We start from the raw sequence: 72,089 nt of genomic DNA on the forward strand, positions 1-72,089 counted from the left end.
CAGAAGAAAACTATTTGAACTGTCAATCCAAGTACATGGTAATTTTTGGCATCCAACCAATCATTCCATAGCTAAGCCTCTCCCTAGCCCACTCCCTATAACTTATCTCCCTGTGGACAAATTTTTCCCACTGCCAAGTGAATGTGTTTCTTGAGAATAATCTGTATTGATAGCAGCAATGCATTCAATTAAGGATGCTTGGAGATATTTGTATCCTAATATAGCTGGTTATACCTACTATTCGGCCGCGCACAAATTATGCTCACGTATTGATATGGTCTGGGTTTCGGATACTATTCTTGAAACTAACACTATGATGATTATGTCCAAGAGTCACCTCTGACCATAACCCTATTCTTTTGTCATTTGATGTAACAACTGCAAGACAAATACCTTGTTCTTTTTCATTTCTCAGATATTTATTTTTGGATTCTGCTTTTTTAAATCTATTAAAAGATCATATAAAAGAATTTATTGATTTAAACTTCCATTAAGCATTACCAATGACAGTGTGGGATGCATGTAAAGCAATCATTCGAGGATTTACACAGTTTATATGGCGGCAAAACAAAGAACGTAGGTGTCAAAATGAGAAAATGGTAGCTGATATACTTCTCACTGAAAATCTATTGTCTGAAGCTTTGTTAAAAGGGGACAGCGTGGAAGAATTAAACTAAACTAATTGAGTTAAAATCAGCGATAAAAACTTTTTTAGGGAAAAAAGTATTATCAAACTTAAAAAATATCATATAGATAAGTATGAAGGGGCTGACAGGATAGGTAAAATCTTAGCGTATAAAGTGGCTGAAGATCGATCTCAAATGGCTGTAAGAGAAATCAAAGGGGCTAATAATCAAATATTCCAAGAACCCAAATTAATATTACAGCAATTTGCTGACTACTATCAAGAGCTATATACACCGGAATATGATGTTAGCGATGATATTATTAAAAGATATTTAACGTTAAATAAAGTCATTAATATTGAAAAAGAACAATCGGATCAATTAACATGTGATATTACACCGGCTGAAATTAGAATGGCTATGAATTCTTTGGCATCTGGTAAGCCTACTGGAGAAGATTCAATTCCTTTAGAATTATATAAAACCTGTACGGAAGAATTGATTCCGCTATTAGTTAAGGTTATTCAAGCCATAGGTAAGGAGGATAAAGCGCCAAAATCCTGGAACTCTACCCAAATTATTTTTTTTTTAAAGAAGGGTAAACCAGCCTATGAAAGAGGGTCGTACAGACCTATATCACTTATAAACAACGATGCAAAAATATTCGCAAAGATATTGGCAATTAGGCTAGTACCATTAATGTCACAATTGGTATTACCCCAGGAACATGGGTTCATCCCCAAGAGAGATACTACGGCGCATATTAATATGGCCATTATGGCTTTTGATGTTGCACGGATCGAGCCAACCCCACTCTGTATGATTTTATTAGATGCAGAGAAAGCATTTGACCGAGTGGGGTGGGGCTTTCTCTGGGCCACATTATTCGCCTTTGGTATAAAAGGTCAATTTTTGAAATGGATCCAATCATTATATGATGAGCCTATTAGTAAAGTTTGCTATATGGGCAAATGCTCTCCTTCCTTTTCGATTAAACGCAGGACAAGACAAGGGTGCCCCCTGTCACCATTATTATTTGCCCTTATTATGGAACCCTTTTTGGTTGCGTTACAGAGCCAAGATCAGATTCACCCATTTGTAAATGGCGCATACTCTCTTAAAATCACCGTCTATGCGGACGATGTTGCGGTGTATTCCACTAATGTTTCTGAAGCATTGAAAGGCATTATAATAGAGGCAAGGGAATTCGGCTTGGTTTCGGGATACAGGCTTAACACTGGCAAGACCCAAATTATAATGAATTACAAACCACTAAGATTAGTGACAGGTGTATGTGATATAGCTACTTATTTGAGGGTTAAAATTTCCTCGAATGTTAACTCAATAATTCCTCTAAACTACGATTCGCTACTAAAAGAAACTGCTGCATTATTTAAGAAATGGCACAAGCTACCTTTAAGTATTATTGGCCGAATACATTTGGTTAAAATGAAGATACTACCAAAATATTTATATCTTTTTCGATCCATCCCTTTACGGATTAATAATTCCTACTTTAACAGATTAGATGTTATTATCAGTAGTTTTGTTTGGGATTATAAAAAAGCCTGTTGGGCTGCCAAATTGCTCAAACTTCCATTCAATCAAGGAGGATTGCCTTTACCTTACTTCAAATCTTATTATTGGTCCTCTTTTTTTACTCGGTTTCGAAGCCTGACTATTCCCGAGAAATGTTTGTATTTTAATAAATTTATGTTGGGCGAGGATGTAAATATGTTCCTTTACAGACTAAATGACCCCAATTATTTCAAACGCTTGAAATTTAAGACACTACGAGATACTGTTAGCATATGGGGCTCTATTCTTGGTAAATGTAAAACTTCCCTCTTTCATTCGAGCACTCCCTTATGGTTTAATCCGGGTCTACCAGGAATTTTTCATGATACAACTGGTTTAGTGCTGTCAGATTCCGGTAATAAAAAATTGGGAGACTTATATGACTATCAGAGATTTTTTACATTTGAAAGACTAAAGATATGTTATAATCTTACAGAAAGGACCCGGTTTAAATATTATCAAATCAGAGATTATCTACTGCGGAAATAAGGATTTATTAATATTTTGGACTCCGATTTATGGAATTGTATTTATAAAGAAACTGATAAAGCATGGATTAGCCTTGGATATAAAAAAAATTCTGGTCTTAGAAATGATGATTCTATAAAATTATCTGAGAAATCTAGTAGGCAGTTGGGTACTGATGTGACCCCTAATTTGATCACTTCTTCAATAAATAGCCTAAACCACTCTGTTCATTCCTAGTCTTAAACTGCAGTTATTTAAAACCATCTGCCAACTCTACTATACGCCAGACAGGACTTTAAAATGGGCTAATAATAATAGCACCAGTGAACGTACGAAGTGTCCAAAATGTAATTTAAGATCAGCTGATATCACTCATATGTTTTTTATGTGTCCACAACTGAGTGACTTCTGGAATGGTATAACTAAAGTTGTGTCTACAAAACTAGCTTATCCAATAGTATTGACATCTGTCAACGTGCTTGTAGGCACTTCTGGGGCAAATAGCTCTTTGTGTGATTTGTTGAATATTCTAATGTCATGCGCCAGACTAATAATAGCTAGGGTCTGGATCCAACATAACCCACCGACGGTTCAGGATGGTGCAGCCTTGTTAAGGAAATATATAATATGGAACGGGCTCTAGCAATAAGAAGGGGTCTTCAAGTAGAAAGGATTTGGGGAATGTTTATGCCTTAATACTCGTTTATTTTTATTTTTGATCTTAAATGTCCTTAATGTCTAATGATCTATGATTATAGGCCTTATTCCCTATCTGTCTGTTCCGACCCATAACAAGGGCCATACTCTTGATCAGGTATTTTACACCCTTCCTCTTGTTATGGCTAGTCCCGCCCCTGTCCTCTGGTCTGACCATTTTCTGATTTGCTTTCAGATTCAGGGAACTAGCAAATCACCTGTCGCAAAACTGAATCATCTTAGGCACCCTAGGCGGGCCTATCATCGGGTTACCCCTGAGAGTTTGGCTCAGGCCTGTCTGGAGCATCCCTGTTCCCTATCAGGTGACTTAGAGAGTGATCTTGACGTGTTACAGAAGTGGTTAGTTGAGCGGTTAGACGAACTTGCCCCGCCTATTGCGCCCCGGACATCTACAAGGCGGACTTCAGCGCCTTGGTTTACGGAGTCTCTTGCTTTGTCCCGGCGTAATTGCAAGGCTGCTGAGAGGTTTTGGCACCAGCAGTATGATCCGGAGGCCAAGGCCGCCTATAGGGCCATTATAAAGGTCTATCATGCGGCCATCTTCGCCGAAAAAAAGAACTATTTCTCAGCAAGAATTGAGACGGCGTCGAGTTCCTGTAGGGAAATGTTTACCATTGTTAAGGAGTTTGTTACCCCTAAGGCTAGTGCATCGCAGCATGAGTTTTCTGAACCATGGGTGGTTTCATTAGCAAACTTTTTTACAACTAAAATAAAGCGGATTCAAGATTCCTTCTCCTCCTTGAGCCCTTGCGCTGATACCATCCCAAGGGATCAGCTGATTTTGACAGCTGAAACTGGTCCTTCTCTATTGGAGTTTCCAGCGATCTCTGATTACATCTCTCAGGACCTCCTCTCTAAACTTAAGTCAGGTTCCCCCTCGGACCCCTGCCCTGCTACCTTTTTGGCTAGGGCTGCGGAGGTTTTGAACCCACTGATTAATCCGATTCTTAATTTGTCACCGACGAGTGGTGTTGTCCCTATGGTCTGGAAACAAGCCATGGTTGTTCCACTCCTTAAAAAGCCTGGTCTTGACCCTGAGAATCATGCCAATTACAGGCCTATTTACCTTCTGCCTGCTCTTGCAAAGATAGTGGAAAAGCATGTTCACTCTGTGCTCTCAACTTTTCTTGAAACTCATGGCTTGTTGCACTCCACCCAGTCGGGCTTTCGATCCAATCTAAGCACAGAGACAGCACTTCTGGAGGTTAATGAAGCCATTAAGGAAGTGCTGGATTCAGGTGGAAGAGCCATGCTGGTAATGTTAGATCTGTCGGCGGCTTTCGACACCGTCCCTCATGAGGCTCTCCTCAGCAGACTTCATGAGATCGGTCTGAGAGCGACGGTGTTGAGCTGGTTTAGATCCTATTTAGCTGGTCGCCGGCAGATGGTCTGGGCCCCCCCTCACTCTGCCGAAGTGCCACCTTTGGAGGTCGGAGTCCCACAGGGGTCGGTGCTTAGCCCGACTCTGTTTAATATCTTCATAACCCCTCTGGCGGTGCTGGCAGAGTCCTTTGGGGCTCAGATCATGTCATACACCGATGACACCCAGCTCCTTTTCACTTGTGGAAAGGGGGCGGAGATCAACGGAGAGAGCATCTGCGGGTGCCTCGGGGCTGTTTTTGACTGGTTTCAGCGGAACAGCCTCAAGTGCAACCCTGATAAATCAGAGGTGCTTTTCTTCGGGTGTCAGGCTGACCCCAGTTGGCAGGATTAGTGGCCTGTGAACATGTTCCCACCCTCGTCCTCCTCTCTGGTGGCTAAGAATCTTGGGGTCAAAATTGATAACAGCCTATCTCTTAAGTCCCAGATTCTAGGCCTGACTGGCACCTGTTGTGGTCTTCTTAAAATGTTGCGCAAGTTTCTTCCCTTGCTTCCTTTGGTGCATAGGAAGACTACGGTCCAGGCTCTTATCTGCTCCAGGCTGGATTACTCAAATGTTTTATACTTGGGTCTTCCGGACTATCTACTACAAAAGCTTCAGGTGGTCCAAAACTCGGCGGCACCGGCGATTTTCGGCCTGCCTCGTCGTGCGAAAGCCTCGGGCCTGCTACTTTCCCTACATTGGCTCCCTGTTAGGTAGCGGATTGTTTTTAAAGCACTCACGCTGGTGCACAAGGCACTCCACGCGGTCGGAGCTGAATATATACAGAAACGCCTTGCTTTCTACAAACCCAAAAGATCCCTTAGATCTGAATCTCTTGGTTTGCCTATTGTCCCTGCTGTTAGGAAAGGAAGGGTATGGGGACGCTCTTTCAAACATCTGGCTCCTCAGCTATGGAACACCCTCCCCCTGTTGCTCCACTGTACTTCGAACCTGTTGGCCTTTAGGAAAGGTCTGAAAACGTGGCTCTATGGACAATGATCGATCTTTTTTCCTTTGCCCTCTCTCCTGCTTCTTTTTGTAGTTTTGCTGTGGGTTAGAAAGCGCCGGGACACTCCTTGGAGTAGCCGAGCGCTATATAAGACACCCATAACATTAACATTAACATTACGTTGCTGATACTACCTTAATGCATTAATTTCTTTTGGTGTTTGTATGAAATGTTTTTTTTTTCTATTTTTTCTTTGCTGTTATGTCCTTGTCCCTATTGATGCAAATAAAAAATTTTTTAAAAAAAAGAACAATCTGTATTGAAAGTCTGGGTGTTATATGGGACTAAGGGTCTGAGTTAGAGTTTAGCAAATGAGAGACTCTTTGACAAAAGAAAGATCCAGTTTGCTGCACTATAGTTCATAATATTCTTCTATGGACTGTCTTCTGTAATACGGCAGATGGGATATCTGTTATCCGCCAAGTGTGTCCCATCTGCTAGACTCTATCAGACTAAGTCTATAAGCTGAGTTTAAACTTAGAGGAGTAAAATCGAGGAGAGGGATGGTGAAGAGCAAGGCCATTGGAACTGTAGGTTCACATAATAACATGCTGCAGCTGGCCTGCCTCGAAAACATGCTGGGGAAAGTAACCTTACCCACCAGCATGGCTCTGTTATGTTGTTCAAGTATTAATTGTGCTGCATACATACTTGTATGTGCCCTGCTCATTACTGGCAGGTAATCAAAAATTTGAATACACAAAGTATGTGGACTGTTTCACTATGAAATTAAATCCTTTCTAAAAATCTAATTTTTGTTTCGAACATTGGATTATGTTGGTGCTCTGGCTTAATTATTCCTTTCAACCAGTGCTCTGATTGATTACGTGGCTATGATATGATGCATGGGTGGGAAGATCTTGGCCCAGGTTGTGTTGGCTGACTAGCACCAATATCATTATTCATCACATCCAGACAGTGCTTAATTCATGAAACAATAAGTGTTGGGACCCTTTTTCGGAGGCCACTCCAGCTTGTACCACCCATTGGCTATCCCAGCACTACCAGCGAGAGTATCACAACAACTACAAAGCATTACACTCTATTCATACTATTCCAGGCCCCCCAAAGATATAAAAATGGCTCGCGAGGCAGGTATTAGTCATTTTTAATTTATATTGATTTAACCCCTTCCACGCTGATGACGAGCTGGGCTCGTCATGGCGTAGCCTCCTCGCACGCTGATGACGAGCCCAGCTCGTCACGTAACATGCGATTTAAAAAATCTCAGTGTGCGAGCGGAATTCCGCTAGCGCGCATGAGGTTAACAAGCAACTGTTGTTGTGCTAATCTCTAAATTAGACAAACAGCACCATCCTGTGGCAGACTATCATAAGTGCCTGGTGCTGACAATTAAGTGCCGGTGCTGAGCACCAGAAACCACTGGAACATAATAAGTGATGCATCCAAATACAATTCCAATGGCCCTAGGGAAACAGCAATGTTCTGATACTGTACTGTGCTACTATAGGCAGTATAAACAAGTGTTTGAGCTGAGCATCACAATTTGTGTTTTTGTATTTTTGTTCTTCTTACTTTCTTGTTATGGCAACTTCTGCTGATGGCAACAGGCAGCAACCAGTGCCAGCCCGAACATTGGAAAGTTGGAAGCTCCTTTGAAAACAATGGAGTGCTCCGGGCTTATAATTGCTGGTATAAGCCCAGCGCTCCAATATTCCAATGTTTCTTTGTTCACAGCTATGGGTATGAACAAAGGCTTCAGGGAGCCTGAGGGGATTTCAATCCCCTTGTGCTCCCTGAGGGCGCTGTTTTATTTGTTAGAACATTCTGCCCTCTAGTGGCAGAATGTTCTAATAGCCTTATAGCCATTCGTAGCAGGGCTTCGGCTCGGGTCTTTAATGCAGCAGCAGGCCTTTAATAGCCAGTATAGCCCACTGCAGCGGTCTATAAGGCTGTAGTATAGTAGTAGTTAGTTTAATAACCGCTCTTGTCCTACCATATGTAACTATTTGCCCTGTAAGGGGTCTGTTAACATACACAAAAATGCAATTTATCACTCCTTCCAAAGAACAACTTTACTACTAAGTTAATTAGTTCTTCTAGTGTTTTCTTACCTACATTGATTAGATGATGGTACCTCCCAAAAATCTTCCCAAACCTTATTGTAGGATTTTCCAAAAAGGGTCCTCTTATTATTGGTGTTGGTATTTGTGTTATTTAGTTGTGCTACCAGGGAAGGCCCCCCCAAAAAAGGAGGATCCCCTTATGACAAATGAACACGAAGGCGAACGCACGGAGGAACAGGGAGGCCGTCTGAAACATTACAGATATCGCTATTTCTGACGACAAGACTATCAAGTCCTTGTGCACAATTGAAAGAGCACATCGTCACATCTAACCAATCCCTGGGGAACAAGAAATCCCGATTTTAGAAATCTCTTCTACCAATAACGGTGGTTCCTCCGTGCAAAGAGAAGGCTCTGTGGCTTAAACTATAAGCTTTTAAATGTGTGACAACCATCAGAACAAAGTCCACGACAAGACAATGCCTTGAAGCAATTGATAAGCTTTATTTTTAGTCAAAACACAGATACGTCAAATATTTTTAATGTCCTGATAAATGTGTAAAGACTGAATAGCACCGAAACGCCGCGTCGACTCCTTTGGAAACTTTGACTGTATTTGATTTATTGTGACACCTTTTTTGGAGGTGTTTTTTATTTGGTTTTTAATTCTGTCTTAGATTGTAACCCAATTGGGAGGTTTTAATAAATTTCGCGATTAATTTTATTTCCTTGTATGTGCCCATTACTCAATTATAGTGCATTTCTGTTGCTTGCTGACACTAGATTGTTGTTCAGATCACCTCTATAACCGTGCAGAGACCCCCTAGGTAGAGCTTTTCCCAGCAATCACAGTCTGCTACGCCAAACAGGGACTTTCCTTCTACAACTACCAGGGAAGACATCACAAAGAATGTCCCAATCCCACCTATTCCAACAAGGTGACTTTCAACTGTCAACTGTCAATCATCAGAAAGATTATTAATTCATCGGGCAATCATTGGAGCAAGATGGCACCTGTGTGACACGCCACGCTAGTCATCACTCACCCTCCACCTCGCTATTTCGATGCTCGCAGTACCGACTGAGTTTACGGGGAGGAGTCAGTGCAATGGCGAGGAGGCCGGAAGAAGAAGACCGGTGAGAGGGTGCTTGGAGGCGTGATTGAGGAGACACCAGGTGGAATGCACTAAGCACCTTGTATTAGCAGCAATTTCGGAGCTGGCACAATGCATTTCTTAACTTTAAATTGAACTTGTTTTGGCACAGAAAGCACTCCCCCCCCCCCGTAATCATGACGGGCCGAGGAGCAGAGTTGCGTCTGCTACTGTGGCAACCGGGGCCACCGCTTCGGCAATCGCACAAATACCCGCCCGCCGCAAACACAGCTTGGAGGCTAAGGGCGGTAAGAAGAAAGACGAGGCCACTTCTAAGGGCAGGCCCAAGCTTACCAAAAAACCAACACAACAGTCAACCCGTGGGGTATTGCATCTTGATCCTGGTGGATCCAAGCCCCTAATTACCAATGTATTCAGGGCTCCCTGCGCAAATGTACCTGAAGGAGAGACACAAGCGAAATCAGGGCCCTGGAGCACCCAAGATACTACATCAGCAAAAAGCTCGGCAGAAGAAACCGGAGACAAAAGGACTAAAATACATGTTGAGCAAGGAGTGCTTTAAATTTTCTCATCACAGACTAGGTCAATGCCACCAGAGGTTTCCAGGGAGGAAGAAAAAACAGTACCCATAATATAGACCATGTAAGAAATCACCCCCTACCCAAAATCGTAGGGGCACAGGGCAGTGATAAAGATATTGATTCAAGAAATACAGCCTCCGCTGTTGTGGTGGCTATTGCGTGGAGCAGCTTGGAGGGCAGAAGTGTAAAAGTAGACCTCAGCAAGGCCTACCGGTGCTAGGGGTTCGCAATTCTGCGCACTAGCCCTCAGACCAATAAGTAGAGATTGACACAGAAGCTGAAATATATCAAGAAAACACTTTCATAAACCTCATGAGGTGGAACTACATTCACACAGCACCCTTCGGCAGTGTATGAAGTAGCACATACATAGATGGTCATACAAAGAATGTACAGTCAACAAAGGTGGGGAAATGAGTTGCTGACGTCAGTTAAAACTGCCTGACAGTAACAGACTAGAGCAGGTGCATGGGCAGCTACAGACTCTTCTGAGCATGTGCAGAGTAGCAGGGGCTAAGTATAGCCAATTCTTGAGCAAAGCACAAGGGCAAGCAACAGCGAAAAAGGAAGGAGCACATGGCGAACACATGGTCAGTCAATATGGCTGCCGGAACCAATATGGCTTCAGCTCAATGCTAACAGTGATCTCTGACAAATTTTCACAGACGACTCTTTTAGCATTAGCTGAAGACCTCTATAATCTATAAGAGTCTAAGTATACAGCATGTATGTTGATTCTCATCATTTCATCAATTTCTTTATCTAGTACACGTTGGGCATTCATTTGTTTAACAACACGTCTGGTAGGTGTACAAGCAGCGATACAGAAAGAGCAAAGCATCGGTCCGCATTGTATACATAAACAGCAGGAATCTCAAACAATATACATAATATCATCAACTTCCAGCTCCAGGTGATAAACAGTGTCCATAGCCAACTGGTCAAAGTCCACGTTCCGGTATCAGGGTGAATCAGAGCAGCTATTTTGTATAGCTTGGATATTGCATCAAAAACTGAAGGGGCATGATCTGTAATGTACACGCAGCAGCTACTCCCGATGATTTTCGCGTTCGTCCTCAAACTGAGAAAACGCCGTGCATTGGTGTCATTCGTGTATGTGAGAAACGGATGGAAGAATTACGTGTCCCAGAAGGCCATGGGGCGCAGGATGTAAGGCGATTGACGTCTTGTATTTAAGCGCCTCTTCTGCTCAGGGAAGTGCTTGACAATCCAGATATCGTCTCAAGCACTAGTCGGAAGGTGTGTTCTCGGAGGATCCAGGAAGTAGTCTACGCCGATCAAGAGCCTGCGTGGTCAGTGAGTTTCATTTTCGAGGGTCTACGCTGATCAAGAGCCTGCGTGGTCAGTGTGTTCCTTCTTTGTCCTATTCCTCGGACATTTCCAGTGTTTTCCCTGCTGTGTGGTTCTACGCCCTTCCTCCTGAAAACTACCGGAGTATCAAAAGTACTTTAGGAGCGCGGGCCCGCCTCCTTTCTACTTTACTTCTATTTTTGTTTTGTTTTTCTTTAGTCCGTACTTTGGGAAAACTTACCTTTGTTTTCCATGTAAAATACTGTTTCCTGTGGTCTGCTTAGCAGTGCTTATAACTCATAACTTCAGCCCTTAGTCTCCAATGCAGTAATTGGTAGACCTGGAGAGTCTCGGCCTTCTTGATTGGGAGTTCTGGTGAGTTGGGGGTGCGGAGTCGGGGGAGAGGGTGGACTTCGCAGTGAGTGGTTCTGATGGTAGTGTTCTTGTCTTGTCTTCCTGTCCTGCAGTATTCCAAGTCCCACCACAACCCTGCTGTACATCTGACCAGACCTTGTTGGAAGTACAGAACATTCCGCTCCCTTCTTTCTTTGTTCTCTCCCTTTTTTCCCTGGGCACAGGTTCAAGCAGTGAATTCTTTCATTGCCGGGAATTGTGTCAGGGGGAGGAAGGGGGAATATCATCTGCCATCGTCTCTGCTGGACATCTGTTTCAGGTTAGTGGCGTTTGTTTGTTCTTGCGCCGCTTGCAATCCCGACAATGATGCGGCATGCACCACCTCGATCAGCCAGGACTACATCCAGGATCATACAGTTTTGGATTGCCACAACCCTCGCAATCTGTAGTTCCTCTGTGATGTTTTCAAGTGCCATAGCTGTCTGATTGGTCACAGCCTCTACGACACGTGTCAACTGTCTGATTTTCCTACTGTTCAAGGCAGCACCAACAAAGAAGAACAGCCCCAAATTAAAATCAGCATATTGCTGCAGTGCAGTGTCAGTCTGATGCACCTCATCATTACTTATTGTTCTTTTGTATCGGTTATTGGAAATGTCATTAAACAGTCGATAGCCCTTGTGATATAATGCAGGTGCCAGAAACACAGGAGGGAACAAAAAGGACACATAACATGTTCCTGACCAGCCAACAGGTAAATTATAGTACCCCTTTGTTAGACCTGACATCATTGGCTTGAGTCTCTCCTCCATTTTTTCTGTTTGCCTCTACTGTTTTACGATGTTTTGCTGGTATATGCTTTGGGCGCCGTGTCACTGCTGATCAGTGCCATAGCGCAAGTGCTCCAGATGTTAAATTGATGTGTCTATTGTATCCATGTTTGGCTTATTTGGTTTACTGTCAGTCCCTAGTCTAGTGCACCAGGAGTGCCGGGGCTTGTAAATGCAAATGCCGCTCGTGGGCTTGCAGCACGTGTTGTGCCACCCACAGGAGCGGCCTCGTAAAAGAATGTCTACGGGTCGGTCATTGCGAGACCCACGTGCAGTCTTGTACTGTCACGCAGGCTGCGCAGGTATACCTACTTGCCAGCCCCAACCTTCCCTTACCTTCATGTTAGTCACCCCTATGGTAGGCCGTGGGCAGGGTGCGTTGTAAGTGTAAGGTAGGACAAGCCTGACCAAGTTGGCATGTCCTGATAGTGAAGTGCCGCCATCTTCGTGCTTCACTATTGCGAGGTAGCCTGCTCTCCATTGCTTAGAATGGGCCGCCGGGATTATTAATGCTATGATCCTAGCTGGCTCGGAGAGTACGGTGCAATATCGAGTTTGGTATCCCTGAACTCGGGGTTTAATTACGCATCCGTTGGTGTGGATGGTTTTTGGACTCTGGGTTCGAAAATAGTACTTTTAGAAAGTATCTATTTTCTTGTCTAACCATATCTGGTCTCTGCTGGTCTTGCGTGTGTGTGACAGGAGCTGGGTGGCTCCAAGAGGTCTGGATGAGTCAGTGTGGGATGAGTGGGACATTAAGTTGAGAGTAGGGGGAGAGTAGTTGTTGATAGCCTGCCTTGCCTGATACAATGCTGGCTCCACCTCCTGCCAAGCGACTGATGGCTCTGTGCCTGCCCTGGACGATCCTGGCCCCACCTCCTGCCAGGAGGACGATAGCTCTGCTCCTGCCGGTGTCAATGCTGGCTCCACCTCCTGCGGGGCGTCTGAGGGCCCGGCTCAATGAATAGGCCAGGTGCTACTGCCTAGCTCCACCCACCACAGACCCAGGATGTTGGGAAATCCCCGGCATAGACAAAGGGATCAAAGACGAAAAGGGGTATAAGAGAAGGACCCCTGAACTAGGAAATCAGATCACTTCTGACAAGGAACCCTGTAACCAAGGACAAGAAGCCTGCTGATCTAAAGGACTGCCTACCCCTTCTGCCAGTGTGCTGTTGTTGGGGGAATCCTGCAGTGCTTCTTTATTTTTGCCCAGGAACCAGGAGAGAGGAACTGTGTGTGTACTCTCACGCTTGCTAAGAAAATCTCCAAGGACTGGAAGAGTGCCAGTCTCCTGCTGAAGTCACAGGGCTAAAGGACTTCATTTGCTAAAAGTGCTATCTTGCTGGAAGTGTGAATCCAGCACCTCTGAAAGGAACAGCAATCACGACGACCGGACGCTGGGCCCGACCGACGCCAGCAGCAACGCCAGTGAGTGGGAGTACGGCTCTAGCTCCAGAGGACCTCGTGTCTGCACCGCTGCTGATCGCATCAACCGTGTGCCCGTCGACGCCGTGAGCGCTGCTCACTCTGTGCAACTGCATCATCGACAACGCCTGCTGAGGCCTGATCGACACCGAAGACGCGACGCCGGAGTGCTCGACGCCGCTGATCATCGTGTGCTTCATTTTCCTAAAGGTACTGTGTTGTTGGGGGTCCGTGTGACTCCAGGCCCGACGCAGCGCTCCTCGCGGTCGACGCCGAACCTGTGGATTATCTTTGCCTCGACGTTGTGTAGCTCCCGTGTGAGTTACCCTGTTGCTAAGAACTGTGTTTCCCAGAAGAAGATTTGCTTGATACTAAAGACTTTTGTGCTAAAGAAGAAACTACCTTTGAACTATCCTTTTTCCTTCCTAAACGTATTTATTCCGATTGTGTACAGTTTTGCCGTTATTTGGTCTTGTGCTAAGCCTTATATAAAAATACTTATTTTTATAATACTACGGTGTCGTGTCCATTTGTAGTGTATTCACTGTGTTACTGTATGTGGTCATAATTGCTTAACGCACAGCCTCTGAGATAAGCCTGTACTGCTCTGCCAAGCTACCGAGGGGGTGAGCCCCTGCTATCGTTGTTGTGGAGGAGTTCGAGAGGAGTAAGCTAAAGAAATACAAGAAAGATGAGCTGAAACACTTTTGCGACCAGTTTCAAGTTCCTACCACCGGCCTCTCGAGAAAAGATGATTTTTATAAAGCATTGCAGGCCTGGTGGGAATCCAGAAATCCCTCTGATGTGGTGGTGGTACCCACAGAGGAAGGGGATGAGGAGGTGCCAGTGAATGGACCTATGCCCTCTCCCGGAAGCAGTGTTTCCTCCAAAGGTCTTTCCCCTGAAGAAAGAGAAGAAAGGGTGAAAGAGCGAGCTTACAACATGGAGATGGCAAGGCTAAAGATAAATGGGCAGTTGGAGTTAGAAAATGCAAGAGGTAGAAGGGAAGCTGATTTAGAGATCAAAAAGTTGGAGTTTGAACGAGAGAAGTTAGCTTTGGAGCGTGAAGCCAGGTTGAGGGAACTGGATATCCAAGCTAAAAAGTTAGAGTTGAATCCCTCTGGTGGCAGCATTCCATCCGAGCCTGCAGAAAGTAAGTTTTACTTCCCGAAAGATGTGATCAAAGATTACAATAAGAATGAAGATATTGGTCAATGATTTAAAGCATATGAGTTAGCATTGTTGGCCCACCAGGTCCCTGAGAAGAATTGGGGAGCGGGGTTGTGGGGTCGCTTTGTGAAGGAGGGAAGAGATACCCTGTTAGACATGCCTGTAGCGGATAGGATGTCGTATGCTCATATGAAAGATGCTTTAATGTTGCGATATGGCTTAACCCCCGAGCAGTACAGACAAGCTTTTAGAGCATGTAAGAAGTTGCCTGGTACGACGTGGGTTGAATATGTGTCTTATTTTTGCAGAGCCATGGATGGTTGGGTAAAGGGCAGCAACGTGGAAAGTTATGAAGCTCTTTATGATTTGTTTGCTTGGGAGCACTTGTCTAATAACTGTTTTCCAGAGCTGCGCCAGCACCTGATTGATAGCAAGATATCTAACCCTAGAAAACTTGCTGAGGAGGCGGACCGCTGGGTCAGTACCAGGGTCCACAAGGGTCCAGTGGGAGACTCAGCCAAAGGTGGGCAGGGTCCCCAGCAGAAGAGTGGGGGGGACAAGGGTAAACAGAAGGAGTCTCAGAAAGGGCCCCAAAGTAATCCCCAAGGGAACCAAGGGAAGGGTTCCCAGCCTCCCCCTGAGAAGAAGTCAGGGGCCCCGACGGGTAAACCTGTTCATAGGGGCCCCCTAACCTGCTACGGTTGTGGGCAGGTGGGACACAGGTTTTATGACCCCCAGTGTCCCAAAAAGGATTCGAATGCACCGCCGCGTGCACCCCCTCGTCAGTTGGCAAGTGTAGCCTTGGGAGGGGAAGAGATGGTTGTCCATGGTGGGAGGGGTCTCGCAGAAATGTCCCTGGTCTCGCTAGGAGACATGCAAATGGTCCCTCCACCCCCTCTGCCTAGTAACACTAGTAAATATAGGCAGTGGGTGACCATTAATGGCCATAGAGTGGAAGCCCTCAGAGACACCGGAGCGAGTGTGACAGCTGTCAAGTGTCACTTGGTGTCCCGAGAGCAGGTGGTTCCCCACGCATTCTACCCCGTGATAGCTGCCGACAACTCCCAGAAAGAGTGTGAGGTGGCTCAGGTTTCCTTTGAATGGGGGGGAGTTTCAGGTACTCTTCAGGTTGCTGTGAGGCCCGCCATGCCTGTCGATTGTCTCCTGGGCAATGATTTAGAAGACTCACCTTGGGCTAAGGTGGAGAGAGCAGCGCACTTGAAGATGTTGGGTGTGCCAGAGTGGGTGTGTGCAACCACTCGTTCGATGACAGCGAGTAAGGGTGTTGATGGGGTCCCGGAGCCTGAAAGTACGGCCCAGGACCCAGCTGCGAAGAGAAGAGGCAGGAGGCGCGGGAAACCGGCCCCCGTAGTTCCCGTGGTCCAGGAGGAGGTAGACCCTGAGGGGGATGCCCTGGAGCCCACAGGGGAACAAATTGCCGAACTGGGAGATCTGCCCGAGCTGACCCATTGGCAGCAGGACGGTGGTCCCTCCAGGGAGGAATTCTGTGCGGAACAGAAGGAGTGCCCTTCTCTTGTGAGCATGAGGCAGCAGGCCTCAGCCCAATCCTCAGGTGATCAGTCAGGGTCACATTTTGTGTACTGGGAGAACGACCTCCTGTATAGCGAGCCTAAGGCTGCTGAACCTGGGTCAGCCCGTGTGCTGGTGGTCCCCCAGCGCTTCAGAGCCTTCCTACTGGGTTTGGCTCATGACGTACCGTTAGCTGGACATCTGGGGCAGGACAAGACCTATGACAGGCTTGTCACCCATTTTTATTGGCCTCAGATGCGTAGGGATGTAGACATCCATTGCAAGACTTGTCGCACTTGCCAGGCGAGTGGGAAAAGCGGAAGGAAGCAGAAGGCTCCCCTCCAACCTTTTCCAGTGGTCAGCACCCCCTTTGACCGGGTGGGTATTGACATTGTTGGGCCCCTGGACCCCAAGACAGCCCTGGGCAACAGGTTCATCCTGGTCTTGGTGGACCATGCCACAAGGTACCCGGAAGCCATCCCTCTCAGAACAGTGACGGCCCCCGTGGTGGGACGGGCACTAATGGGTGTTTTCTCCCGAATGGGGTTCCCCAGAGAGGTGGTGTCCGACCGAGGCACCAACTTCATTTCGAACTATATGAAGTCTCTGTGGAAGGAGTGTGGGGTAACCTACAGGTTCACCACTCCTTACCACCCTCAAGGAAATGGGCTGGTTGAGAGATTCAACCGGACCCTGAAAGGCATGATTATGGGTCTTGAAGAACCAATGAGGCGGAAATGGGACGTCCTCTTGCCATGCCTGTTGTTTGCTTACCGTGAGGTGCCGCAGAAGTCTCTAGGGTTCAGCCCCTTTGAGCTCTTATACGGTCACCCGGTAAGAGGACCTCTGAGTCTGGTCAAGGAAGGCTGGGAGCAATCTCCCAGGAAACCTCCCCAGGATGTATACAGCTACATGCTGGCCTTTCGGAACCAGACTCGGCGCTTCAGAGAACTTGCTCAGGCAAATCTGGAGGCCAGCCAGGAGGAGATGAAGCGTTGAACCGGAATGCCACTCTGGTAGAGCTTCAGCCTGGTCAGGAAGTGTGGGTCATGTCCCCTGTGGAACCTTGTGCGCTCAAGGACAGGTGGACTGGACCGTTTAAGGTTGTGGAGAAGAAGAGCGATGTCACCTACTTGGTGGACTTGAAATCTCCCAGGAACCCCTTGCGGGTCCTGCATGTCAACCGTTTGAAGCCCCACTTAGAAAGGTCCGAAGTGGGCATGCTCCTAGCTACAGATGATGGAACGGAGGAGGAGAGTGAGCCTCTTCCTGACCTCCTGTGTGCTAAAGAGCAAGACGGGTCGGTGGATGGTGTGGTCCTCTCTGACACACTGACCCTTGAACAGAAACAGGATTGTCGCCAACTGTTGGGACAATTCCCGGATCTGTTTTCCTTGGTTCCGGGTGTCACGCATTGGTGTGTCCATGACGTTGACACCGGAGACAGCCCTCCTGTGAAGCACAAGGCTTACAGGGTGACTGACAAGGTCCGAGCGTACATTAAGGAGGAGGTCTCCAAAATGTTCGCGTTAGGGGTGATTGAGTCCTCTAGCAGTCCTTGGGCCAGCCCAGTGGTCTTGGTCCCGAAGGCTGCGGCGCCTGGTGCTTCACCAGAACTCCGGTTCTGCGTGGATTACCGAGGACTCAATTCGGTCACGAAGACTGACGCGCACCCCATCCCCAGAGCTGATGAGCTCATCGATCGGTTGGGGGCTGCCCGGTACCTTAGTACGTTTGATTTAACGTCTGGGTACTGGCAGATCGCCTTGACTGATGGGGCAAAAGAGAGGTCAGCATTCTCCACACCAGATGGGCTATACCAGTTCCGGGTGATGCCCTTTGGGATGAAGAATGCCCCTGCCACCTTCCAGAGGTTGGTCAACCAGGTCTTGGCTGGACTGGAGGACTTCAGTGCCGCCTACCTGGACGACATCGCAGTGTTCAGCGCCAGCTGGGAGGAACACTTGCGCCACCTCCAGGAAGTGTTGTTGGCCCTGCGCGGAGCAGGCCTCACAATCAAAGCCAGTAAGTGCCAGATTGGGCAGGGTTCTGTGGTGTACTTGGGGCACCAAGTAGGGAGCGGCAAGGTTGCCCCCCTGCAACCCAAGATTGATACCATCCTGGCTTGGGCACCGCCCAAAACCCAAACGCAGGTGAGAGCCTTCTTAGGACTCACGGGTTATTACGGGAGGTTTGTCAAGGATTACGGCAACATCGTGCACCCCTTGACTTCGCTGACTTCCAGGAAGCAGCCACGAAACGTGATCTGGACTGATGCCTGTCAAACGGCCTTTGACACCCTGAAAGCTGCAATGTGCACAGCACCTATACTCCAGGCACCCGACTTTTCGAGAGAATTCATTGTTCAGACGGACGCTTCAGAGCATGGCGTGGGGGCTGTTCTAGCTCAGGTGAATGAAGAGGGCCGAGACTTGCCTGTAGCCTTCATCAGTAGGAGGTTACTTCCCAGGGAAACAAGGTGGAGTGCGATAGAGAGAGAAGCATTTGCTGTGGTCTGGGCGCTGAAGAAGCTAAGACCCTACCTGTTTGGGACTCACTTCCGGGTTCAGACAGACCACAGGCCCCTCAGATGGTTGATGCACATGAGGGGTGAAAATCCGAAACTGTTGAGGTGGTCCATTTCTCTACAGGGGATGGACTTTACGGTGGAACACCGCCCTGGTACAGAGCACGCCAATGCTGATGGTCTGTCCAGATTTTTCCGCCTTAGTGATGAGGACTCCCTAGGTTAAGGGTAGTTCTCCCCACATTTCAGCTGGAGGGGACACGTGTTAGACCTGACATCATTGGCTTGAGTCTCTCCTCCATTTTTTCTGTTTACCTCTACTGTTTTACGATGTTTTGCTGGTATATGCTTTGGGCGCCGTGTCACTGCTGATCAGTGCCATAGCGCAAGTGCTCCAGATGTTAAATTGATGTGTCTATTGTATCCATGTTTGGCTTATTTGGTTTACTGTCAGTCCCTAGTCTAGTGCACCAAGAGTGCCGGGGCTTGTAAATGCAAATGCCGCTCGTGGGCTTGCAGCACGTGTTGTGCCACCCACAGGAGCGGCCTCGTAAAAGAATGTCTACGGGTCGGTCATTGCGAGACCCACGTGCAGTCTTGTACTGTCACGCAGGCTGCGCAGGTATACCTACTTGCCAGCCCCAACCTTCCCTTACCTTCATGTTAGTCACCCCTATGGTAGGCCGTGGGCAGGGTGCGTTGTAAGTGTAAGGTAGGACAAGCCTGACCAAGTTGGCATGTCCTGATAGTGAAGTGCCGCCATCTTCGTGCTTCACTATTGCGAGGTAGCCTGCTCTCCATTGCTTAGAATGGGCCGCCGGGATTATTAATGCTATGATCCTAGCTGGCTCGGAGAGTACGGTGCAATATCGAGTTTGGTATCCCTGAACTCGGGGTTTAATTACGCATCCGTTGGTGTGGATGGTTTTTGGACTCTGGGTTCGAAAATAGTACTTTTAGAAAGTATCTATTTTCTTGTCTAACCATATCTGGTCTCTGCTGGTCTTGCGTGTGTGTGACAGGAGCTGGGTGGCTCCAAGAGGTCTGGATGAGTCAGTGTGGGATGAGTGGGACATTAAGTTGAGAGTAGGGGGAGAGTAGTTGTTGATAGCCTGCCTTGCCTGATACAATGCTGGCTCCACCTCCTGCCAAGCGACTGATGGCTCTGTGCCTGCCCTGGACGATCCTGGCCCCACCTCCTGCCAGGAGGACGATAGCTCTGCTCCTGCCGGTGTCAATGCTGGCTCCACCTCCTGCGGGGCGTCTGAGGACCCGGCCCGGCTCAATGAATAGGCCAGGTGCTACTGCCTAGCTCCACCCACCACAGGCCCAGGATGTTGGGAAATCCCCGGCATAGACAAAGGGATCAAAGACGAAAAGGGGTATAAGAGAAGGACCCCTGAACTAGGAAATCAGATCACTTCTGACAAGGAACCCTGTAACCAAGGACAAGAAGCCTGCTGATCTAAAGGACTGCCTACCCCTTCTGCCAGTGTGCTGTTGTTGGGGGAATCCTGCAGTGCTTCTTTATTTTTGCCCAGGAACCAGGAGAGAGGAACTGTGTGTGTACTCTCACGCTTGCTAAGAAAATCTCCAAGGACTGGAAGAGTGCCAGTCTCCTGCTGAAGTCACAGGGCTAAAGGACTTCATTTGCTAAAAGTGCTATCTTGCTGGAAGTGTGAATCCAGCACCTCTGAAAGGAACAGCAATCACGACGACCGGACGCTGGGCCCGACCGACGCCAGCAGCAACGCCAGTGAGTGGGAGTACGGCTCTAGCTCCAGAGGACCTCGTGTCTGCACCGCTGCTGATCGCATCAACCGTGTGCCCTTCGACGCCGTGAGCGCTGCTCACTCTGTGCAACTGCATCATCGACAACGCCTGCTGAGGCCTGATCGACACCGAAGACGCGACGCCGGAGTGCTCGACGCCGCTGATCATCGTGTGCTTCATTTTCCTAAAGGTACTGTGTTGTTGGGGGTCCGTGTGACTCCAGGCCCGACGCAGCGCTCCTCGCGGTCGACGCCGAACCTGTGGATTATCTTTGCCTCGACGTTGTGTAGCTCCCGTGTGAGTTACCCTGTTGCTAAGAACTGTGTTTCCCAGAAGAAGATTTGCTTGATACTAAAGACTTTTGTGCTAAAGAAGAAACTACCTTTGAACTATCCTTTTTCCTTCCTAAACGTATTTATTCCGATTGTGTACAGTTTTGCCGTTATTTGGTCTTGTGCTAAGCCTTATATAAAAATACTTATTTTTATAATACTACGGTGTCGTGTCCATTTGTAGTGTATTCACTGTGTTACTGTATGTGGTCATAATTGCTTAACGCACAGCCTCTGAGATAAGCCTGTACTGCTCTGCCAAGCTACCGAGGGGGTGAGCAGGGGTTATCGAAGGGTGTGATCCCCTTGCCCTGACTAGAAAAGGAGTGTCCCTATTTGTCAGAAGTGCATACCTCTGCCAACTAAAGACAGCCGGTTCTAACACCCTTGTTCTCACTTATAAAATAGGTGTTATGTGACGATGTGAACCTGCTGTTGTTGCCAGCAAGTTTCAAAACCAGAGCACATTTGCTTCTTTCCACTGGAATTTTCCCAAAACTACCCAAAACTACTCACACATAAATCTGTTCGGGCTCTATAGCAGGAGGTCCATTACCCTTAGATGTTCGAGTATTTGGGTAAACATAATGGGGCAGATTTATGTTAATTGGCGCATCCCCAGGGATGCGCCAGTTAACATGCGCCACAGTGCGCCACAGCTCCGCCAGCCATGGTGCGCCGCATTTATAATGCGGCGCACCATGGTGCAAAAACGGCACAGATGCATGACGCATCTGTGCCGGAAATGTGGCGCATTGCTGGAGTTGCGTCGCAAGCGCGACGCAGCTCCAGCAAGGCTTGGGGGTGCCCCATTTTAACAATGCTGCGTCAAGACCTACGCCTGATTCAAGCAGGCGCAGGCTTTTGACGCAGCATTGGCTTAAAAGTGACTGAGTGAAATCTCATAGATTTCACTCAGCCACTTTTGCGAGGCGAACCTGCCCCGGAACGCCCACCCTGCGCCGGAACGCCCACAAGCGGCGCAGGGCTTTACAACGTGACGCATCTGCTTAGATGCGTCATGTTGTAAATCGTTCGTAGGGATGCGCCACGTTTACGCCGCCTTGCGTGACGCAACAGCGGCGTAAACGTGGCGCAAGGGCCTCATAAATCTGCCCCAATGTGTAGAAGCATTTCCTCATTGGTACTCCTCCATCTCCCATATAGTCCCTTTAGCTTGTTGATTGCCTTCCTCATCAGGATAACACGCTTTATTAAGATAGTAGTTTAGCCTCCCTACACCAGAATCAGTAATATTAGCCACTTCAGAAGTCAATAAAAGTGCAAACCAGGTTTGAAAAGAACCATTGTATGAGAATGGCAAAGGAATGAAAGGTGTCCCTCCCTTTTTCTGACGAGCAGGCATCATTCCACACGCCCAACAGTTGGTAATGTTCTTAGCATTATGCGTGTGGTGTAACATCAGGATGAACGTATTATTCATATAGGATTGTTGATGTTTCTGCTCATGATATGGGAGAGAAATGTATTAATGCTCAATGGGTGCTGGAGTAGTGGCAGTCAGAATTCCTCCAGCAGGAGCCACTTCCTCTACAACTCAAGTAATTACTGCCATAATGATCACACTGACAGTAAACCCAACAATGCACAAAATCTTCTTGTCACAGATTCTCGCAGCAGTCGAGGTCTCTTTCACAGGCATAGTCTCATGATGCTGAAACAACCAAGCAGATGGAGCTCTAAAGTCCAAGGCAGCCGTTGGTTTCTTCACTGAGTGCTGAGACGGGTGTCACTAAGCAAAAGGATCCCCCCTCACCACATTAGTCTAGCACAAACCCAGGACAGTTGCTCAACCAGTCTCTTTCAGCGATGCAGTTTTTCTCCGTCACAGTTGGTATCTGGATGTACAGGGATCGTGTGGTCCAAGAAGACACGCTCAGGTTCTTCAGGTGATGTAGATTGGCCTCTCTCTGTGTCTAGGATGTCACAATGGTCGACCAGGGCAGTAGATTCCACCAAGATAGGCGGCACCTTTTTGCAGTGGGTGGAATGCACCCAGTTCCTCCTGTTCGTCACTCGGACTGCAGTTCTCATCGCCAGGAGGACCTGTTCTGGGCCGTGCCACCTAAGATCCAAACTGCTCGATCTCTGGAAGGACCGGATCATCACATGATCGCCGGGCCGTAGTTTGTGGCCTTCACCGTTCAACCTGTCAGGAAGAGCAACTCAAAACTGTTGATGAATAGAAATCAAGCTTTCAGTCAACTGTGATAGGTAGTCACTCATCAAGACACAAGATACATGTATGGGGCGCAGCTTAGGTATTCCCCAAATATTCATAGGCCTTCCAAATACCACCTTGTATGGTGTAAGGCCAGATCGTGAATCTGGCACCGATCTAATGGACAACAATGCCAAGGGTAGTGCGTCTGGCCACTTCAAAGATATAGAAGCCTGGATTTTAGCTAGCTTCAGCTTGAGGGTAGCATTGTATCGCTCCCCTTGCCCTGCTGATTGTAGGTGAAAGACAGCATGAAACTTCTGCTTAATCCCTAATCCTTTCAGGACAGGCTCAACAACTTGCCCAATGAAATGAAGTCCGTTGTCACTCCACAAAAGTTTGCAAACCCTAAATCTGGGGAAGAATTCTTTTAGAAGCACCTTTGCTGTAGTAAGAGCTGTATTGTCCTTCGTAGGGTACGCCTCTATTCACTTACTGAAGGCACATACCACCAATAGGACATTTTTCAAATTGTTACATCGTTCAAGCTGGATGTAATCCATTTGCAGAACTTCAAAAGGTGCAGTTGGAATAGCAAACCCTCCTGTAGGAGTTTGTGTTCCTTTTTCAGGATTGTACTGAAGACATATCAAGCAGGACTGCACTATCTTTTTAGCCATGCAGGCAATCTCTGGATGCGCCCAAACTTGCGTAAGCTGCTTCGTTATCGAGGAGGCTCCAACATGGGCCGGCCCATGTGCCAAATGAATCATAGAATATAAGTAGGCTGTGGGCAATCGCCACTTAGTGATATCTTTATTTCTCCAACAGCCATCATCAGCCAATGTTCCCTCCTTAGACCATTTCTCAAGTTCTTCTGTAGAGGCAGATCTCTGCATGTCCAGCACTTCCTGCCTGGCATCATGCTAACGTTCAGCCTGTGACTTCACCACGTACATAGATGTGGTGCTTCACTGCATTGCAGTTTCCCGAGCTATGTGATCTGCGAAGGCATTGCCTTGTCCTATTCTTATGTGCACTACACTTAACAATCGCTATCTTCTACAGATATGTCAAGGCAGTCAGAAGATTGTGCACCAACTCTCCATGCACTATTTGCGTCCCATGGGATGTAAGAAGCCTCTTTCCTTCCAGAGTGACCCAAAGTCGTGAGCAACTCCGAAAGCGTAGGGGCTATCAGTCTAGTCAGTACTAAGTTCACATGCTCTCGTCAGGGATATTAGCTCAGCTGCCTGAGCTGACTTCTGTGGGAAACGAGCTGTCTCAACTACTGTCTGAAGTGTTGTGATTGCATATGCAGCTGATGTTGTGCCATCTGGTAATTTCAAACAGGACCCATCAATCCACAGTTCTCCATCAACGTTTGAGAGGTGCATATCTTGCGACACAACCCTTTGTCTCTTCCTCAGTAAGGAATATACAATCATGAGGTTCTTTTGACTAAGACTGAGTCGCTAGATATGGCAACAGAGTAGCCGGAATCAAAGTTGAACATCTTTTCAGCGTGATGTGAGGAGCCAAAAGTGTCAAATCATATCCTGTCAAACGAGGACTAGTTAAATCCTGCATTTTAGTTTGGTTCAAAAGGGTATCAACTGCATGGGCTGCTAACACAAGCAATCCATGTGACAAGACTATCCCTTCACTCTGACGAATGGACACAGTTGCCACTGCAACAGCATGGAAACACCCGGACAATGCACAAGCGACTGGATCAAGGACAGCTGAAAAATATGCACAAGGACGCTGCTTATCACCGTGTGTCTGTACTAAAACTAAAAGCGCACAACCATCCCTCTCGTGTACATAGAGTGTAAAAGCCTTAGTGGTGTCTGGGGTGCCTAATACTGGTGCAGAACAGAGAGCTTGACACAACTGTTGGAAAGCATTCTGGCACTCAGTCGTCCATGGGAGGGAAAGGAGTGTCTTTAGTCAGAAGGGCCAACAAAGGTTTAACATGTATGACAAGTTAGGGATCCATTGCCTACAAAAAGAAGTAAGACCAATGAATGCACAAACATCTTTCTGAGTATGGGGCACAAGTGTGCCTAAAATAACTTGAATGCAGTCTGGTGTAAGGGAACGTCCCTCCTTAGACAGGAGGTGACCTAAATAGGTAACCTTCTGTCTACAATACTGGAATTTCCTCAGTAAAACTTTGTGGTGGTGTGATGCAAGAATGAAAGCAATGACAGGGTTCCTTCTTCACACTGCTCAGGAGTATCAGCTGCCAACAGATGTCATCGAAATATTGTATGAGAGCCACCCCTGTTGACACAGGGAAAGAATCGAGCTGTCTTTTCAAGACTTGGCTGTAAATACAAAGACTCTTTGAATACCCCTGTGGAACTCTACAAAATCTGAAAGATCTATTATCTAAAGTGAAGCCGAACAAATATTGGCTATCAGGATGGATAGGGATCGAAAAGAAAGCGTTCTTCAGATCTATCACTGAAAATATAGTAGCAGTCGGAGGAACCATGGTAAGGAATGTTGTGATGTCGGAGACTACGGGGTATTGGAGCACTACGATCTTATTAACCTCTTGCAAATCAATGATAAACCTGTAGATTTTAATATCTGTGTGTTTCTTTAAGATAGGAAGGAGAGGGCTGTTGCAAATATTGTAAGGGACCTCTTCCACAACCCCCACTGCAATCAAATCCTGAACAATACGTATTAATGCCTCCTCGCCTTCTCAAGACATTTTGTATGGAGGTAACTGAGGCAAAGAAGCACCTTCCCTCACGTGGATATGAACTGGTGGGATAACCATTTGTCCTACATCTGTGTCTGACATTGCCCACAAAGTACTAGGAAGTGAAGCTAGTGCACTATCTTCTCTAACAAGACAACATTTTGCACCAAGGGATTGTTGTCATTCAAGATAAAATGCACACTTTCTGGGGACCAGCGTATTGTAGCCCTGAAATACTTGAGCATGTCGAGACCCACAATATTGTCCGGCATGTTAGGGGAAAGCAAAAATGGACATGGAGCGGAAAATATATCAACATGAAATGCAGGTGGTTGTGACAGTGGTCTAAGGGAAGGTGTCCCATCAAAACCTATCGATGTAATGGTTAAGCCAGACAGGGGAGCCCTTGGAACCAATTGTTTAGACAGGATGCTATGAGTAGCTCCTGTTCAACCTAAAACGGATCAGTAGAACCCAAAACACGTGCATTAACATAAGGACGCCTTGAGACCCTCACATGTGAGTAGCGTGCTTTATCAACCCCTGATTGACCCTTCTGATCTACTGGGACTTCAACTGATTCCATACCCCATCCTAGGCATTCCTATGCATAAGCAGAATCCTTCAAATCAGCGATTGGATAATCAGACATCTGATATTGGTTATGTCGACCAAAAGTATTAGAAGAATTCTGAGTATGCTCAACAGCCTCAACCCTGGTACGATCGTTCATAGCTACCCTATATCCTAAATTCCCAGGGAGGCCTCTAATTTGTCCTCGACCATACTGGTATCACTAAGCACGCAATTGCAGACATTCAGCAGCCCAATGTCGAATCTCCTTACAATAAGCGCACTGATTAGGGGACAAAGTAGTTCGGGTGAAAGAGGTTGTGCCGGGGCGATACATCGCACAACCACCCCTGCTGTAACCTCTAAAAGATGAACCATAAACCTGAGCTAGCATAACCTTTGTTTTTAGATCTTTAACCTTTTTATGTTATGTTATGTTATGTTAATATTATTTATACAGCGCACAGCTGCCCCAGCAAAAGGGCGTCCTGGCGCTTGAACAGGTACTAAAACAGAACACGCAGGAAAAAGGAAAGAGACGGCCAACCAAGTACAGAAAACAGGAAAGTTTTGATAGCACGCCTAAAGGCGGACAGATTGTCCAGAGCTCGAATGTGCACCGGGAGAGAATACCATAACCCAGCGGCAAGCACTCGGTAGGAGCGGCCACCCATCCTGCTGAGTTTAAAATGGGGGCAGACCGCGAGATGAAGAGCCTCCGATCTCAAGGACCTCGAAGGAACGTAAGGGGTGAGCAAGTGAGCAAGTGCAGGCGGCGAGGAGAGCTTCATGATTTTACAGGCCAAACAAAGCGCCTTAAACTTAATTCTTTGCCTGGCAGAAATAGTGCTGGAAACAGAGCAATGCCTGGGAAGACCAACAATAGCCCGTGTCGCAGCATTCTGTACCCTTTGTAGCCTAGATGCCTCAGCCTGGTTTACCCCCAACATCAGCGCGCTACCGTAGTCCAGCCGAGATAGAACCGAGGCTTGGACCACGAGCTGCCGGGTGGGGGGGTCAAAAAACTTGAGGATTGGCCTTAAGCCTCGCAGGATTCCGTAGCAGGTGGATGCAACCTTCTTCGTATGGCCCGTAAAGGTAAGTGCCGGATCCAGCCAGACCCCTAAGTTCTTTACTTCGGAAGCTGGGACGGGAGTGACGCCCAATTCTGGAGGCCACCACTGATCTCCCCAAAGCTCTGCATGTTTCCCCAAAACCATAACTTCGGTTTTTTTGGCATACAATTGTAGGCAATTGGTTTTTAACCAATTTGCCACTGCCACAAGTCCTGCTCGGAATCTGGGGGCATCCACTTCAGGGTCTCCACTCAGTGGCACCGCCAGCTGCGTGTCGTCTGCATATGAGGTCATCGTCAAACCCCACTGTTTGACGATCGCAGCTAGCGGTTTCACGTAGAGGTTGAACAAGGTAGGGCTCAACGAGGAGCCCTGTGGTACCCCCAGGTCCAAAGGATGGAAGGTGGACTGGCAGGGTGGTATAGCCACCTTAAAGAATGGATCAGAGAGGAAAGAGCGGAACCACTGAAGAGCAGTCCCTGCTACTCCAGCTTCCTCTAGGCGCTGAATCAAAATACGGTGGGACACAGTATCGAATGCGGCGCTCAGATCTAATAAAAAGAGCGCCGAAGTCCGTCCGGAGTCGAGCACAAGACGCAAATGCTCGGTCATATAGAGCAGAGCGGTCTCGGTGCTGTGTCCCGGCCGGAAGCCATTCTGACTCGGGTCTAGTATATGGTTATGAGCAAGATGGTCAGTCAGGATGGAATTTACATGAGCCTCGGTGACTTTGGCAGTCCAGGGAAGAAGAGATATGGGGCGGTAGTTCTCTGGCAGGAGCGGGTCTGCGTTTGCCTTCTTTAAAACTGGGGTGACTACCGCCTGCTTCCATGAGGAGGGGACCCTTTCGGTAGACAACGATAGGTTGATCAAGGTAAGTATCGGGACCCGACACAGGGGGGAAAGCATCTTAATTTGAGCTGGCTTCAGCGGATCCAGAGGGGAGCCTGATTTAATCCTGAGGCGCAGCTTGTCAAAAGCCTCCATAGACAAGTCAGGCAAGGAGGTCAGAGTCTCATAGCCCGAAAGGTTCGGGCCAGCTAGCTCTGGATCAGGCAGAGACAGGTCAAATCCTCGGTAGATAGCCTGCACTTTCTCCAAAAAGAAGGAAGCTAGACTCTCGCAGTGAGAGTCGGTGCAGATTTCTGCCAAAGTGGCTCTTTTATTCATAAGGTCTTTAAGGACTTTGAAAATTAATTTAGAGGGGTTGGTACTGGTTTGGAATTCCTGGGCATAGAATGCGGCACAAGTTCTGCACATTACCCTATGATAGGTCTTCAGTTTGGCAAAATAAGAGGATTTCAGGCTGAGGTCATAAGACTTCCTCCATTCCCTCTCAGCTTTCCGGCAGATTTTTTTAAGCTCGGCAAGAGAGTCGTTATACCATGGGCTTGGTACCTTAGAATGACATTTCGACCAGCGCATAGGTATAAGGGAGTCAAGGGCATCCGAAATCCATTTGCAAAACAGTTCGTAGCCTCGTTCCACATCCAGAAAAGGGCTCAGGGGTTTCTGCTCCAGTAACCTGTAAAACTCCTCAAGTTTGAGCTTGTGCCAGTGTCTTTTAAGAATCAGCCTATCCACAGATTTGAATGGCATATTATCGATGGGACAGAAGACTTCCACCAGCAGATGGTCGGTCCAGCCAATCGGGATAGGGTTGGACACCTTCACCCTCTTCAGAGTGGTAAAGAAGGGATCAAGAATGTGTCCCCCAGTATGAGTGGGAAGTGTTACAAGTTGGACAAGTTGCAGTGCTTCAAGATCTGCAAGCAAAGTGTCTATGGCTGTGGATGATACGCGGTCAAAATGAATGTTAAGGTCGCCAGTGATGTTGAAGTTCGCACAGCTAGGTGCTAGAGAACTTACCATATCGGCAAGGGAGGTCTTGAAGGCTGTGTCATTGCCTGGAGGGCGGTAGATAAGAATACCGCTCAGCGTGAAATGATGACTGAAGGCCACTTTAAAAAGGGCGCTCTCACAGGCTGGCAACCCACGGGCTTTCCATTCCGCGGGGAAGCACGATTTTACCGCCATGGCGGTGCCACCTCCTCTCGTGGCACGATTCAGTGTGAAGACCGTATATTCCGGTGGAAAGGTAAGATTAAGGATAGCGGTATCCGAGTCCTGAAGCCAGGTTTCGGTGAGGAAAAGTAGGTCGGGGGAGTCCTTTTCAATGAGGTCATATATAAACTGGTGATGTTTGACCAATGACCTCACGTTCAGGTTCCAGATCCGAAGTGCACAGGCCGCGATGTTATTGCGCGTGATCGGATCACTCCCTTCCAAAGATCGAATCCTAACCGGTCTGTCTAGGGACCACCTCCAGCAGCCGTTAAAAAAATGGGCCTGATAAGGGGTCCACAGGATCACATGAACCAACATCGACCCTATTCCCAATGGACAGCAGTTCAGCCCGAGTATAGCTGAATGTTGGTAGAGCAGGCATGATGGTAATCGAAACTTGTGACCAGAGCCCTGCCGCGACTTGCGCTTCCTCGTCGCTGGCGGGCGCAGACGGGCAGGACTCTGGCATGACTCAGGCTACGCGAGGGCACCCCGACTGCGCGTCCCCGCTGCGCGGGGGAGGACGACTTTAAATAGGCGCTCCGAGGACCAGTGCGAGCGCAAAGACGCTCAAAGATGGCGCCCGCCGGGAAGAACAGAGCCCAAAGCAAGATGGCGCCCAAACAGGACCACCCCCGGGACCCGGACCCACCAAAGCGGCGGTGCTTTTAAATCTTTTATATGCGGTGAGAGGGAGGGGAAAATACCCAGCCTAGTCCCGCTAAATACCCAGCCTAGTCCCGCTTATCCTCGTGGCCCTTGGCTTCCAGATCCTGTTGTTCATAATACTGAGCCATAGTCAAGAGAGAGACTGGTGAAGACGTAGTCCATGAACTCTCACTGGCCTTTAGGCGACTAGCTATTCCTGGCAACATGTTTGCGACACATTTATCGACAAACAGATGCCTGCCCGTGTCATCTGTCAATGACTGGCCACTAGAGTCGTGGAATGTCTCCTCAAAATATGTAAAAAAGTCAGAAAACAATTTGTCTGCCTTTGCTTACAGGATGCTAACATAGTCCAATCTATCTTTTTAGGACGAACAACTGTTTTCAATTTAACTATTATAGCCTTTGGAAGGTCTAGAATTTCTTGACGCGGCTTCTGTGCTGGTTCTCGTTCCGCATCTATCCTCTCTAGTCCCTTCCAAACATCCCCAAAAGCTGCATGATCATCGACTTTAAAGATAGACCTACAGATATCATGGGGTAGAAAAAGCCCAAAAAACATATCAATATCAGATAAAGTCATAGTACAAGAACTAATGGCCCCTTTAACTTCTTCATAAAAAGCGGTCGGATTCTTCCGAGGATCAGACAAAGCAGCTTTAAGAGCCATGACATCCGCTCTACTCCAAGGTGTATAGACCCAATTATAAATAAAATAACCCTTCGCATCAGTGGAATCTTTATTATCGTCCGCTCCCGCACCCTTAGGAGGGTTATATAAAGGCGCGGCTTCACGCATTGGTCTCTCATGAACCGCAATAGCCTTATGTGTTCCTGGATTGTCATCCTGCGACACGGAGGTCCAATTTGTTTGTTCAGCTGCAGCAGCTGCCTTTTTCTTCTCTCGCAAATGTAATGCATTGGCTCGTAATTTAACTACGTGTCTAATTAAGAACGATCCAACAAAATTGAATCATCCTGAGGTTTATTAAGGAGAGGGTAGAAGTGGCGCTGGACAGGGTATTGGCCATTCACCTGTAAACGACGCTCCCTATCCTCTCTCTCTTTTATCTCCTTCATTTCTTTATTTTTCATCTCCAACTACGCTTTTGCATAGATATATTTGCATTGTTCTTTTTCTACCAAAGCTTGCTCTATTCTCACTCATTCATGCGCTTCTTTCTCCCACATTCTTACACAGTCAAACATATCTTGTCTACTCTTGCGCTCAAACATACATTGTTCCACATACTGAATTTTTCTAAGATCAAATGACCCATTTATAGGCCAACGCAACTCAGGATCCTTGCTGGTACATTTTTACCATAATGTGCTGTACATTATAGAAGAAATACCGTTTTTATTATACATGTCCCTATTTGGTGTCCCCTCAGGGGGAGCCGGCTGAGCTCGTTCGAAATTCACATTGGTACCTCCAAGAAAGCAGAACATTCTATGAAGTGCGCTTGAAACAGGCATGCCAAGAATATTGTAGTATATACAATATTATATACAAAGTAGCACTTAGCTTAGAGTGTGCCGTTCAAGTATTCACAATTTAGAGAAAAATCTCCTCTTTACCTGCCTATGTATATTGCAATTTACATATAATCACACAAACCACAATAATTAATTATTGGCCAATACAAGTCAAGCACATGTCGACGACCTTATCAAGCAACAATCTCCAGCCTCTCCCTGCCAAGTTCAGAATTGACCAAAAAGGCTCTGCACGGCGAACACCAGAAAGGATCTCAGTCGAGGACTGCCACCACCTGGAGGGTCGGATCAGGAAGAGAGGAAAAACGCTGTTGGTGCCAAGACGCGGGCCTTCTCGGGCAGTAATCGTCCGTAGTGAGATTCCAATGCTCCGTTTCGACCACTCCTCTGGGCATCCGAGTCTCCGATGAGCCCCACGGATTGGGCGCCAATTTGCAAAAGTAGACCTCAGCAAGGCCTACCGGTGCTAGGGGTTCGCCCTTCTGCGCACTAGTCCTCAGGCCAATAAGTAGAGATTGGCACGGAAGCTAAAATATCAAGAAAACACTTTAATAAACCTCATGAGAACTACATTCACACAACATCCTTCGGCAGTGTATGAAGTAGCACAAGGAGTAGAAGAACTGTGGATCTTTTATACCCACATAGGAGCTCAAAAGGAGGCGGTACAAGTACACATAGGAAGAGCTACATTCATAGATGGTCATACAAAGAATGCACAGTCAACAAAGAAGGAGGGGCAATGAGTTTCTGACTTCAGTTAAAACAGCCTGACAGTAACAGACTAGAGCAGGTGCATCAGCAGCTACAGACTCTTCTGAGCATGTGCAGAGTAGCAGGGGCCAAGTATAGCCAGTTCTTGAGCAAAACACAACAGCAAGCAACAGCGAAGAAGGAAGGAGCACATGGCGAACACATGGTCAGCCAAGATGGCTGCTTGAAACAATATGGCTTCAGCTCATTCTAACAGTGATCTCTGTCAAATTTCCACAGGAGGAATTAACTGGCCATGTCCCCCGATGCAGTGGCTAAGAAATTCTTTTCTTTAACTGATGAGTCTGAGATATCCAATTCTTCATCCTTAAGCAATGAAGTAGCCTTACATTCAAGCAGCATCAGTTTTTTTTATGAATCTGTGGCTTTGACACAGCGGAAAAATCCTCTCTAAAAAAAAAAAGGAGGGAAGAGAATAGCTGTCAAGAGGAATCGGGTGGAAGAGACATGGCGAGATTGAGATGGGACAACTCTGCCACCCAGCTTATCTACCTCGAAGGGAAGTAACCTGATAAGTGATGAAGGAGAATCTTTGGTGGTGGCCATGTCGGGAATAGGTAATGCTACGGAACCTACCCTCACAACAATTTTCCAATCCATTAAATAAATGCAAGAAGAAGTTCGGAGTGATAGTCATCGGGCATGGCTAGATTAAAAAAGCTAAAGGGTACTGCTTGCTCGGATAAAACAGAGCAGATTAAAACAGTGGGAGTACAGATGAGAACCTTGAGATTGAGGTCACTGCTTTGAAAACTAATCTATCTCATAACATTTAGCTGAGTGAGTCTGTCATGTAATGATGTGACATCACATGTCTGTCTCTAGTTACACCCCCTTTGACCACAACCACATAATAGAGGAGTTTGACATTTGAGTCAGGACACTACTCAGAATTTCCCAAATTAACACACCTCTCTCCAGACCACAGGACTGAGTAGGCCTCTTAGAGTCATCTCCATGTAGGTTTTACTTTGATGTAGATAACTCCCTTCTTCGGGTTGTGTGTTGATGTAGTCCTGCCCTGAGTCGTGAGTCTGAGTAGCGAATAAGTCAGACTCCTGATGAAGTTGAGAGAGATAGATCTGCAGTGCACTACTCTTGATGAACAGGAAGTGCAAACTAATTTGAGCATTTGTGAAGATGTGTATTTGTTAACTAAATTGACTGGGGATGCTTACAGATGGACTACTGGTCCCAAACCAGCTTTGCCTGCAAGAAGAGGGGAAAAGCAAGCTCTCGTGAAGCTTCCAGAATTATAATGTTCAGTTCTTTACCCTGTAGTGTGCAATGTCTACAGAGGGACTACTGATCTCAGAAACCAGCCTTTCCTGCAGGATGAGGGGTAAAGCAAGAGCCCTCATGATGCCACCATGTAGTGCATTTCTTCACTCCACGGCGCGGGACATGCACAGGCCAAGGGTGGGCCCATGCTGCATCCATTAGTATCTGGCTAGTGTCTGGTCCGACTCCAATTTGGCCGTACATGTGTCTGAATAGTGGGCTGCATAAGTCAGACACAAATTATTTTATGCTCCTCTAGCTATACTTATTTTTTTTGCTTTATGAGCAAAGCAGTTTGCCGATAATCCGAAAGGTCTATGGTGACCTACTTAATCAAGGTTACAGCTTGTCTTAAAACAAAGGGGGTTCACCCAGAAGTTGTTCAGCTAACGCACTCGAGTCTGACCAATCGCCCTCATCCACCTCCTCCTATGGTGATTCAAGAACAGTATAATGGTGTGGTATGAAGTGTTGGTTCATTTTAATTATGGTCAATCTCTCCACGTTTTGAGGCTAGAGACTGGTTCTTCTGACTATGAGAACTGTGCAAGCTGCACTGAACAGATGCTCAGCAGACACACTGGCTACCACACAAGCCAGATACTTTATTGCCAGCCTGCTGAGCTCTGGCCATCTGGCATCTTCCCATACCAATAGACCAATGGTTTTCCATCCACATACATCTCGTTTGGGTTTGAGTCTTGTGCCATTCTTTAAATGGTCATTAGTGCCGCCACATGTTCAACCTCTTTTGCCTTCACCTCTGAACTTGACTTAAGCACTGCCACTTGAAACAAAGACATTGCAGAGGTGGGGTCTGATTCTTCTGTTGCTGTTGTTGTTGCCAGTATTCTTGTTGCTGGTGTTGTCTGCTGAGCAACAACAGCTCTGCCCTCTCCATAGCTTGAAGGCTGTAGGCCAGAACTTCTGCCTGAGACTGTAACTTCTAGCAATTCTTCTTCCAGTGCTCTTGCTTGTTCATCAATGCCCATCTTGGAAAGTGAAACATCCCCTTCTGACAAATGAATGAAAGTGCCCAGTGTGTTTTTTGTACTGTGGAACAAGAATTGTGGCACAAATGTACTCTTTGGATGACACAATCTCTATTTGCTGCCTTGGACTAACAGACCAGCAGAGGATTAGCTGCTCCACCAACTAATATGCTTCTCCATTCACACGGACAAACCTTTGCAACACCTTTTATAACTGGTCCTGTGGCAGATGCAATAATGGGATAGCTTGGGTCATCATACTGTCCTCCTTGTTGACTTCCCATGTGAAAATCTCAAAAATGAAGTAGCATCTGTGTCAGGCATTTGACTAGGTCCCAAAAGTCCACCTTCACGGCCATGCTTTTCCCAGTTAAATTCCCTCCTTTTTGTGGGACATAGTCATTGATTGGCCTAGATTCCTCTAGCAGATGTTGCAACATGTAATAGGTCAGGTTACAATGTGTTGTCACCTCCTATATGAGGGCTTTAATTGGCACTCTTTAACATGCTGAATGATCCTCAACTGCTTCCAGGCTTTAAAAGAATGACTGAAACAAGTGCGGATTCATCTGCAGATAGTCATTATGTTGCTGACTATGTCTTCTTTTTTGAGAAAGTCAAGCACAATCCGGTTGATGCAATGCACCAAACAAAGGGCCCTTAAATAATCTGCCATGGAATTGACTATATTACTTCCATTTTCCGTGTCATGAAATCCAATTTTAAAGCCTTCCAAGATGTTTGCAGCTGTATGGGATTTTTCCATGGCAAACATCACTTCTGTTGCATACCACCAAACACCCTGAAAGGTTTCAGTGCTGAGATCTGTAGATAACTATTGTCTAACCCCCCACAAAAGAGATTCAGTGTGCAGTGTTACACTTGTAACAAGATGCTTGACAACTGGGTACATATGCCTGTTGGATAGTGTGAACAGCACTCTGCTACAAAGCCTGTCCAGCCCATTGCAGCACATTGTGATGGAGCACTAGAACAGCAAATCTAGCAAAATAGGTCTGGCTGGCAATATTCCATTTCAGGAAGATAACCACCAGAAATTCTTAAAATCTCACTCCTTGACTGCAAATGTGTATTTAATTTTGACATTATACTCACTTTTGTAAGAAGAAATGTTGATTCTCTACTGTTTAATAAAAGAATTTAAAACAAAATCTAACTCCTTTACAAAAGAAAAAGGGAGGAGGTCCAGTGTGAAATTTTTTGCCAGCATCCTGTTATTCAAACATGTCATTGGGTGGTTGCATTCGTAGGGCCCCTCCTGCCCGTAATAGTAGCTTGGATTTTTTTCTTTCATTTTGCCACTAAAACAGGCACCTTCCAGAGAGAACTAGGAGGTGGCAGACTCAATATGCATCTTGGAGAAGTCACTGCATGCGGTGGTCTCTCCTTAAACAAGCATTTACAATGCAATGGTCTCGGCATTATTTAAGGTGGAGCTATCGGCCTTGCTCATGACTTTTTTTTTTTAAATCATAAATAAATGGCACTGTCATTTACATTGCCAATAGCGTAATCATTAAATAAATGGCATTGTCATTTACAATGCCAATAGCTTAATCGCTCGCAAATGCATGATCTATTGCATTTACACCCACACAGAGCCACACACACAAAGCCACCCACACACACATACAGAGCCACCCACACAGTCATTCACATAAAGCCACCTACACAGAGCCACCCTCCCACAGACAGGGCCACCCACACAAAGAGCCACCTACAAAACAAGATTCAGGCACACAAACACACTTATATGGCACAACGGAAAGGAAAGGCGTCCCCTGCAGTGGCCTAGAAGCAATGCCTTGGGCCCAGCACTTTTTTATTTACAAATTAAGCACTGAATTACTAATAGGTTGTGGGTGAAGTGGGATCTGAGAGGAATAAAAACAGTAACTGTAATGCCTTTTTTAATAGAACACTTTGGAGCATTTTTCTGCATGTTAAATATCTGATGTTAGTTAAGCTTAGTAGCTATAATGGCGCTCAATGTACTGACCCCCGTAAGCATAGAAGGCTGAACTGATTGTGAGGAGATGTGAACCCGTAACTTTCTTCCTGTCTCTTCTATGACATTGTGACCCTGCCTGCCTGTGTCACGAAGTCACGTTGTTCTTGTGTGGTCAGTGCGTGCTGGTGTTTCTGACCCTGATTCCTGTTGGGTGTGAGCAGAGGACGTTGTGGGATTTCCGTGTATCTGCCAGCGCTTGCTGCTTTGTGCGGGTTCTGGAAAGGGGAGAGTTCCCTGAGTGCTTCAGACGCCGAGGGACTGCAAAGTCCAGCAGGCTCTCTGTCACACAGCTGCTGCCTCTTCCCTCGGCGTTCCCGCCCCCCTGCCCGGACATTTGAAATACCTATCGCGGCCCCCGCTCTGCGGGTGCCGCTCACTGCGTGCTGGTGTTTCTGACCCTGATTCCTGTTGGGCGTGAGCAGAGGACGTTGTGGGATTTCCGTGTATCTGCCAGCGCTTGCTACTTTGTGCGGGTTGTGGAAAGGGGAGAGTTCCCTGAGTGCTTCAGACGCCGAGGGACTGCGAGGTCCAGCAGGCTCTCTGTCACACAGCTGCTGCCTCTTCCCTTGGCATTCCCGCCCCCCCGCCCGGACATTTGAAATACCTATCGCGGCCGCCGCTCCGCGGGAGCCGCTCACTGCGTGCTGGTGTTTCTGACCCTGATTCCTGTTGGGCGTGAGCAGAGTACGTCGTGGGATTTCCGTGTATCTGCCAGCGCTTGCTGCTTTGTGCGGGTTGTGGAAAGGGGAGAGTTCCCTGAGTGCTTCAGACGCCAAGGGACTGCGAGGTCCAGCAGGCTCTCTGTCACACAGCTGCTGCCTCTTCCCTCGGCGTTCCCACCCCCCCGCCTGTGCGATTTAATCTCGCTCTCAATCCCGCGACGTGGGACGAGCGCAGGACTTAGCCCGGGGCGAAGCCCGGGCAAAGGGCGGGCCGTTGTGTGGCCGTTCGGTGGCTAAAGGAGGCTGGGCTGGGGCCCTTCTCTTTCGTCCACTTGCCCCATAATACTGCTGCGTCCACTTGCTGTAAGTAAGATCATCGCTTGCTTATAACATCTATTTAGTATACTCTAGTGATTAGTATCTATCTACCCCCACCTCGGGATTCGCTATTACACGTGGCATTTCGTATTAGACTTTAGTTCCTGCTATAAATTACTACATTTTTTCCCTTGTTGTGGTGGTGAGTGCCGGGGGTTTAATTTACCATTAGTGCAGGCACTCTGTGCGGGTCTTGGGTAGCTGTAAAGAAAAGTTGTGTCACGCTATTATAAAGGCATTATTTTTCTACATCTGGCGGGTCCTTTCCCATGGCTACCACCATTGACCCGTCCACGTTGATTATTGCAGGGGGAAATAACAGTAAAGGTACCCTAAACAATTACTTTAAAAAATCTATCCCTGATATAGATAGGGTAAATGCTCTGGCGGAACGGAGGGCTGAGCGACGTCGCTCTATTGAAAGTATTAAAGCCAGACCCTCTCCAGCCCCATCACCACAGACCCTCATCCCTGACGTAGGTGTGGCCTTAGAAAATGAAGATCCACTATCCACTCAGGGTATTCCAGCACTTCTCCGAGACACACCCCACATACCCCACACACCAGTTGATTCTAACACCATGGCCACAAATATCACACTAATCCCCAGCAGCTCCAGTATGGGGTTAGAAGTTATATCTGATACCCCGCGAGTTGCTATAGTGATCACTATAAATAAATCTAGGAAACAGGAGGTGCCCAAAGTATATGGCCCGCCGCCTAATAAAAGACGGAGGAGGGGTGGTGCACAACAAAAAGGTAGGGTTAGCCACTCTGACTTTGGCAAGGGCAGAGGGGCTAACACTGCTTCTGCACCCAAACTAAAGGACGCTGCTTCTGCACCTAAACCAAAGGACACCCTAATATCTCAAGTAACCCAAATGACCCCTCAAGTAATACCATCTTCTCCTATACCGACTGTAATGACACTTGGCCCAGAATCCTTTAGGGACAGTTCGCTGGACCAACAGTCGCCTGTCCTTTCCCTTGACACTCTTGAACACTTATTTAGGACATATACATTACCAATTTTAGAAAGGTTGATGGGGGTGGAGCAACGGTTGGGGCAGTTGGAAATGGTCATTTCCAACAAAGTGGGCCCATTAAAAGATCCTGTCATCCTTGCCCCAACCCCCGCAGTCGCACCTACATCTCTTACTTCTGCTTCTCACAAGGACTCAAATGTAGTTGAAATCATCAGGGGGTAAACTCTTCCAAAACCTGTCCAGCAAACTGTCCCGCACGCTTCTGGCGCAATTCCGAAGGGGGGAAATACTACTGTCGCAAGAAGCATGCGGGAGGTAAGAGGGAGGGCATCTCCCAACAGAGCAGAACACCGTAGGGGTCGCCAAGTCGAATTACCCCCAGAAGCGGTTCCTTACGTGGTGGTGCTCACGGGTGTCCCTACACTAGAGGCTGATAGGAGAGAAGGCCCTGTGCAGCTTAAAAATAAAACCATGCACTGGCTCACTCAGAACCGACCGCACCCTGGCAACATTAATGGGGAAATTGTGCATGTACGTCGACTCCCCTGGCTGGGGAGCCGAGAAAAAGATATTAAGGGCGATCTTATAGTGATAAACTTTAGAGATCCAGGGGCGGTCAGGCACATTCTTAACTGGAGACCAGGGAACGCAGGTAAAACAATCGTCCCCTGTGATCTTACATACTTTTATCCAAGAGCCCTAGTGGCCCCCATATTGTGTCCTTGGGCACCCCCTGCCTAATTGAATAATCCATGCACAAAATTCAACAATCAGTATTTGCCGCCGTTGCCCAATCCTATGGCCCCAAAGAATGCATTTGAGTGGGATACTGTACCCTATAGGGTCTATGGTAATAATTTTGGGAGGGTGGACCACTCGTTAGGAACAAGTGAGATGGAACACTTGCTTCTATTTACCCCTCTGGAAGTCACCAACAGATTCGAGGTCTTCTCAGGCCTTGAAGACTGCGAATGACGGTTGGGCTCCCCTATTGACATATCGTCGTCCTTGAGGATTAATAGCACAGGAGTGATTTTAAGCCACCACCAACAACTCCTGCCAACTACTAGTGAATCTGCAGGGCTGGGGATTGTGGGAGGCAATGCTGATACCAACATCCGGGGATGTAATGCACTTCTTTTAGACAAGCTAACTCCTGTTAGGTTGCGGGGCCAAGTAAATATTTTACCTGATAGTCCACCTGCCCACATTTTAACATCCACTGACCCGGTTGAACCGAACTCAATATCCCTTGCCCCTTCTAACCCGGAAACAATACCACTACAAGGGCTTGTGGTTCCCTCAGTGGTTATTACACACAAGAAAAATGGGGGATCGGGCTCTAAAACTCTACCTGCAACTTTGAAGGTCCTGTCCTGGAATGTGGCGGGTATCGCCAACAAACTATATACAGATGAATGGGACTCTATAGTAGGTAACAGTGATGTTTGTCTCTTTCAAGAGACTTGGGACAGGGAACCCCTGTCTAGAACGGGTTATGCAGTTTTTTAAACTAAAGCCAGCTGGAGTGGTAAAGGGAGGCCTTCAGGTGGTTTGGCGGTCTGGGTAGCCAGTCACATTGGATGTAATGCGGAGAATGTAGTCACGTTCTCGCAGGACATACAGTGTGTCTTACTTAAGTGGCCCAATGCTCTTAAGCTGGCAATTATTAATGTGTACTCCCGCCCAGTTGGTGCAACTATGGAATCACCCACACTAGATGATCTCTCGTCCTTTTTGGGTCAACTCCCTAAAGACTGTAAGATAGTGATGGGTGGAGATTTCAATGGCCACTTTGAACCCTTGGAAGGACTGAGGGAGGGTGCCCTCACTGCAGAAGATGACTTTTGGGGTGTTCCATCATGTCAATCTCCCCACCCCAAATCTTGGTCTCCGCTTGCGGTGCAAATTATGTCCTTGACACTAAACTTTGCGTTAAGGGCTTGTAATGGTCGTACAACTCCGGACACCCCTTCACTATGTACCTTCATTAGGAAGGATCAAGAATCGCGGCTGGACTACTTCTTTGTAGACATCAGCTTGGGGTCCAAGGTCCAGGATTTCAGAGTAGTTGCAAGAACGGACAGCGATCATAAAGCACTTCTATTAGATATGGTGTACCCTGTAGTTGTTGCTGGATCACAGCCCGTTGAGCCTAGTGAGGATTTAGGGAACTTGGTCCTCAGTTCCAACAGGCGAAGGGTAAAATGGGAGAAACTGGCAAATTCACAAGAGAGTATCAGGAAAAACTATGAACTTGCACTCCCCAGGCTAAAGGACTTGGACGATTTAATCAACCAGCCCAGACCCCAAGACGTCAACAAGAGAATAGCCCAAATTCATGAAAAGTTAGTGGGAGCCTTAGGTGAGGTCCTTTACCCGGTGGTAGTGCCGCGAAAGAAAAAGACTTGAACCTCAACCTGGTATAACTCTGCCTGTAAAAAGATTAAGACAGAACTAATAGCAACTATAAAAGCAGGTTCTGATAGGGGCAGGGTCGCCGAGCTTAGGCGGGAATACAGGGAAACTATGGCACTGGCAAGGTCGGAATGGGACTGGAACAGATGGCAGGACCTCTCCTTAGCACTAGAAACGAGGGACGCCAGAAGATTTTGGTCCTTGGTAAATACTGGCACAGGTGAACCCAAAGCTGCAGTGGAGCCAAACATTGAAGCTCCTGTCTGGGAAGCCCACTTTGGCAAATTATACGAAGATACCTTTGAATTTGCCAATGATGTGGCTGCTGATGTTTTATCAAATCCTGATGACGGATTAGAATTTAGCCTGGGGGAGGTGGTCAGTGCAATAGAGAGACTGGCGATGGGGAAAGCCCCTGGACTCGATAGACTGCCCGGTGACCTTTTCAGGTTCCACCCAGAGATCTGGGGCCCGTATCTCCTTATTCTTTTTAATTCCATCGCGGGGGCATGAAGATACCCTGTACTTGGCTGGGGGCGGAGATTGTACCTATCTTCAAGAAGGGCTGTCCTCTTCTCCCAGCCAACTACAGGCTGATCAGCCTCATAGATGTCCCTCAAAAACTTTTCTCTCGCCTCCTCTTGGACCATCTTTTAGACTGGATGGAGGATAATGAAATCCTGAGTCCCCTCCAGGCTGGCTTCAGGAAAAATACGTCCACCATGGACCAGATTTTCCGCTTCGTTCTCCTCTATTGGAAAACTGTGAGGTTCGAGGGGGGGAGGCTGTACATGGTGTTTGTGGACCTGAGGTCAGCATTCGATTTGGTCCCTCGAAAGAAACTTTGGGAGGTTCTAAAAGAGCTGGGTGTCCCTATCCATCTTCTACGGGCCATAATTAGGCTTCACGACAGTAACTTTGCTCAGGTCAGGTGTGGGAGGGACGGAGTACTGTCAAAAAGATTCAGAGTCTTTAGGGGGGTAAGGCAGGGTTGCGTCTTGGCGCCAACCCTGTTTTGCCTTTATGTTAATAGTGTCATATCCCACCTTGATAATGTGGGGGATAACGACGCTCCCGTTTGGGCAGGCAGGAGGGTGCCGGCCATCATGTTTTCTTACGATACCCTCCTGCTTTCCAAATCCCCGATGGGGATTCAACGGATCCTGGATGGATTTGGTCTTTTCTGTAGACAACACGGTCTAGAGATTAATACAGGGAAGAGCAAGTTCATGATATTCAACCCCTCACCCAAGACTAGACCTAACCCATTACTGAGCTCAGTAAGATTGGAGAGGGTAATAACATTCCAGTATTCGGGGGTAACCCTACATGAGAATCTATCTTGGGAACCACAAATAGCAAGATCCCGGATAAAGCTGTCACAACTGTCAGGGGCAATTTTGAAGGTTGCGAACACTTCTACTTATAAACCCATCACCCCGGCAGTAGAAATGTATAAAACACAAGCTAAAGCGGCTGCATCTTATGGTAGTGAGCTATGGGGGTATAAAGCAGGGACAGTGCTGGTTAGTGTAGAAAACAACTTTCTTAGACGCCTCCTGTCCCTTCCCCGTGGCACACCTCTGCTTTCCCTTAGATTAGATGTGGGTCTCCCCTCCATAGGAGAGGATTTGGAATTAAAGACACTAAGATTCTGGCATAGGCTCTGGTCCACCAGTGAGCTTGCACACTATAGGCAAGATCTCATCCACGTAATGAATTTGAATCAGTGCGATAGATTTCCGTGGTTGGCTTCTATAAAGAAGGAACTGTACCGGCTGAGTCTCCCTGAGCTATGGGAGGCCCCTTAGATAGGTTGCCAAAAAGTCTCTCGAAAAAGACTGGTGGAGATATATAAGGAGAGAAGTCTTGCTTCCCTACTGTCTGCACCCAACAATGGAATTTTAACTGATCGTTTCCTGAACTCCAAGAATTTTTATTACTTTGAAAGGTTTATGGACATCATTTTCCCGATTTTGGCAAGAAAACTGTTCATCCAATGGAGGCTAGGTACTTTGCCCATCAAATCTTTTACGTGCAAATGGACAAAGGGGGATGATAAAACTTGCCCCGGGTGCAGCAACTATGATGTGGTGGAAATTCATGTCTTGCTCTTTTGCCCAGCTTACAATAGACCAAGGAAACATTGACTAGTGCCTCTATGTAGGAGTCTGGGCGTAAGGAGCCTTTCGACTTAACAGAATATTGAAAACAAATACTTCCCCTCACATAGTATTTGCGGTTGCCAAATTTGAAATGGCCATGTGGCAGATCAGAAGAAAACTGTTAAAAGAATGACCATTAAAGGATGGAACACTGATATGACTGTAATGGCAATCCGTCTCCTGATTATCAAAGGGAATTGACTCTTTCCTCTTTTCTATTCTCTTTCAAAGTAATGTTTTAATATAATGTGGATGTTTTTATGATGAATGTTTTTATATGTATCTTTTATGGTCTAAATGGCCAAAATAAATTGGTTGGATTGGAGAACTGCAAATCTAGCAAAATAGGTCTGGCTGGCAATCTTCCATTTCAGGAAGATGACCACCAGAAATTCTTAAAATCTCACTCCTTGACTGCAAATGTGTATTTAATTTTGACATTATCACTCTCTTTTGTAAGAAGAAATGTTGATTCTCTACTGTTTAATAAAAGAATTTAAAACAAAATCTAACTCCTTTACAAAAGAAAAAGGGAGGAGGTCCAGTGTGAAAATTTTTGCCAGCATCCTGTTATTCAAACATGTCATTGGGTGGTTCCATTCGTAGGGCCCCTCCTGCCCGTAATAGTAGCTTGGATTTTTTTCTTTCATTTTGCCACTAAAACAGGCACCTTCCAGAGAGAACCAGGAGGTGGCAGACTCAATATGCATCTTGGGGAAGTCACTGCATGCGGTGGTCTCTCCTTAAACAAGCATTTACAATGCAATGGTCTCGGCATTATTAAAGGTGGAGCTATTGGCATTGCTCATGACTTTTTTTTAAAAATCATAAATAAATTGCATTTTCATTTACAGTGCCAATAGCGTAATCGTTAAATAAATGGCATTGGCATTTACAATGCCAATAGCTTAATCGCTCGCCAATGCATGACCTATTGCATTTACACCCACACAGAGCCACACACGCAAAGCCACCCACACACACATACAGAGCCACCCACACAGTCATTCACATAAAGCCACCTACACAGAGCCACCCTCACACAGACCGAGCCACCCACACATAGAGCCACCTACAAAACAAGATTCAGGCACACAAACTCACTTATATGGCACAACAGAAAGGAAAGGCATCCCCTGCAGTGGCCTAGAAGCAATGCCTTGGGCCCAGCACTTTTTTATTTACAAATTAAGCACTGAATTACTAATAGGTTGTGGGTGAAGTGGGATCTGAGAGGAATAAAAACAGTAACTGTAGTGCCTTTTTTAATAGAACACTTTTTCTGCATATTAAATATCTGATGTTAGTTAAGGTTAGTAGCTATAATGGCGCTCAATGTACTGACCCCTGTAAGCATAGAAGGCTGAACTGATTGTAAGGAGATGTGAACCCATAACTTTCTTCCTGTCTCTTCTATGACATTGTGACCCTGCCTGCCTGAGTCACGAAGTCCCATTGTTCTTGTGTGGTCACTGTGTCCACGACTGTCTGATGTTGCCTACCTCTGACTGTTGCTGTGAGTCTGCCCTTCCATCTTCCTGTCTTTTCTCTGACTGTGTGACCCTGTCAGCCTCTCACTGAGTCAGATTGTTGTTTTGTCAGCCTGTGTGTCCCATGACTGCCTGATGTTTCCTGCCTCTGACTGTTGTAGTGTGTCTGATGTTCAAGCTTTCTGTCTCTTATATGACTGTGCGTTCCTGTCTGGCGCTGAGGCAGATTGTTGTTTTGTGTCTGCCTTTATGTCTCCCTGCCCTCCTCTTCTATGACACTGTGATCCTGCCTGCCTGTGCCAGAAGTGCAGCGGCAGTGTTAAGTGCTACATAAACCACAGGTTAGTTATCTTCCCAGATTGCATCTCCATCATTCCACTACACTCCGGGGAAATGCTTTCATCCTGAACGGCAGGATGGCTCAGTGAGTTGAACACGTGTCCCCGGCATGTGAGGTGATCTGTGAATTCCGGCGAGGCTGGCTGAGCCTTCCGTCCATCGGGCATTTGGAAATTGAGACATTTTGCATTTACAGCGCTTAAAAACACAGACCCGTTGGATTAAGCGCTACACAACAAAAGTTGTTATATTTAAAAAGGAAAAATACCCTGGCAGAGCTCAAGAGGGTGATATAAATTTGACTCACTCCTTATGGTTAATTACAGTTGATGGAGTTAGAGTGGCTTTCTATTGCGAGCACTGTTGACACACATCAGTCCCTTTTGGCATCTTCTCTGAAGACTAGGCTGTGGGAGACCCGGGGGTGTGAAATGAGGACAAAGTGACCCATAGAGCGCCCAGAATGAGCGTCGGAGGCGCTGTACTGCGGCTGCTAAATCTTAAACACTCCAGCGCGCGCGGCGCAAACAATGTAGGGTTAAAGAAAAGGATGAATCCTTTCATTTTCCTAGAGATATTCAAAGGCCAAGGCTAGGAAAGCTGACTTGAGACGTCATTCTTTTCCAGGCCAAATCACACTCTACTCAGAGGAGTGTGTGTCCCCCAGAAGGAACTAAAACACAATCTGTTCAAGGCAATGTGTGTCACAGACTACCCAGTGCTCTGTGTGCCCCACACAACATACCAACCGGGGCCCATCCTGTCCAGAGCAGTGTGTCTCCAGCAGGGACAAAAATACAGTCTTGCTCAGAGCTATGTGTGTCCCTCAGTAGGTGCAGATACAGAGTCAACTCAGAGGAGTGTGTGTCCCACAGCAGGCACTGAAACACAGTAGGCAATGAGCTGTCTGTGTCACCAGGAGTCCCTGAGAGACACCTGTGTGTCTCCCCCGGCCCCAGTAGACACAAACGCCCTCTTTATTGTACTTTATAAAAGTAGACTTTACATTTTTGGATAAAATAAGACCAAATAAAACCATACATATTCATAAACAACGCACGTTTGTAGCTGTTCACTCACGTAAAACACACCACTTGCTCTTTCAACTTATAATAAGCATTTGTAGGAGAGGGTGTGGAGAAGAAGAGCTCATAGGGTGAGTTTGGGGTGAGACTGCTGAAATGTTTGTGGCTGAGGGGGAGCTCGCTGCAGACCCTCTCCCAGGCCTTAGGCAGTCTTTCCATCTGTGCCCCATTGATGGCGGGTGCTAGTGTTGGGGTGGGGAGGGAGTGTGCGGTGGGAAGGTGTAGGGATAAAGACCTGGTAGGTTGAGTGACACAGAGTGTGGGGCTGTGGGGGTGAGAGACAGAGAAGAACCTCATGACTGAGGGAGAGTTCGGTACAGACTCTCTCACAGGCCGAAGTCTTTCTATCTTTGCCCCTTGAGGGTGATGGGTGCTTGTCTTGGGGCAGGGAGGATGGAGGGTGTAGGGATGAAGAACTCGTAGGGTGAGTTTGGGGTTCAGACTGAGGAGAAGCTTGTGGCTGAGGTGAAGCTCGCTGCAGACCCTCTCCAAGGCCCGAGGAAGTCTTTCCGTCTGTGCCCCATTGGAGGCAGGTGTTTGCTTTGGGGCTGGGGTCATGACCGTGTGTCTGCAGAGGGGCACTTCTGTAAATGTTGTTTCAGGTGGCGGCGCTTGTGGTGGAGAGGGGTTTAATGAGCTCGATCATGCAGCAGACATTGGCATCAATTTTCTTTATTTAAGACGTCGGAATTGTTTTAAAAAACTGTAATGGGTAAACACATCTCGATCCCTCTCGTAGCCCCCTCCCTGTTACAGCCCCCATCTCAGGATCTCTTCGGCCACTTTCATCTTGGGAATTTCCGTGTTTGTATTGAAAGTAGAATGTGCAGAAATAGCACATTTCGCTGAAGCGCGAGTGCTGCCGGGCGCGGGAGCAGGCACTGCGTTAACACAGGCGGCGCTGCACCGGTAGGCGGGCACTAAACAGGCAGTGTATGCAGTGCGATGTGAGAGTAGGCGCGGTGCTGTGCTCCTACGGTGGGTACTGTACTTAGTGGGCCAGTGCTGCGGTCCGCAATCAGTATAGCACCCTGAGGGCAGGTGCTGTGTTACCACGATACTGCACTCAGATGTTCAACTCAGTGAGTACATACTGTTCTGGCTGAGCAGGCACTGTGCTCATTGCACAAGTACTGCCACCCCCACCCCAGTAGGCACTGTGCTCACTGAACAGTTGATGCTCTGAGCAAACACTGCACTCAAATACGCGGGCACTGCATTTTTTGAACACACTCTGCACTGAACTCATCGAGCAAGTCTTTCACCCGCCATGGTTTTATTCAATGAGAATGTACAAACGCATGTGCATCAAACACAGAGCCACCCCTAATAAACTTAGTAACAAACAACGAAAAGCATACATTTGCAAATGTAAAGAATGCAGTGAGCTTTTTTTCAAGATGCGTGTTCTAATATTCAGTGGCTTTGTCAGAGACCGCATTGTGCACAACAAGGGCTACGGGTACTGCGGAAAGAGGAGGGAGGGATGGGGGGCAGACTTTGAGCTCCGAGAGTAACAAACAACGAAAAGCATACGTGGCTATGTCAAAGACGGCATTACACACAACAAGGGCTGTGGGTACCGCGGAAAAAGGAGGGAGGGGTGGGAGGCAGACTCGGAGCTCCGAGAGAAACACAGGCCATGAGAGTGCGCTGGGATTCAGCCCTGGGCAAAACTGTGGCGAAATGAGGGAGAACACGGCCTTAAACATGATGGAGCCGGCCAGCACCGCTGGGACCTGAGAGCACGACGCGGAAGTATACATGTTAATGCGTCCATGAGTGGCCATGTGCGCCGTTTAGTCCCGGAGTTCACCACCGGCAGCCTCTGGACTTCCTCCAGCGGCGGTCGTCCAGAAATGGCGTCACAAAAGCAGCGCCATTTTTGTGATTATGGGGCGTGTTTTTAGCAGTTCAGTGACGGATGACGTCACAGCTGCAAAAAACATGCCCCCGAATCACAAAAAGACGGGGCTTGAACAGAGTGACACCCCTCTACTCCAATGGCTGGCCTCCATTTAGGAAGCCAGCCAATGGAGAAAAGGGGCGGGTTCAAGCCCCACTGTAGCCAAAACATAAAATCTTGGACTTCGTCCACTGCTTACGCAGTGCGACGCAGGCCGAGACCTAAAAATGAATTCTGGTATTCGCCTATAGCAGTCAGGGGGTGCAGGGGAAAATGGCATAACCCCTAAACAATGAACGCTGGTGTGCCCCTGTGGCAGGCAGGGTGTACAGGGAAAAAAGGAATAATCCTTAAAAAAATTAATGCTGGTGTACGCCTTTGGCAGGCAGCGGGTTTAGGGGAAACTGGAGGAATAATCCCTAAAAATGAAAGTGGTTGTACATCTATGCCTATGGCAGGCAGGAGTGCCCCATAAGGCACTGCAAACAAGGCCCAAGAGGAAGTAGTGCATACCTAGAAGACAGCAGAGCTTCAAGTGCCAATCCCACCAGCCAGAGTCGAGAGTGGCAGTCCTAAAAGCCCACAAGCATGCAGGCCACTCATTTACAAGTAACAAGGCTCAGAATCAGCAGCAGAGGTATCAGAGCAGGAGGGGCAGACCTCCATGCTCCAGCATCCCAAGAGGAAGACAACCAGCTCTTGCAGCACCTGGGTGTAAGCAGGTCCTTGCCCTCAGATAGAACAGGAAAGTCTAGAGTGATACAGAAGAACACTAAGGGCTGGATAATGTGTGTGCGAATCAATGTCAACTTGGAAGCAGACCAGCATGCCCATTTAACCTGGAGGGCCCATGCTTCAAGGGCCTGTATTCTGGTGAGAAAGAGTGTCTCCCTGCCACTGAAGCTCCAGGGCAGTAAAGATCTGTGGAACATCTGTGGGAAGCAGACAAAGAATAGGTCAGGGTGTGTCTTCCCTTCATGGTTCCACAGTGGATGGTGAGGATGTGGTTCAGGGGGGGCAGAAAGAAGGCGATTTATTTTTATTTTTATAGTTAAGTCTTGTGATACCAGGGGAATATCGACTCATCTCGATGCGAGAAAGGTTTAAGGAATTAATGTTTAGGTCCTGTGAGTGAAGGCCAGGGTTGTGCTCTAATCGTGACTCAGTAAGCACAGGTAAGAGCATGGGGAATCTAAACTCATGGTTGTTGTGTGAGAGGGTGGAATCAGAGTAAATATAAGAGGGACATAGGTAGAGGGAGAAGTGCAGTCGAAGTGTGTTTGCTGGGGTTTGGCAAGTAGTAAAGCAGTTTGAGAGGACGAGGAGTGAAGGCAAAAGATTAGAATGACAGCATACAGTGGTTTATGATCCGTGGGCTAAGGGAAGAAAATATAGGCGATTAGATTCAGGATGGAGTTGAGGAGGGTGGAAGTGGGGGTAGCTAGGAGAAGAGAAATTCTGTGAAAAACTCTAACTGAGAGGTGTGATTAGCAACTGTAAATAGAATGTTTGCTCTAGTGCAAATAAACTTTTTTCATGATGAGCACAGGTTGATTTAAACAGCAAATAAACAAGCAGAGTCTTATTGGTAAATGATGGGAGTTATGCCCCTATGAACTGGCAGTTGTGAAAAGCATTCTAAAATAGGCGCCAACATGTTAAGGAAGCATTAATAAAGACGTGTGTTCAAAGGAGAGTGACTGCCGTCTGCTTAAATGTTGTTCTTTGCAGCATTTCACTCTAGAGCATTATAACATATACCATAATAAGATACTTTCATGAAAAAAGCCCAGTTGCTAATGAGCAAAGGGGACATCATGAGCAAAGGTACTGAGAAAATACCTTACTGCTATATACAAGGGAAAAGTCAGAACATTAAAATACACCCCAATGATACTATACCACTAATGTCTAAGAACACACAGAACGCACAATTACGACCTTCCTTAGGAAAGTTAACTTTAACCTTTTATCTTCCTTGAGCCCATATAGCAATGCATCTATTCATTCATCCATTCATGTGTTGGTCCATTCACATTTCCATCCATCCGCCCATACATCCAAGAATCCATCCTTTCACATATACATCCACCTTTTCAACCACCCACCCTTCAATATTTCTAAGTATCTATCTGTCCATCCTCTCAGCCATACCCATCTGTCCATGCTTCATTCTTCAATTCATTAACCCTTTCACCTATTGATCCACTCATTCTTTCATCCATTCTTTCACCTTTCCATATGTCTCTTTCCACCCTTCCATCCCTTAATTATTTCACCCTTCCTTTCACCTGTCCATCCTTCCTTTAACCTTTCCTTCCTTATTTCAATTAATCTTTTCTTCCTTCCTTTCACTCTTTATTACTATTTCTGTTTCTATCTAATCTTTTTTCTGTCATTCTTACCTTTTCTACCTTACCTCCTGCTCACATTTTCTGTTCCTTTCTCTGTGTTTTCCTTATTTTCATTATTTCATCATTTTGCTTTCTCTGTTTCCTTTGCTGCACCGATCAGCCAACTTCCCACGCCCCTCTTTAAAGGTATTTATCAACAGTATTATTTATGAGCGTTTTGTCTGCAGGCAATTGAAGCAGGGCCAGACTAGCTGTACCCGTCACCGGGTGTTTGCCCAGGAGGCTGGAAGTGTAGGGGCCGATTTTGCAGTGGTGGGGGCTGGTTTTGCAGCAGTGCTGCAATATCGACAGTAACAAAAGCAGCAGTGCATCACACTTGCGACTCCTAGGCTAGTCTGACAAAATTACTAGGGCTACTTTGAGTTTCCAGTTCAGCCCTCAATAGAGGCCAGTAAACTATACACTATTCATTAACCTTTTAGCAGGACCCAGCTCACCAGCCCATCATGCCCAAAGACCACACCCACTTAGGCTGCTTAAGTAGGGGGTTCACTACTCCACTGGGTATGTCGATTCTTTTCCGAGGGTAGCTCTGTAGAGGTTATCCTGTGCTGACGCGGTATTAATCATAGGCCGAAAATACAGGGATGATCAAAATGCATGAGACTCAAAATGAGTCAGGTTTTAAACTCCCTGTAGAGTAGCAAACTGGCATGGAATGAAATACAACAATAAAAAATTACAACCGTCGGGGCTTCTGTGGAGAGAATAATCTGCTCTTTCACTGGAATACAGCTGTTGAACAATGTTGGGATGGGAAAGCCCTCTGCATAGCAAACAGTTGGATTTCTCTACCCTAAGTGCTTGGCTGCACGAGAAACTGGCTTCCTGGCCTTTTTTTGGCCCTGGCGTTACACTAATGTAGTAGGCCCATTGCTCCTTGGATAGTGGTGCATCTAGCTATAAGTCCCAGCTCACTAGCGAGCCAGTCTGCAGCACCGGTCGCTCTGTAAGGGCAGCCCAGTAAGGCTTGGAAACTGTGTGTGTCAGGCCTGGCGATTGTAGTAAGCCGTGCAGCGTACCTACTGTGAGGGTGGGGTGGGGGTGGGGGGGGGGGGGGGGTCGTGGGGAAAAGTGGGTGTGGCAGCCGAACGTCCTGTCTCATCCTGATGTATAGAAAAACTTCCAATGGTGTGGCACATCCCTCCCTAATCAATGTGTCTCGATCTTTAAATATTCCCTCCTGAAAGAGATACCCCAGGTGTGGACTCTCCTCTTTCTCAACATGTTGTGGTAAGAGGCCTCGTGTGTGATTGGATTCAAATGATGGTAAGGAAGGGGCAACAACTGAGAGTACAATAGGTGTTTTTAGCTAATTGTCGCCACGCAAAGTTGGTGCAGGCCACGGTGGAATAACTAATGTCGTCACCTGGGAGTCGAGCCTCCAAAAAAGAGGACAGGGGTAGTGGGCCATGTGTCCTTGCTCAATGGCCAGTGCGGCATATAGGTCGGAGGATTAAGCCAATAACTAGTAGAGCTCCAACAGTAGCTAAATCAACTGTGTGGAATAAATTGAAATTTGTAGGAACTGTTGCTTAATACTGGAGTGATTTAGAAGTCAAGTTAGACTAGCTTTTCAGACGTTTAGCAGCGCTAAGGAGGGGTTCTCTTTGAAGATATATTTGTGGAAAAAATCGTTGATTACTAGATTCTAGCAAGCCCATACAACTATGATGTTTGCCCTGTAATAATTAGATCCATGTGTAATAGTGTATTTACTGAGTACTAGATCTTTGACTGCTCTATTTTTTATTTTGGGTTTAATTTTTTCACTTTCATTTTTACCAATGTTATACTGTTCTAGACAACTGCAAAGGATTTTATGATTATCTATGGATTCGTATTTATTCAAACATTTGTAATGCATATTATTTTCTATGTAAAAAGAAGAACCCAAACAGTGTGAAGCTCAATCAAATATTACCTCAAAAGAGCATTAAGGGCTAGATGTATAAAAACATTTTGCATTCCCAAACGGTGCAAATCACAAAATTCAGCTGTTGCGAATGCAAAATGCGCTTTTTCTTATGTATGAAAGGCTTTTGGATTTACAATTTAGGTAATCACAATATTTTGCAATTATCTAAATTGCGAATGTAAATATGTAATCGCAATTTGGGAATCTCTAATGCACAAGTAAGAAGCCTTCCCTACATGTGAACTGTGCATTTAGGAAACGCTAATTACCATACATTTTTAAAAACTGAAAAATGCACATGTGCTTTACATGTGCACAATTAGAATTTTGGGGGTGCTTCAGGGGGGGCCTTAGGCCCCGGGCACCCTTGGCTTTGCATTCGCTAATTTGCTATTACAATTAGGTAATCGCAAATTAGCTATTGTAAAACCATTCACACCTATGGGCATTTTCGACTTATTACCTAATAGCAATTCGTTATTTACTGAATCGCTATTAGGTAATATTAAGCAATTGCAAAACATTTTGCAATTCCTACATAGATAGCATTTTGCGATTAACAAATAGTGATTCGGTAAAAATCGCTATTTGGTAATTGCAAAACACTACTTTCATACATGTGGCCCTCATACTATTCAACAATTATCTCAGAACTGCAGAAGCTATTCATATTGTGAAAGTGCTAAACAACTATATAATTGTTGGTAAGGGCTGTGCAATTATGACATAACATAGCAAGAGGTTTTCTAGGGGCATTGCTCCATCGACTAATAATGCCTGTAGCTCATCTTTTCCCCTTTCGTCGCTCACCTAAGCCTTTACCATAGTTTTGGAAATTAGCATCTTTTGCGAGATGTTCCCCTAGATTTTTGCCTAGACTATTTTTGTCAGCCATAGAACTCTTCACGCCTTACTCCTGCTAACCAGTAGTAAAATGCTTGTGCTCCCCTTAAACCTGATGAGAATGGTATACTCCAGATTCACAGATGTATTTTACTCATCAGTCACAGGTATATGGTACCAAGTGTACCCAAGGCCTATAAATGAAATGCTATAAGGGGGCTTCCGCACTTAGTGTGCCACCCACTGTAGTAGCACTGTAAAACCTGTCCTTGCTGAGGGCACAAGATCTGCCTCAAACTGGATTTAGTGTTAGATGCGTGAAGACACTAGGATTACCATAGAACAATCACACAAACCTAGCCTTCATTGCCCAAGTTGAGTGTGGTCAAAGATTTTGGCCATCTTGTATATTCCCAACCTCGGTAGAGTTAGCCCTACAAACTTTACTCTTTTGCCTAGAGTGTCCCCAAGGGTCATTCCCACCCACTAGCTCACTTCCGAAGACTTTCTGGATCTGAGGAGGATCAGAAGAGGACTAAACCTGCTGTCTGTAACCTGAAAAGAGCCCTGTAGGACTTGACCTGTTCTTTCTTTTGTACCTAGGACAAAGAAGCGACAGGGATGCAACAAGCTCCAAGAGGCCTTTCCTGCAAGTCCCCAGCATGCCAGTGGCAATCAGATCTGGTCTGGACTCTCCTTTTGACCTCTACCTCCCATCCTGTGAGTCTCAAAGTGCCTCCCCTAAGGTCCTGGGAGGCTTTACTCCTATGATGGATTGGAACCGAAAGGCCTTAAGACAGAAGGTTTAACTAGGACGAAACTGGTTAGTGTATTCAACACACACGCCATTATATCTCTAGTTCCTCTTAATGGATTTTTGTCATTATTTTTAAAGTAAATGTTACTCTTTTTCTAATTCATTTTGGGATTTTTATGTATTCGTATTTAAAATGTATTTCACTGTTTTAGTACTGCATAAGTTCTTTAAACATTGCCTCTAAGTTAAGTCTGTCTTCTCTGTGCCATACCTACCAGGGAGTTGAGCTCAGGTTAATTTACTGATTTTAGTGATTCAGACTAACAAGTATTGTGGTGATTACCTGAGGTGGGTACCTACACCCCTCAACTAATACCGCAATTTTTCTCAGATGGTCACAGACCACCACAAGTATATGCTTCAAACATGCACAAAGAAATCCTAGCCAGAATATCGACTACTTGGTTAATGTGAAGGGACGTGCGTACAGGTAATAATAGATGTACTATTGGTTACTTCTCACCTTAATATCTTGAAGATATATTAATAGGCAAGCCACATATATATAGAATTGAGAATGGTAAATCTATACTTCACTTATACTTAATTTATATTCCGAAAATGATACTTTGAAAGGTGTTATTTCAAAGTCTAAGGGGCAGATGTGCAAGCACCCTTGCGCCACCAGTACGTCACTTTTTGTGACATACTGGTGGCGCACTGGTGGTCCTATTTACAAGGACAGGAAAAGCCACCCTGCGTGGCTTTTCCTGTGCTTGAAAATATGGCCCCTTTTACACGCAGCACTTTGCTGTGGGTGTTCCCTCGCAACACCCATGGAACAAGACAAATTTCCAGATTTACGAGGAAGCGTAATTCTGGAAATGCGCCTGAATGCTACGCCAACCTGGGGGTGGTGTAGCGCGGCGCAACGAGGAGAAATGTTTTTATTTCTCCTTGTTTTTTCATATTTCAATGCGTGCTGCATTCTACAGCACGCATTGAAAGATGAAAATGCCTATAGTGAATGTTTTTCTACAGGAAAGTGCCCCTTCCTGCACAAAAACAATCTCCCCATGACGCAGGCATCCTTGCACCTTGGCGCAAGGGGGCCTGCGCCAGCGCATGGCAGTAGTTTGTGTGCCAGCACAGGGGAGAGCACAGGAATACAACATAATATTGTAAATATGTTGCATTCCTGTGCTTTGGAAGTGCCGCAGCCTGGTGCAGCCAAGGGGCTTGCGTTGCCGTGCTGCGGCAATTCCATGTAAATCTGACCACACATATCAGTTAATACCGAGTAGTTTCAAACTTCTTAATATCTGGGATTCCTTTTGGCTTCATAGTGCGCACATGAGCTTGAGATATTTCCTCTGGGACAACAAGCATCACATGGAAACTTGATCTTTGGACATAAATTTACAGAACTAGGGAAAGGTACATCTTGTGACAAGATGCTCTCAGTTTGCATCATTCACGCTCGATTTGCATCCCAACAGCTCATAATGACTTGCTAAAAATGCAAAACGTGGCATCTCTTTCAAAACTTTCTGGTGTACTTAACAACAGTATTTTGTGCAAGCATCAGCTGCCCTTTAAACTAAAGTTGGAACTGCTGAGAGCAAACAACTATATTTCTAATTGCAAAGCTGTGTACATGTTTTGTAGTTTTATAATTATTTCAATCAATTGTAAAAAAAAACAGATTTTTCATTGTTTGTTGTCTAGAACAGAACACAGGAAGGCCATAATTCGGAAAACAATCTCCTCATAAAGCAGTTGATTTAACTCTCTGGGAGGGGTGTGCAACATATGGCAATGGCACAACAATAGGCCATTTAAGTAAATTATGCATAATCGGTTCTTGACACAAACATGTCATGAAAATTAGGACAAAGGCCCAACAGACGGAAAGGCTCAAAGGTTTGGCACAAGTTACATCTCCTAACAGAAAGCCCACAAGCTCAAATACACTGAGGTTTTTGTAATGTAAACAGACTTCATCAAATAGAAAAGCGTTTGCTTGTCTGTTGTGGATGCAGCAACAGATCACACACATTGTCTGATGGATTTATGTGGTGTTCTGGGCATACTATGTGGAGATATGTAACATTTGGAGAATGAGGTAGGTTTCGAAATCACGAAGCTAGATAGATTCTTGCGCAAATCCGCTGACCACTAGGGCACTCAAACCAAGATTAACAAGCAAAGTTGCAGAGGAGGACTGTGGACTCCTTTAAAGTACTCTCCGAATTGCAATTCATAGAAATAGTCAAGGCAAGCTGTTCAGCCAGCTCCTGGCCATGTGCCAGCCAGGGGCAAACTTTCTTTTGTCCACAACTTCTGACACATCAGCAAGCGCAATCCTCAACATCTCACCAAGTTCAGACCACTTCACTCCATCAAGATCTCTTGCAACAGAAAACTCTTCAATAACAGGAATCTCGATTGTGTTCTACACAATAAAGCAGCCCCATAGAATGTTGGGCCCGATTCACAGAATGAACTTAAGACTCAATCCTAAACTTACTACTGTTTTGGTATTCACAGATTGCACTTACTACTTTTGGTATTCACAGAATGAACTTACTACTTTTGGCATTCACAGAATGCACTTACTACTTTTGGTATTCACAGAATGAACTTACTCATTTCGGTATTCACAGAAGTTAGGACTACTAACTTTAGGACTCCTAAATGCCTTCTGTGAATACCGAAAGTCTTAAAATTAGGATTTTTCTCAATTTAGTAGTAGTAAAGTTAGGACTCCTAACTTTACTACTACTAAATTGAGGAAAATTCGAATTTCCAGACTTTCGGTATTCACAGAAGGCATTTAGGAGTCCTAAAGTTAGGAGTCCTAACTTTACTACTACTAAATTAAGAAAAATCCTAATTTTAAGACTTTCGGTATTCACAGAAGGCATTTAGGAGTCTTAAAGTTAGTAGTCCTAACTTCTGTGAATACCGAAATGAGTAATTTCATTCTGTGAATACCAAAAGTAGTAAGTGCATTCTGTGAATGCCAAAAGTAGTAAGTTCATTCTGTGAATACCAAAAGTAGTAAGTGCAATCTGTGAATACCAAAACAGTAGTAAGTTTAGGATTGAGTCTTAAGTTCATTCTGTGAATCGGGCCCGTTGTGTCTAAGGCAAATTAGAGTTAGTTGAGGAAAACAGTTAGGGAAGGGAAATCAAGGAAAAGGATGAAAGACTGAAAGCTTTTGTCAGTGTCTGGAATATGAAGCGGCACAATTAGATTGAAAGCAAACAGCCTATGAAAGCGACATCATGTTCTGACTAAGGAATAATGGGCTGTACTTAACGTGTTTGGACAAGCTTTGGAGGAAACAGGGATTGGGTGAAATCAACATGCAGTAGTTTTAGTACGGCGAGTCCCTTGGTTACTGTAACAAGTATAGTCAAGTAAACAGAATACGCCAATTTGCAAGAGTGTACGTGGACAGCAAGTAAGACCAAAATAATATTTCCATAGCTATCACACTAACGTAGAGACCACCACCAAATAGACCAAGAAAAGTGCCTGATTAACTCCAAAGGAATCAGCTGCATAGAACCACCAGCAGAAAGAATCAGCTTTGATCTCTCTGCCAACTTTGTTTTTTTGGGGGGAGTTTTATGTATTTGCGAACTAGACCCGAGGGCATTAGAGCACTTTGATTGAGCACCAGTTGCATTACAGACCGGCACATACATTTTTTGTTAGGCACAGGGAGATCAAATGATTTGGCCAGAATCACAGGATGTTGAGCATCTCTGCCAAGACTCGAACCCCGTTCCCCAGCTTCCAGGTCCACCGCTCTAGCCTAGCCACTTGTATCGAGGAAAGCCACACCATGAACGTGTATGAACTTTGTTACAGATGCATCTCCAGTGGCAAACCAGAAGGCTCAGACATGTGGGGTCTAAGTGGTTGTAAACCTTTGGTTGTGGGGTTCTCTAAGGATTCCCTGTTGCTTGTTTGCGAGAAAATTGTACGTTGGTTGAGGGGGGTGAAACCCTATTCAAGCAACAGGCACAATCCCTGTCAGGGTGAACCACAAAAAGTCACCTGATCTTAACCCTCTGGTGCCTTGGAACAAAAGCAGTCAGGCTTAACTCAGAGGCAATATGTGAAATATTTATGCTGCACTTGAACAGCAATAAAGTAAAAATATAATATAAGAAAAATCCCACACCAATTTAGAAAAATAGAGTACATTTTAATAAATGATTTGGCACCATAACAGCAAAAATGTTATCAGTTGAACTGGAGATGTGCATTTTTAAATATTTAGATAAAAGTAGCATCAAAAGGCACAATGCGCCAACAGTGAGCATCTTGGTTGCTTTGGTCCAGGCTGATGGCGATGGAGCACAGGCCATGCACTGGACCAAGTTTGGCCCCATGAGGATTGTACCTTATGTCGTTGATGGCAGTCTGAATGGGGTTGATTTGCAAGGCTTTGGGTCATCAGGCGTCGTTTTGATGAAGCTATGAGGAGAGGCTTTATGAACTTTGAATGTTCTGTGTTGATGAGCTATGTGGTGAAGCTTTGCATATCGATGAGGCTGACAGCTTAGCGGTAAGGATTTGCAGGGCTTAACGTCACTTGGCATGGGTTCCGATGAAGCTTGCTGCTTTGCAGAAAGGCTTTGCGGGGCTTTGCGTTGCCCTGTGTTCATACCAATGACCTAAGTGGGGAGGCTTTGTTGGGCTTTACATCTCTCAGTGACGGTTTCAATGAAGCTGCCAGCTGTGCAGCAAAGCTTTGTGGGGTGTCAATTCTGATGAGGCTAGCAGCTGTGCAGTGAGGCTTTGGGGGGCTTTGTATCACTCAGAGTCAGTTCCGATGAAGCATGCAACTTTTGACAATGCTTTCCGGGGATCTGTGTTGCTTCACGCCATATTTGGTTGAACCTTCAGTTAGGACACTTGGAGCTCCCTCTGATGCCAGTCAAAGGCCCTGGACCTAGGAAGGCACCACTTGGGGATCTTGAACTCACTCCAGCAGAGGACAGCAGGGTTCAGGCAGGTCCAGGTGCAGTCCAACAGGGTCCGAATAATACGTCAGGGGGTGTGGAATTTTAGTTTTCGAACTGAACATCATCTGCGCCATCTTGTCATCCATGTACAATATGCGCGGCAGCTATTTTAGGTACCATGGTCTCCCTGTTCACGATCGATCGCCAGCGCGCTCTCCTGACCCTGCGAGCATCCCCTGCACACCCTGGCTGCCCCCGCTCTCACATGCACTAGTCATAAACCCTCTACTTCCGCATGACTCTGTCCTTGGGAGTTGCACCCGCGCCTGACCAACACTTCCTTTCCTTTCATGAATACCCCTCTTTTGATAAACTCTTCCTCTGCGCTCGATTGTCCGCGCGGACCATTCCTTTCATGAATACCTCTCCTTTGATGACCCCTTCCTCTGAGTCCGATTGTCCGCACGGGTCCCAGGTCATCACCTAGCCGGGGGATACAGTTTATTGCCCCCCCTATTGTATGGAGTCGCTCCTCTTCAAAGGAGCTACTATTGATCATGGCCTCCCCACCCCCTGGGATACGATCAGGCGCACACATCCTAAGAATCGGCGGAACACTCAGCTGCGTGATAGCCCCCTCCTATTGTATGTGGGGTGAGGACCTCTATTGTGGATACGTGTGGGGGTGGGTCTGAAACGGGGATTCCGGGGATGTCTTCTCATACTTCAAAGAGTCTTTTCTGCAATAAAGAATGCTCACATATCATAAACCAGAGTATAAAAGGCCAGGCCTCAGAGAGGCTGTTAGAGCACCTCGAAACGATACCTTGTTGTCTGATCTGATGTGTTCTGCTCCGTCGGAATAAAACTTCTGTTTCCTGCCTTCCAGTCTCCAGCGCCTGCCTCTTTGTTTGATAACTAGAATGGTATAAGAGGCGGTTAGCGCCGGGCAACTTTGGAAAAGGCCATCAGCCCTACCTTTTTCCACAGGGGAAGATGCAGGGAGGTGTTTGCAGCTTGTTATGTCCCTGTAGCTCAGAACAGGAGGTCAGTAAGCTGACCTTTGGAGTCACACATGTAGCCTGGAATGAAGGGAGCAGGTTCAATCTTCCTTCTCAGACACTATGGCAAGCCTCAGACAGCAGGGCAGTCGTCTGGCAGCAACTGTAGTTGCACAGGTCCAGGAGTGCACTGGAGAGTGGGTCTGAGGATCCTCTTTGTATATCTGGTGCCGGTTTTGAAGTGGAAAAAGCTTCCAGACTCCCCACCCCCACAGTTGGTTCTGGAATTTACTGCCTCACTGTCCTAGCTCCACTGGATCTGGTTTCACAAAATACTAGTGTGAATTTCTTTGTTTCTGGGCGGAGCAGTGTCTTTGAAGTCCAAGGGTGACAGGTGACAGCTCGTCCTCTCCCATCAAGTCAGGATCGCCTCTATTGTGTGGCTGTCAAGGAGGAATACACAAAGGCCAACTGCCAACTACAGCTAGTCATGTGACCCAGAGACAGACTGCAGGCATCAAATGTTTAGGAGAAGAAAATGCTAACTTTCTTTACCATTGAAGAGGGTTTTAAATTACAATTCATTTGAGGGCAAACATGACATTTCTACCTGCCCTCAATCAAAAGTTATCACGTATTCCATGTAATAAGGCGGCCCATGTTATCCTACAGGAGAGGTAGATAAAAAACAAGTGCGTGAGTTTTTCACTATCAAGACATGTAAAACTTAAAATACATGTCCAACGTTTTTAATACGCAGGGGCCTGTCTTATGGCCTGTTTAGGGCCTACTCTAGGAGTGACTTATATGTATTGGAAAGAAAGGTTTGGCTTGGCAAAAGGTTTGTTCTGCCTGGTCCGAATAAAAGTTTAAAACTGCATACAGGCTGCAGTGGCAGACCTTAGACATGTTTAAAAAGGCTACTTAAGTGGGTTGCACAGTAAGGACAGAAGGCCCAATAGTAGTATTTAATTTACAGACCCTGGGTACTTATAGTACCACTTTGCTAGGTATTTATAAGTAGATTAAAGGTGCCAATTGGATGTAAGACAATGTCACCATATTTAAAGATGGGAGCAAGCACAAGCCCTTTAGCACTGGTTAGCAGTGGTAGAGTGCACAGAGTCCTAGGGTGAACAAAAACAAATTAAGAAAAATAGGAGTGGAGAAGCCAACTTTTTTTGAGGGTGACCCTGCAAGATGGGGATAAGGCAAACATCCTTGGAAAGGCATTTGACTTTTCCGATCCACTGGCAGTTATATTATTATTGTTATTAATGGGTCTTATATAGCGCAACGGCTACTCCAAAGGAGTGTCCCGGCGCTTTGAGCTCCAGACCCAGAAAAGATACTAAGGAAAAACATAACAACCAACAAGAAAACAAAGGAGAAGGGGAACAGAACTCTACCTAGCGAAAAACCAAAGTCTTCAGACCCTTCCTAAAGGCTAACAGGTTGGCTGTGGAACGTAAAGAGAATGGTAGGGAGTTCCGATAACTCTACCTAGCGAATAACCAAGGCTTCAGACCCTTCCTAAAGGCTAACAGATTGGATGTGGAACTTAAGGACAATGGTAGGGAGTTCCATAACTGAGGGGCCAAAAATCTGAAAGATCGCCCTCCCAGACGTGCCCTCTTTATACGGAGAACTGCAGCAAGTGCTAGAGACTCCGATCTTAAGGATCGAGTCGGCCGATAGAATTCCAGCCTCTTCTGTAGGTATTTTGCACCCGTGGCATGCAGTGCTTTGTGGGCTAATGTCAAGGCCTTGAACATTATCCTCTTCCGTATGGGGAGCCAATGGAGGGATTGCAGCAGGTTTGAGGCACTGGCTCGACGGTGCAGGCCAAAAATAGCTCGCGCAGCAGCATTCTGGGTCACCTGCATACGCTGTAAAAGGTATTCTGGGAGACCCAGATATAGAATTTTGGCATAGTCTAATCTGGATCCGATGAGAGCCTGAACAGTTATTCTCCGATGCTCCTCGGACAACAGAGGGAAAAACTTTCGGAGCATCCTGAGAATCCCGAAGCAAGTCCCAGTCAAGGTTGCCACCTGGGATTTGAGCGAAAGCCCGTTATCGATTTTAATTCCCAGGTTCTTAGCCCATTTAGAAGACTGGGCGGGAGGGAACTTGTCAGCAGGCCACCAACCATGCCAGTCCGGTTCCACAGGGCATCCAAAGAAAAGTATCTCGGATTTATCCGAGTTACACTTGAGGCTGTTCAGATGAAACCAGTTAAAAACAGCCCCAAGGCACTCACGGATACTTTCGCCATCGAATTCTTCGCTCTTACGGCAGGTGAAAAGAAGCTGGGTGTCGTCAGCATATGAGACGATCCGGGCCCCGTAGGACTCCACCAAATCCGCCACAGGGGTCATGAGGATGTTAAATAAAGTAGGGCTCAAAACTGAGCCCTGAGGAACTCCGACTCCCAATGACGGCATTTCGGCAGATCCAGGCGAGGCCCAGACTGTTTGTCGGCGGTTGGCTAAGAAGGAACGAAACCAGTTGAGCACCGTCCCCCCTAGACCGATGTCATGTAGTCTTATGAGGAGATCCTCATGGGGAACGGTGTCGAAAGCCGCCGACAAATCTAACATGACTAACATCACCCTGCCTCCATCATCCAGCACCTCCTTCACAATCTCTGAGACTTCCAAAAGTGCCGTCTCGGTGCTTAGGTTGGATCGAAATCCCGATTGAGACGCATGGAGAAGCTCATTCGACTCCAGGAAGTTGGAGAGCACGCTATGAACGTGCTTCTCGAGGATTTTGGTAAGTGCAGGAAGGAGCGAAATTGGTCGATAGTTGGATGGGGCTTCCGGGGCAAGGTTGGGCTTTTTAAGGAGAGGGATCACCATGGCCTGTTTCCAGGATGGAGGCAGCACTCCCTGACTCAAGGAGAGATTGAGAATAGGGTTAGCTAGGGGGTTCACAACATCTGCCATTCTAGCTAAGAATTTTGCCGGGCAGGGATCACAGGGCGAGCCAGATTTGAGATTCCTCATCAATGCTAAAGATGAGGAAATCGTGAGAGGCGGAAAGTTCAACAGAACCGGACCAGAGATGGGCTGATGGACTATCTCATTAGACAATATGCAAGGAGCAACTGTCGGTCTCGGAAGAAAGGATTCCTGAATCTGTCTAATTTTGGTCGTGAAAAAATTAGCAATAGTGTCAGCCCAGGTCTCATCCGGAATCTCCTGATCTATGCTCGAGCGAGGGGTAGTATATTCTCGCACAATCAAAAAGATCTCCTTACAGGAATTAGCTGCTTCCTCAATAGTCCATTTGCTATTCTAATGGATGACTTCTAAATCCTGTTGCTTGAGATGTGTTTGGTCATTTTGGTTGTTTGTGTTTTCCACTAGCATTGGACTTCAGTTTCATTGAGTAATAGGGTTTGTATATAGCTAGGGCATTTGCTCATCATGATTGGCATCAGCTGTATGAAGGCTACTGAAAGGCAGATGTAGAGCCACTCTACTTATGTTATTCGACTGTGAATGTGAGGCGGTGGTGAAATGGGAGTGAAGTTTGAGGTGTTTCACTGTCTTTAGGTAGCCTTGTTGGTCGCTGTTTCTGTGCAGCGGTTGTATTGTTCTGTATTATATAGTAGCAATTTTACTGCACACCATACCCCCTTTGTATTGCTTCACCCTCCCAAATAAGAGAAAGTACTTCACCCCAACATGGAGGTACACACAAGGCAAAGCGATGAAAAAACACCAAGAACGGTATTTCACTCTTATAAAATGAGGCACATCAAAAGACTGTTCTTATTTGTGTAACACTCTCCCAGATATCAAATGAATACAATATATATATATATATACACAAACACACACATACACACACATACACACACACACACACAAAAGCAATCCCCAAATGTGAAACATCAAAAGAAGCGGGCATGGACTCCAGACATCAAAGTGCAAATAATGTATACCTGCTACTGCTCACAAATATCCATGACTCGTGTCAACCAAGATGGCCTTGATCACATAGCCACGTTGCAGCATTTCACCCTTATTAAAAACCTTTACCATGTGGTTAAGCAAAGCAATTTCATTTGATAGCAACTCACAACAGACTATCGTAACTACATATTACTGCCTCATGTAAAAGACAGACTGGCAGAGTGTTTGTATAAATGCCCATCTCTGCTCATTGGTTACAAAATACTGATTTAAATTAATTCAGATGAATGAGAAAATTCACACATCAATAAATTATCATGAAACATCATTATGATATTATTAATAAATGTATGTTAAAAAACTCTGACTCACGCAGGATATATCATGACAAAATATAGCAGTAAGAGAATGCCTGGCAATTAGCGATACATGGTACGTCAATTGTGTCCAAAGTTGTCACCTCTCAGGAGAGTGCTTGCTAAAGTGCTAAATGTATAAAGTTCATAGTGCCTAAAAAGTGCTTAGTGTGATAAATTGCTGAACACATGAGAATCAATTAGCAGCTGCTATGTTCAAGTCTAAAGGTTATCTAGACAAATTAATTATGCACATTTCAAAGCAAATTCTTCTATTGCAAAAACCGCTATATTAATACAGTTTTAGTGGGTCGATCTCATACCAATATATGGGGAACATGATGTTAAAAATTATGTCTATGATAGTGCTGTTGTAAAGCTGATATTACTCAAAAGTGATGATGGCTAGTTATAAAAAGTTGTGGAGGTCTTCACTAGTGTTCAGCCCATTAGGTATTTTGGAATCAAGATCCAAAATGAACCTGGCCTCCAACTGTCATAACATTTTTTCTCTATTGACACATCGCCTTAAAGCTGGTACTGCACCTATAACAAAATATGTCAGATTATTTAAATTGTTGTTTTGCACAAGTTTGAAATAACGTGCTACTGGATATGTTGGGTCCGAGTTTACTATAGCCCTAAGATGTTGTAAAAGTCTTATATGTACTTGCAGCTACATACTACCTACATAATGTAGGCCACAAGTACACTCTAGAACATAAACTGCAAAATCTGTTCTACAGTTATTTTGTCCCTTTATATCAATTGGTTTCGAACTTAACAATGCCATATAGTTAGAAGTATTGACCCCAAAATGACGTGCCATACAGGAACTACATTTAAAGAAACCATTTTTAGGGGACAGTCAATTGGTCTTACTAACTATTTCAGGGCTACTCGTTACCAGTGCGCTTCCCATGGAGGGAGCTCACTGAAAAGTCAAAGTGGGTTTCTCAGGAAGGCATTGGCCAAAAGTGACATCTATAAGAACTACGGGCCATTGTGTATTGACAATGGATCTAATTCTCCTTTCCTGTTGGCTAAAAGTGGTGATAAGCCTGATGTTATTAACTTCATTATGGCCCAAAGGCACATTTTCTGGTCTGCTGGTAATATCACTGGGAGTTTGAAATAGAATGGTTTCCCTGATTCTCTCATTCGCTTTATTAATGGGCTGTTTAAGGATGCTAGCATCATATCCTCGTGTATGGAATCGAGTTGTAGCTTCTTGTTGGCTGGTGTGCAAATCAATTTCCGAACTAGAGATTTTACGTAGTCTCAAAAATTCCCCATAAGGAATGCTACTTATTAAGTGTTCGGGATGGAACCTGAATGCATGCAAGATAGAAAATGCCTGTTGCACTTTTTCGGTGTAGTCTAGACTCTAATTAGTTGTTATTCACCTATATTTGCACATCCAAAACATTGATGGTCTTTGTATCTACGCAAGCAGTAAATTCCATATTCAATGTATTGGCATTGATATGTTCTACAAATATATATATATATATATATATATATATATATATATATATATATATATATATATATATATATATATATATATATATATATATATATGTATGTGCAAGCAATAATAACACACTTATAAGTAAGCAAATGCAACTGATAAATGCACGGAATAAAATACAAGCCGATACTTTTGATAATAATACCGGACGTCCACTTCACGAAATCAGAAGGATATATACACTAAATACATCAGAGATGATTATAACCACTAGAGACTTTAATGTGCATACAGACACACTCACACATCACAATTAAAACACCATCACAATGTTAGTAATAAAAAGAAAACACGTCACTGATTGCTTTCTCTCTGCATTCGTGCCAACTCGGCTGGTGGAGCCCTTGACAACCAGATGGGAAACTTCAATTGGTACCCAAAACAACAAGTTCCCTGTGGCAACACGTCTGTTCCACAAGCGAGCTCCCATCTGGGCACCAAGATTTTACACATCATATACCTTTTACTCAACCAGAAGAGAAGGTTCTAGAAACCTCGCCCCCTTTCTTCTGTTACGAAAAACTGAGCTCACCATACTGGTCTGTGTCAAGGTCAAGACAGAAGGTGGTCAGGCCTTTGTATTTTGACTCTGAGGCAGAGCTGTATATTTCACACATTACTCTGGCAACCACAATCTCAGCTCTGAAAGGTACCAAACACGTATTCTACACATTATCTCAACAAAGCTTACTAAAGTCTCCAAAAGTACAGAAAACTACCTTGAGCATGAATAACCTAAACAACTTGGGTGATCTGGAGACCTCCCATGTGCGCAAAATTCAAGCTAGACAGAGTCAGAATTCAAGATGAGTGCATGTCAAAGCCAATAGTAAGAACTTCATAATACTTCCCAGTGTACAACACAATGCACACTTGTGCACCATTGCCTGTAGTACTACACACTTCATCCCCCAATGTACAACACAATGCTCATTTGGGCACCACTGCATATAACACTACATTCCAAGACCAAGAAGTACGTTCCACACCTCTCTCTCTCATGCTTTCAAATGCACATCCCACACGTTCTGTTCCTGGCAAGGCTGTAAGAAGCGAGCATGCACCCTCTACAACAAGGACACACAAAAGAAATCTTCAAGGAAAAGTGCACATGCAGGAAAAATGATGTAGTACATTCAAGAAAACATCTAAAGTCAATTAAAATAATGGTAGTCAAAGGTCATCATGTGGTCCTAATATATGGAAGTTCCTCTGGCACTACACAAATTAAGGGACAGCAACGTGTATTATCATATGAGTAGTGTACTGAACTGTAGGGGAGTTTCTGGTTGGTTGATGTTGTTTTGCCTGTGATTTAATAGGGGACACATTTTAGTGTCTTGTATGAATGGCCAGAGAAATGCTCCTATCTTATCTTGAGACATCACGCTTAGCAGTGTGATGGAGGAGATGTGAGAAATATGTGCCAGGATGGAGAAGGAATCAATCAATCAATCAATCAATCAATCAATCAACCAAGGGGTTTGTAAAGTGCACCACTAACCTGTGAGGATCTCAAGGCACTTGGAGTGGGGGGGGCAGCTCCTGATCAGTCGTGGCTAAGGATCAGTTGAAGAGCCAGGTTGGGGAGCGTCAGATGTTCATGGGGAGCTCGATCGAGGTCTTGGCTGAGATGTAGGAGAAGGCTCTCACATCAATTCTGCTTCAGCGGATGCGGGGGGACCTCTTCCAGGGCAAGGTCAGCGGGGCGGAGGTTCCTCTTGGGTATGTGGAAGGATACTTTCTCGTTGAGGTATTTGGGTTTGATGGTGTTGAGGGATTTGTAGGCGTGAGTGAAGAGTTTGAAGGTGACCCTCTTCTCGATGGGGAGCCAGTGGAGGTCTTGCAGGTGTTGGGTAAAGTGTTTGTGTCGCTGGGTCCAGAGGACGAGTTTGGCAGTGGCGGTCTGGATAGTCTGGAGTCTGCATAGTAGGGTTATGTTGATTCTGGCGTATAGGGCGTTGCTGAAGCCTAATCTGCTGGTTATGAGCGTGTGGTTGACAGTTTTTCTGCCGTCAGGGAGGATCCATTTGAAGGTCTGGCGGAGGATGCGCAGGCAGTTGAAACTGGTGGAAGCGACTGTGTTGATCTGGTGGTTCATGGAGAGGGAGGAGTCGAGGAGGATGCCGAGGTTTTGAGCGTGGTTCGTGAGAGTGGGTGGATTCCAGAGGGCAGAAGGCAACCAGGTGTTGTCCCAGGCGGAGGTGCAGGGTCCGAGGATGAGGACCTCGGTCTTCTCTGAGTTGAGCTTCAAGCAGCTGTCTTTCATCCAGTCTACCACGTTCTTCATTCCTTCCTGGAAGCAGAGTCTGGTGTCTTCAGGATTCTTTGTGAGTGAGAGTATGAGCTGGGTGTCATCGGCGAAGGATACAATGCTGAGCCCAGGCTGAGTTACAATGGCGGCAAGGAGGGCTATGTAAATGTTGAAGAGCGTGGGGCTGTACGATGATCCCTGGGGTATTCCGCAGTTGATGTCGGTGGGTTTGGAGATAAAGGGAGGGAGTCTGATCCTCTGGGTTCTGCCGGCAAGAAAGGATTGGATCCAGATGAGGGCGATTCCTTGTATCCCCGCGTCGTGAAATCTGGCAACGAGAGTGCGGTGAGACACGGTATCGAAGGCTGCGGAGAGGTCTAGGAGGATGAGTGCCGTGGCGTGACCCTGGTCGAGTAGCGTGTGGATGTCATCAGTGGTGGCGAGGAGGGCAGTCTCGGTGGGGGAACAGCGACATACATTTGTCTCGGTGCTGTGGTTGCTGCGGAATCCAGACTGGGATGCGTCTGGGAATGAGTGCTCTTCGATGAAGGTGGTCAGCTTGGCGCTCACGAGTCTCTCTGTGACTTTGGCTGTGAAAGGGAGGAGAGAGATGGGCCGGTAGTTTTTCAGGTTCGTTGGGTCGGCCGTGAGCTTCTTGAGGAGGGGTTTAACCTCCGCCTGCTTCGAGTCATCAGAGAAGATGCCGGACATGAAGGAGGCGTTGATTGTCATACCAAGTTTGGGTGCAATGGCGGCAGCCGCCCTGTGGAATATGTGCAGTGGGCAGGGGTCCATTGGGGCTCCAGAGTGGATTTTCTTCATGGTATGGGTGATGTGTTCGACGGTGGCAGGGTTCCAGGTCATGATGCTTATCGGCGACGTAGGGGGGGAGGTGATGTCCTGTGTCTGTTTGTTGAAGTTATCTTAGAGGGCCTTTTTCTTCAGATGGAAATTTGAGCTAAGCTTATCTCAGCGTTCCTGGGAAGGTGTGATGTCCGTGGCTTCACTGGGGGGTTTAGTGAACTGCTGTATGATGTTGAACAGTTCCTTGGCATTGGTCACGTTGATCTGGACTTTGTCTTTTATGAAGGTCTGTTTTGGTTTCTCTTATGCGCTGGTGGTATGCCTTCATGGCGCTCTTGTGGTTGTTCCGTGTGTCCATGGTTTTCTGGTTTTGCCACGTTTTCTCTAGGCGTCTGCATGAGCATTTGGCTTTGTGTAGTTCTGTAGTAAATCAGGCGGCCTTCAGAGGGAGTTGTTTGGTGGGGTGGCGGAGGGGTGTGAGTTTGTCAGCAAAGCGTGAGGTCCAGCTGTAAAATTCTGTGGCTGCGGAGTTGGTGTCGGTCATGGAGCTGGGGGGGTCTTGGAGGAGGGTGGTGATGAGGAGTTCCTCTGTGACTTTGCTCCAGCTCCTTCGTGGTGGTCACGGGCCGGCCTGGGTACAGTGGTGGTGTTTAAGGTGAAGTGGACACAGTGGTGGTCCATCCAGAGTGGCTGGGTTTTGTGGCTGAAATGGATGTTTGTTCCACCCACAAAGATTGGGGCGAGGGTGTGTCCAGCTCGGTGGGTGGGCGTGTTGACCAGCTGCTGCAGTCCGAGGTTGGCGAGGTTGTGGAGGAGAGTGATGGAGTTGGGGTCTTTGCCGTTGTTGAGGTGGAAGTTCAGGTCCCGAGTAGGATGTACTCCGTGGAGGTGATTGCCTAGGGTGCAGCGAGCTCGGCGATGGTGCGGGCAGCCTGGGTCCAAGGTCCTGGAGGTCTGTAGATGAGGGTGCCTCGTAGTGTGGTCCTGGGGCTGGTATGGATCTGGAAGTTGAGGTGTTCGGTGTTGGAGTGGGGGGTCGCTTGTGCTCGATGTGGAGAGTAAGAGGGGGGACTTGTGTGTGATGCCGATTCCTCCTCCTGGGCATTGGGGCGGTACTTTCTCTGGATCTTGTAGCCATCAAGGATGGAAGTGGCGATGTCGGGGCTGGAGGTGGCGTTGGTCCAGTTTTCTGTGAAGAAGGCGACGTCGGGCGAGAGACAGGGTTCCTGGCACCTGTCGCGGTCGGGTCACGGACGGGCGCAGATGGACTTGCCTTAAGCACGCCATCGGCGTGCCAGCGGCGCGATCGCGCAGTGGCCACCATTTAGATGGGGAGGGGGTGGCACTGCATGTAGGGAGTCTGGAGCGGGGGCTGTGACGGTGGGAGGTGCCGTGGTGCAGCAGCGTCGGGAAATAAAGGCATGCAAAATACTAAATGGTAATGGAAAACAGTAAAAAGCACGATTCAGGGAATATGGAAGAAATCAGAAATTAAAGAGACTGGAAAAACTCTGAGGAAGTCACGAGGGCATAGCGAGTGAATACCGGTGCAGCAAGAGCAGAGGCTGCCAGCGCAAGCCCTGAAGGCAGAGAGGAGGGCTCAGGAGCAGCACTTTCATGCAGAGCTGCTGGGGAGAGTGCCGTCCTGGACCGACGTCTAGGAGGTCACATGCGCTCCCCCTCAGCGGCCGCCATTAAGTAGGGGACGGGGTGGTACTGCAGGTTGGGAGGCGGGATCGGGGGCTGTGACGGTGGGTGGGGCTGCGGGGCAGCAGTAGCGGGAAACAAAGGCACTCAAAATGCTAAATAGCAATGGAAAACAGTAAAAAGCACAACACAGGGAATACAGCAGAAATCAGCAATTAAAGAGACTGGAAGAAACACTGAGGAGGTCACGAGGGCACAGCAAGTGAATACCGGTGCAGCAAGAACAAATGCTGCCGGTCGGAACCCTGAAGGTAGAGAGAAAGGCTCAGGAGCAGCGCTTTCATGCGGAGCTGCTGGGTGGAGTGCTGGCATGGACAGATGCCAGCACTCAAGTGAAGACAAGTGAAAGAGACAGATTTAACTATTTAATGAGCATTTTAAAACATTAATAGTGGCAAGTGAGGTGGAGAGAGAATATTGGAGAAAGCATTATGGCAAAACCATGTAGATCCTGGAAGTGATTCCAGGTATATCAATGAAGTGATGGAGAGTTCGTTCCAGCAAAGGATGCTTTGTTGAAAGCAACCCTAGAGGTACGCCCAGTGAAAAAGAAGTGAACTAAAATTTCTAATTGCAAGCAACACAAGAGCAAGCAACCAGGTAATTTTCTGGACAGGCTCAAGGATGTATTTTGAAAAGTACTCAGGTATAGCCTGTCTGAGGGATATGGGTCAGGAAACTTTTGCTGCTGCTTCTTTGCATGGTTTGTTATTAAATATTAAGAACCAATTGACCACCCTATGCAAACTAAGAAGAAAGCAGAGTTAGTGACCTGCACAAACCCCTGTGTTGAGCCAAATGAGAAAATGAAAGAAATGGAAAGTAAGTTGAAATTGATGTAATTGAAATTGAAGAACTTGTAAACGTGATTAAATAGGCAGGGTGAGGAGCACCACAAAGGGCGGAACTGAGGAGCTCAGGGAGGTGGGAGAAATGGAAAGGGGAAACAGAAGTTTCAGGGGGAGGGCCGGGGGTTGAGGGGTTCTTGTTTTGGATGCAGTCAACTGAAGCACTGGTAGCGAGATTGTCCTAACAGCACTTCTGGTGAGCCGGCACCTCTGGAACAATCAAGGGTACATCCAAATTGTTCCAAACCCTCTGAGTTTTAGGACAGCCCGATATGTTCATACTGTGAAATCAATGGTAAAAGCACCACTTGTCCCATTGCTACAGACACGTCACTCTGCCCTCCAAATGTCTGAAATCCTTTCTTTGTTTCTCTCAGGATTGTCCATAGATGCAGATGGTATTGCAAATCAACAAGTTACCCACCATATAACAGATCTCGTGTCTATTTCTGTGTAGCCCATTAGTGACAAACATTCCTCGTTGCTCAGCCCCACTTCCTCGATTAACCTGGTGGGCAGGGATATCCCCTGTAAATTAAATTGCATAGTGTTCTGTACCACAGATGGAATATTTGTAAATACACATCAGAAACAAGAGAGTACGGTACTTGCCTTTTTATGTAAGAGTTTAAATTGTGGTGAATTAGCATGCCCCATTGTTATCTCTCCAGATTTAACTGAATTGCTTTCACAGGTACCGCCCACATTA

This window comes from Lissotriton vulgaris, chromosome 6 (assembly GCF_964263255.1).
Source record: "Lissotriton vulgaris chromosome 6, aLisVul1.2, whole genome shotgun sequence".
NCBI lineage: Eukaryota > Metazoa > Chordata > Amphibia > Caudata > Salamandridae > Lissotriton > Lissotriton vulgaris.